The sequence below is a fragment of the Salvelinus sp. IW2-2015 genome, linkage group LG20 (genome assembly GCF_002910315.2).
Source record: "Salvelinus sp. IW2-2015 linkage group LG20, ASM291031v2, whole genome shotgun sequence".
Taxonomy (NCBI): Eukaryota; Metazoa; Chordata; class Actinopteri; order Salmoniformes; family Salmonidae; genus Salvelinus; species Salvelinus sp. IW2-2015.
The window spans coordinates 22,952,717-23,024,805 of NC_036860.1; the positions used below are offsets into that span (position 1 = coordinate 22,952,717).

The 72,089-nt window shown below is 42.1% G+C and overlaps 4 protein-coding genes across 4 annotated transcripts; all 4 read right to left on the reverse strand.

The window, feature by feature from the left end:
• Positions 1 to 11,314: 11,314 nt before the first annotated feature.
• On the reverse strand, positions 11,315 to 22,413 carry LOC111979952 (NEDD4 family-interacting protein 1-like). The gene is given in 10 exon segments (XM_024010647.2): positions 11,315 to 12,307; positions 12,957 to 13,023; positions 13,320 to 13,433; positions 13,435 to 13,445; positions 13,658 to 13,745; positions 14,589 to 14,719; positions 14,997 to 15,084; positions 15,294 to 15,349; positions 22,152 to 22,172; positions 22,407 to 22,413. Coding segments are annotated over 10 exon segments (687 nt in total). The 3' UTR covers positions 11,315 to 12,203.
• A 176-nt stretch (positions 22,414 to 22,589) lies between these two features.
• endou2 (endonuclease, polyU-specific 2) lies at positions 22,590 to 29,767 on the reverse strand. Its single transcript, XM_024011513.2, has 7 exons — positions 29,530 to 29,767; positions 28,890 to 29,050; positions 28,151 to 28,271; positions 24,659 to 24,780; positions 24,322 to 24,434; positions 23,168 to 23,321; positions 22,590 to 22,953 (listed from the first exon to the last, which is right to left on the reverse strand). The coding sequence occupies exons 1-7, from the start codon at positions 29,708 to 29,710 to the stop codon at positions 22,684 to 22,686; spliced, it is 1,122 nt and encodes a 373-aa protein (XP_023867281.1). The 5' UTR covers positions 29,711 to 29,767; the 3' UTR covers positions 22,590 to 22,683.
• A 1,681-nt stretch (positions 29,768 to 31,448) lies between these two features.
• rnf14 (ring finger protein 14) lies at positions 31,449 to 36,790 on the reverse strand. The gene is made up of 8 exons (XM_024011512.2): positions 36,704 to 36,790; positions 35,971 to 36,129; positions 35,729 to 35,859; positions 34,522 to 35,046; positions 34,214 to 34,442; positions 33,875 to 34,047; positions 33,634 to 33,764; positions 31,449 to 32,081 (listed from the first exon to the last, which is right to left on the reverse strand). The coding sequence occupies exons 2-8, from the start codon at positions 36,119 to 36,121 to the stop codon at positions 32,021 to 32,023; spliced, it is 1,401 nt and encodes a 466-aa protein (XP_023867280.1). The 5' UTR covers positions 36,122 to 36,129; positions 36,704 to 36,790; the 3' UTR covers positions 31,449 to 32,020.
• A 4,932-nt stretch (positions 36,791 to 41,722) lies between these two features.
• LOC111980740 (heat shock 70 kDa protein 4) lies at positions 41,723 to 57,391 on the reverse strand. The gene is made up of 19 exons (XM_024011678.2): positions 57,079 to 57,391; positions 47,394 to 47,451; positions 47,168 to 47,308; positions 46,920 to 47,042; positions 46,608 to 46,707; positions 46,386 to 46,519; positions 46,059 to 46,303; positions 45,795 to 45,871; positions 45,520 to 45,671; positions 45,182 to 45,288; positions 44,942 to 45,075; positions 44,618 to 44,799; positions 44,219 to 44,311; positions 43,668 to 43,811; positions 43,262 to 43,387; positions 43,072 to 43,179; positions 42,871 to 42,990; positions 42,585 to 42,746; positions 41,723 to 42,419 (listed from the first exon to the last, which is right to left on the reverse strand). The coding sequence occupies exons 1-19, from the start codon at positions 57,183 to 57,185 to the stop codon at positions 42,210 to 42,212; spliced, it is 2,523 nt and encodes an 840-aa protein (XP_023867446.1). The 5' UTR covers positions 57,186 to 57,391; the 3' UTR covers positions 41,723 to 42,209.
• Positions 57,392 to 72,089: the final 14,698 nt, after the last annotated feature.

Genomic DNA, 72,089 nt, shown 5'->3' on the forward strand with positions numbered 1-72,089 from the left:
CTCACTGGGGGCACAGAGCAGGCAGGCTGTGGTGGACAGCCTCCCATCTACCACTCTCCCACCCTGCTGGCCCAAACACAACAACAACCCACTGTGGTGACTGGCGTCTATCAATCGAATGATTTAATTACAGGCTCATTAGAATGATATTTCCTTGGGTTTGATTCCTTAGGCCTTTTTAGGCCAGTGGAGATATCAAAAGGACACAACACTCCTGATGTCATGAGAGTGGAATGTGAGTATGGAGAAATAAAACAACATACACTTATGGCTGGCTATTCAGTGTGTCCGATTGTAAATGTGGATCTCGCTTCATCTCGCTGTTCTGTGAAGGGAGTAGTACACAGCGTTGTACGAGATCTTCAGTTTCTTGAAAATTTCTCGCATGGAAAAGCCTTCATTTCTCAGAACAAAAATAGACTGACGAGTTTCAGAACAAAGTATTTTGTTTCTGGTCATTTTGAGCCTGTAATCGAACTCACAAATGCTGATGCTCCAGATACTCAACTAGTCAAAAGAAGGCCAGTTTTATTGCTTCTTTAATCAGAACAACAGTTTTCAGCTGTGCTAACATAATTGCAAAAGGGTTTTCTAATGATCAATTAGCCTTTTAAAATGATACTGGATTAGCTAACACAATGTGCCATGGATGCTGATAATGGGCCTCTGTACGCCTATTTATTTATTTCACCTTTATTTAACCAGGTACCAGGACTAGTTGAGAACGAGTTCTCATTTGCAACTGCAACCTGGCCAAGATAAAGCAAAGCAGTTCAACACATACAACACAGAGTTACACATGGAATAAACAAACATACAGTCAATAATACACTAGAAAAAAATATATATATACAGTGTGTGCAACTGAGGTAAGATAAGGGAGGTAATGCAATAAAATAGGCCATAGTGGCGAGGTAATTACAATAGCAATTAAACACCGGAGTGATAGATGTGCAGAAGCTGAATGTGCAAGTAGAGATACTGGGGTGCAAAGGAGCAAAATAAATAAATACAGTATGGAGATGAGGTAGTTGGATGGGCTATTTACAGATGAGCTATGTACAGGTACAATGATCTGTGAGCTGCTCTGACAGCTGGTGCTTGAAGTTAGTGAGGGTGATATGAGTCTCCAGCTTCAGTGATTTTTGCAGTTCGTTCCAGTCATTGGCAGCAGAGAACTGTCAGGAAAGGCATCCAAAGGAGGAATTGGCTTTGTGATTGACCAGTGACATACACCTGCTTTGGCGCGTGCTGCGGGTGGGTGCTGCTATGGTGACCAGTGAACTGAGATATGGCGGGACTTTACCTAGCAAAGACTTGTAGATGACCTGGAGCCAGTGGGTTTGGCGACGAGTATGAAGCGAGGGCCAGCCAACGAGAGCATACAGGTCGCAGTGGTGGGTAGTACTGTATATGGGGCTTTGGTGACAAAACGGATGGCACTGTGATAGACTGCATCCAATTTGTTGAGTAGAGTGTTGGAGGCTATTTTGTAAAGGATATCGCCGAAGTTGAGGATCGGTAGGATTGTCAGTTTTACGAGGGTATGTTTGGCAGCATGAATAAAGGATGCTTTGTTGCGAAATAGGAAGCCGATTCTAGATTTAATTTTGGATTGGAGATGCTTAATGTGGGTCTGGAAGGAGAGTTTACAGTCTAACCAGACAACTAGGTATTTGTAGTTGTCCACATATTCTAGGTCAGAACAGGTGCAGGTGCGGGCAGCGATCGGTTGAAGAGCATGCATATATTTTTACTTGCATTTAAGAGCAGTTCGAGGCCACGGAAGGAGAGTTGTATGGCATTGAAGCTCGTCTGGAGGTTAGTTAGCACAGTGTCCAAAGAAGGGCCAGAAGTGTACAGAATGGTGTCGTCTGCGTAGAGGTGGATCAGAGAATCACCAGCAGCAAGAGCGACATCATTGACGTATACAGAGAAGAGAGTCGGCCCGAGAATTGAACCCTGTGTCACCCCATAGAGACTTCCAGAGGCCTGGACAACAGGCCCTCCGATTTGACACACTGAACTCTATCAGAGAAGTAGTTAGTGAACCAGGCGAGGCAGTCATTTGAGAAACCAAGGCTGTTGAGTCTGCCGATAAGAATATGGTCATTGACAGAGTCGAAAGCCTTGGCCAGGGCGATGAATACGGCTGCACAGTATTGTCTCTTATCGATGGCAGCCTATGTAGATATTCCATTAAAAAATCTGCCATTTCCAGCTACAATAGTAATTTACAACATTAACAATGTCTACACTTGTTTTTCTGATAAATGTTATGTTATTTTAATTTACAAAACAAGGACATTTCTAAGTGACCCCAAACCTTTGAAAGGTAGTATACATACATACATACTAGTGGTTCTGTAGTGTACAAGTAAAGAGGTGTAGACTAACAGTGTCAGCGTCTATGAAATCCTCCTGAAGTAATTACAACATTATGGTTGCTATATATATCGTCAGAGTGAGGGACATATAAAGATCAGAGATCTTTGACACAGTACAATTGAGGCCCAAATAATAGGACAGTCATTGCTTGTGACATTCCAAACTGCAGCTGAGCTTGCTCTCAAGAGACTCCCACCTACAAGCTCTATATCCACCCTGCCCCTCACACAAATGCACTTCCTCTTCCCCATCCCCTTCATCTCTCTCTCTTTTCTCTTCTTTCTCCAGCTCTCTATTGCAGTGGTTTTCAAACCTCTCCTCTTGGACCCCCAGACGTTTCACAATTGTGTTGTAGCCCTGAACTAACTCACCCGATTCACCTAGTCAAGGGCTTGATGGTTAGTTGACTATTTGAATCAGGTGTGCTAGCTGCAGAATAGTTCAAATGCATGGATCGGCTGGGGGTCCCTGATGCGAGGATTGAGAACTTATGCATCCAAAATTATTTGGTTAGATCATCGCAAGACAATAAGCTATGCAGGCAGCTAATAATAGGCCACGCTGTGGAGCGGAGCGCCGGATGTGACAGCATGCAGCGTTAGTGTCAGTGCGTGTGCGTGCGTTTGGCCAGGCTTACAGCAGGAGATCCATTCCTAGCCCCTCCCACAGAGCACTGCAGCACTGACTCATACACGATCAAGGCAGAGACGGCCAGGGTCTGCTGACTGACAATGAGCACACGCAAATACATTCCTCTATCAGCATCACACAGGCACAAATGCGTGCGCACACGCACACAGACACACACACACGCACACACACAGCCTCACAGCCTACTGAGCACAGCTGGTTATCCAGGGAAAGCTCCAAAATACATTAACGTAATTGTATCAGCAATTCATTGACGAAAATGCTACACGCTAAACTGTTATGAATGAACGTTATGTGCATTCTAGAATTCTAGACTCTTTAACTAGAACGATTTTCCATTCGGTCAATGTCGCACGTGCATGCAGGTTGCAGCAGGTACTGGACAAAAGTCAGATCTTCACATACATGCAAGACAACCAATATCCACAGGCATTTCAGTATGAATGAATAAGGACAACTCTCATTCACAAATACTGTACACACACACACCTACGTAGGCGGCAATGGATGAGATCAGGATACAACTCATTTCAGAGCTATTCAGCCCGGCTACTTTGGGAGCTCTAGCTTGCCTTCTTTTTTATTTGTGAATGTGTGACGCTTTGCTGCTTGGCTCCTTGTCTTCCCCCCCCCCCTCCCCTCTCCTCCTCTCCCCCTCCCCCCAGTGAAAGGAGAGCGGTCCATTCATGCATTCAGTCAGCCAGCCAGTCAGTCAGCTGGGAGAGAGAGAGGAAGCGGGGGAGGGCTGTGACGAATAGGTCACCTGGATTACATCACTGCTAGAGCAACCAAGCGATGGAAGCAGTGGGGGAGGGAGAGGGATAGGAGGAAAGAGCAGACCCCCTTCCCCTCCTCCCCTCTCCCTGCTACTCCTCCCCCTCCTCCCCTCTCCCTGCTCCTCCTCCCCCTCCTCTCCTGACGGTATGAGTCAGAGGCAGCCCAGTTCCCTTGATGCACTGCGGAAGCCTAGTGTGACGTCTCCCCAGCCATGCAGCCCCCCCACTCTCCTCTCCCAGGCTCTGTCCGGTGCCTACATAGACCTGAGGACCGACTCAGCACTCTCTCTCACACATACTAACACCACAGAGCAAGTATCATTCACAAATACATTATCCTTACAAGTGAAATGACAAATGAGACGCAGAAGACAAGGGAGGCGACAATCCAAAGCACTTCATTCATGAGCTACATTCAGATATGTCCTGCCAAGTTTAGCCCAGAGATGAGAAAAAGGCATGATTCACCATAACAATGTAAGCCTTTTTTTTGAAGTGATGCCACTGGAGAGGAGGAGTGAGTCAGAGTGGTGAGGATGAGGAGCGGGTGGGGATGAAGATGAAAGCGAGGCTGAGAGGGTGTGCTGAGCGGAGCGAGCATGTGGGGGGTAGGGAAGCTCTGGGCTGAACTACCTGCTGTCTGCCCCATGGCAACGGCAGCCCGACGATGAGTCACCACTGCTCATCCGTCACCCCCGGCAACCAGCCTTCCCTCCTCCCTCCTGCCACCAGCCAGTGTGAGCTAACATCCTATCCTCTCTTCTCCGCCCACTGTCAGGCTGACCTTATCAGTACAGAGTCAGCCCCATACACAGCCCCTGCCTCCCATCCCCCAACAAACTCTCACACACACACCAAATTACTCATATGAAGGGCAGGGAGGGGAGGAGAGGAGCGATGGGGAGGGCCAGCATGATGTCAATAGCGACTGGCGACACCCCCTCCTCCACACACAAACCTGCTCGCTACACCCCTCCCCCTGAATACTCTGTTTAAGTTTTACAATCAGGTGATCGGCCTGCAATTTACTTGAGGCTGAATTTATTAAATGTTTTATATTACCTTAATGCTTATTTACAATGACGGCTTACCCTGGCCAATCCCGGACGACACTGGGCCAATTGTGCGCCACCCTATGGGACTCCAAATCACGGCCGGATGTGATACAGCCTGGATTCGACGCCTCTTGCACTGAGATGCAATGCCTTAGACCGCTGCGCCACTCGGGAGCCCAATGTGGGTTGACGATCAATAGCAGGGTCGTTCCACGAAATGGGTGCCTTTGCGTCCCTTTGATATTTTAAGTAGAAATTGTGCAACAACATATAATTTTAAAATACTTTTACGTTCTCTTTAATATAGACCACATGGAGAATTACATGAATCATAAAAATTCTGCATTTTGCAGAATAAAAATTCTGCATGTCCCTCCATTAACCATTAACCTGTGTCACTTCTAGGAAGATTTCAACCCACTTAATCAAACCATTTCTCCATGTTTCACCATTATAGTTATTTTGCTGCTTATTGCACAGGGTTGGGGAGTAACGGATTACATGTAGTCAATTACGTGTAAGGGATTACAAAAAAAACGGTAACTGTAATCCGTTACATTACCTGTAAAAAAAATTGTAATCGGATTACAGATACTTTTGAAAAACTACATGATTACTTTGAGGTTTACTTTTACATTCAGAAAGGATATATATAGAAATCTTTGACACTTCTCTGTTTTCTCAATGACATTCAAATCAGGCTTGAAAAAGGTGCTAATGTAAATTTGTTCCAACTGAGCGAGTTCGACCACAAGTCAGAGACTACTCTGATGACACACCAAATGTGTTTGATGGATCGCGGAAAAAGAGCAGGAATAGGCTTTTGTAGGCTACAGTCCAAGCTATGTCTTCCAATGGTGTGACTGCTGTCGGCATCCAAAGAAGATCCAACTGGAATAAACGCTTGGAGGTAAGGATGACAGCAGTGGTGCAGTCTATGGCGATACAGATATATCACTTATTATTGATATCTACATAGCGCATTGATGTAAATCACACTGCTGCTCTCTCATTTAGCTATTTGCGTCTTACGGATTGTGGTTGTTGTGGATGGCTGTTCACAAATCTAAATGTGTATTTGAACCCAATAATGGTTGAATTCGAGAAGTTTAAGCTTCCTATCAATCATTTTTTTTAAACCAGTGGACAGCCAGTGAAAAATGCATTCCTGCAACAGCTGCATAGTGCGGATCCCAGTCTATGGAATAAAAGTGAGGCTTTTATTGCTCAATCTAATTCATGGTGATATTCTTTTTATCCATAGTCCTAATGGACACATGCTCAAACTTGCACACAATCTGTTGTTGCTACACCCATTTTTTGACTTATAAATTATATATATATATATATATGTGTATTTATTTTATTATTTAACCTTTATTTAACTAGGCAAGTCAGTTAAGAACACATTCTTATTTACAATGACAGCCTACCGGAGAACAATGGGTTAACTGCCTTGTTCAGGGTCAGAAAGACAGATTTTTACCTTGTCAGCTCGGTTACTGGCCCAACGCTCTAACCACTAGGCTACATGCCCCCATTGCTTTCATTGATTCTTGAAGAATATAACTTAGGAATGGCTCATGAGCTTAGTTCAACTGTCACACTCCATGAGAACATTAAATATAAGCTTGTTTTTCTCCAATGTTTGTAAACATTGTAAATGTAAACAAACACCGTATAGCCTCATAACATGGTTAAAACAATAATTTTGATATAATGGATGGTCTGTCCTTGCATGCATAGCTCTGTCTATTAATCTGAGAGTGGTTACATTTCTTCAGGCAATCCCTCAGCTTTTTACCAAAACAGAGGCGGGGCAACCATTTTGTTATTGTTTCATCTGTGGACTTGCCTTTTAAACAGCTGCATATTATCAAGATATCAAAGTGCCAACAAAAAGGTCAACAATGGGCCTATAGCAAATGCAGCATATGGCATTAATTTTTCACATGTAAATAGCACTTTTCAGTAGAGCTCAAAGCATGCCATTCCATGAGAGCAGCATTTATTTTTCAACTCAAATCAATGAGCCCAATCAGTCCTCCATGACAACAAAATAAACAACAAAGTAGGGCTGGTTAATAAGTCCTTCGTTTTGGGGTTATACTCAAGTAAAACAATTAGGATAATCTATACTTCCATATTTCCAAGTCCTATTCTTGAAGATCAAGGGGTATAACATTTATTGGAATGACTGGAATTCTGATAGACTTTGGTTTTTAATGTAAAGATATAATTTAATCGTATTATTATATGTAGTAGAACGCGATGGGTTAGAAGAAGCCTAAATAAATAACCCATAAAGTAAAATTTAACATCCCCATATATGTCCAGCTATGTAAACTTTAACATTGATTTGTCCTGCAATAGATGTCGTTCAGTTGGAAACATACATTTTTGTCTTCTTCTAATGCCTCTTAAGGGGAAAGTAATCTAAAAGTAACCGAATGTAATCAGATTACATTACGGATTTTTTACATTTATTGGACAGGTAACTTGTAACGGATTACATTCAGAAAGTAACCTACCCAACCCTGTTAGTGCATGCTCTGCAAGCAATACAATGGATGAAGGCATGGTAAGAGCGTGGTGAACGGATAGACGTGGTTATGGGCAGCAAGGAAGAAATTAAGGAGCTGAGTGCAGATGTTAGATGTGTTTTGAGGAAGAATGGCGCCAAGTACAAACCACACTCTGCTGTCTCTGATAGCTTTGAAATTTAACCTGACAAGAGTGAGAATGAATTACCTGTGGTTGTAGGTGTGGTGAAGGTTAAATAAAAAAATGTAAAAAAAGATTCCAAGCCTCACCCTGATGGTCATGCAAAGGATGAATTTGGCTGCCTTTTGGCTGGCCCATATGTAGTATCAGGCTCGGTAGAAAATAAGTTGGGTACTGTTAAATCGGTGAAGGTAGTTCGAAGTGGTCTTGTGATGATTTTCGGTGTTTCTTCCGCACAGAGGGAGCGGGCACTTTGCGTCACGTGCCTTGGGACAAAACCTGTGACTTGCTTTGCTTTCAGGAGCAGGGCGCCTTTGAAGGAGTGATTACTGGGGTGGCGTTAAGTGTTGCGGAACAACTGAAATGGAAGATTTCCTGTGTCTGTGACGCCCGCCGTTTAGTGCAACGCAGACCCAGTGGCGAGCGTGGTGAAACTGAGAACCCACTGTCTGTCATTTTTTGAGTTTTGAAGCAGAGTATTTACCTGACAAAGTCATGTTAGGATATGTCAGTTATCCCATGAGAGCTTTTGTGCCAAACCCACTAAGGTGTTTTAGATGCCAAGCTTATGGTCATATTGCAGCAGTGTGTAGGCGGGAGATTCCGAGATGTGAGAAGTGTGCAGGAGGGCACGGGACAAAGGAATGTGTAGCATCGGTGGGGAAAATGGTGTCAATTGTGAAGGTGCCCATGTTGGTGGGGATCAGAAGTGCCCGGTGTGAGATAGACAGGTTGAGGTCGCCAGAGTCAGAGGGATACAGGCTGAGGTTGCCAGGGTCAGAGTAGAACAGAAGGTGTCGTGTGCTGAGGCAGTAAAGAGAGTAGAGGATGATGGGGTGAGTAATAGGCCTAGACTAACACAGAGTGATACGATTTTGTGCTTCAGTAAGGTTGGCTTCTTAGCATTCATTGCCATGGTTATCAACTGTACTGTAGAAATGGATGGTAAATCACAGAAAATAGATGTTGTGGTGGCAGCTGCAGAAAATTGCTTGGGTGAAGAAGGGTCACTTTTGATGAAATAGTGATATATAGGTGTAGGATTAGTTGGCGGTGCAATTTATTCCTTTCCCGCTTCCTTTTTATTTTTGTATCAGAATGTAACATGATCGACCACACACTACCGCACAGTAGGTGGCAGCATGCACAAACACAAACAAATGCCATGATACCAAATAATAATAATAAGAAGAAGAAGAGATCAATTGGGTTAGGATTTCTAAAACTAGATCCTGTCCAGAAATTTTCCATACGCACAAAAACTTATTTCTCTCAAATGTTTTGCAAAAATGTGATTACATCCCGGTTAGTGAGCATTTCTCCTTTGCCAAGACAATCCATCCACCTGACAGGTGAGTCATATCAAGGAGCTGATTAAACAGCATGATCGTTACACAGTTGCACCTTGTGCTGGGGACAATAAAAGGCCACTCTAAAATGTGCAGTTTTGTCACACAACACAATGCCACAAATGTCTCAAGTTGAGGGAGTGTGCAATTGGTATGCTGACTGCAGGAATGTCCACCAGAGCTGTTGCCAGAGAACATAATGTTGATGTTTCTACCAGAAGCCACCTCCAATGTCGTTTTAGAGAATTTGGCAGTACGTTCAACTGGCCTCACAACCGCAGACCACGTTTAATCACGCTAGCCCAGGATCTCCACATCCGGCTTCTTCACCTGCGTCCTCATCTGAGACCAGCCACCCGGACAGCTGATGGAACTGTGGGTTTGCACAACCGAATAAGTTCTGCACGAACTGTCAGAAACCATCTCAGGGAACCTCATCTGCGTGCTCGTCGTCCTCATCTGGATCTTGACCAGACTGCAGTTCTTCGTCATAACCGACTTCAGTGGGCAAATGCTCACCTTCGATAGCCACTGCCACCATGGATGGAGAAGTGTGCTCTTCACGGATGAATCCCGGTTTCAACTGTACCGGGCAGATGGCAGACAACGTGTACGGCATCGTGTGGGCAAGCGGTTTGCTGATGTCAACATTGTGAACGGAGTGCCCCATGGTGGGGTTAGGGTATGGGTGAGCATAAGCTACGGACAACGAACACAATTGCATTTTATCGATGGCAATTTGAATGCAGAGATACCATGATGAGATCCTGAGGCCCATTGTTGTGCCATTCATCCACCCTCATCACCTCATGTTTCAGTATGATAATACACGGCCCCATGTCACAAGGATCTGTAATCAATTCCTGGAAGCTGAAAATGTGTCAGTTCTTCCATGGCCTGCATACTCACCAGATGTCACCCATGGAGCATGTTTGGGATGCTCTGGATCGACGTGTACAACAGCGTGTTTCAGTTCCCGCCAATATTCAGCAACTTTTCACAGCCATTGAAGAGGAGTGGGACAACATTCCACAGGCCACAATCAACAGCCTGATCAACTCTATGAGAAGGAGATGTGTTGCGCTGCACGAGCCAGTTTCATCATAGCGCTTGATGGTTTTGCGACTGCACTTGAAGAAACTTTCAAAGTTCTTGACATTTTCCAGATTGAATGACCTTCATGTCATTAAAGTAATGATGGACTGTCGTTTCTCTTTGCTTATTTGAGCCGTTCTTGCCATAATATGGACTTGGTCATTTACCAAATAGGGCTATCTTCTGTATACTACCCCTACCTTGTCACAACACAACTGATTGGCTTCAACACATTAAGAAATTCCAGAAAGTAACATTTAACAAGGCACACCTGTTAATTGAAATGCATTCCTGGTGACTACCTCATGAAGCTGGTTGGGAGAATGCCAAGAGTGTGCAAAGCTGTCAAGGCAAAGGGTGGCTATTTGAAGAATCTCAAATATAAAATATATTTTGATTTGTTTAACACTTTTTGGTTACTACATGATTCCATGTGTTATTTCATAGTTTTGATGTCTTCACTATTATTCTACAATGTAGAATTCAACACCTCTTGCACTGAGATGCAATGCCTTAGACCACCGCGCCACTTGGGAGCCCAATGTGGGTTGACTATCAATAGCAGCGTCGTTCCACAAAATGGGTGCCTTTGCGTCCCTTTGATATTTTAAGTAGACATTGTGCAACAACATATCATTTTAAAAGCCTTTTAAGTTCTCTTTAATATAGACCACATGGAGAATTGCATGAATCATAAAAATTCAGCATTTTGACATGTCCCTCCATTAACCTGTGTCACTTCTAGGAAGATTTCAACCCACTTAATCAAACCATTTCTCCATGTTTCACCATTATAGTTATTTTGCTGCTTAGTGCACAGGGTTGGGGAGTAACGGATTACATGTAGTCAATTACATGTAAGGGATTACAAAAAAAAACGATAACTGTAATCAGTTACATTACTTGCAAAAATATTGTAATCAGATTAAATACTTTTGAAACACATGATTACTTTGAGGATTACATTTACATTCAGAAAGGATGTTTGCGAAAAAACATCTTTGACACTTCTGTTTCACATGATTCCATGTTTTATTTAATCGTTTTGATGTCTTCGTTTTGATTATTCTACAATGTAGAAAATAGTCAAAATAAAGAAAAACCCTTGAATGAGTAGGTGTCCAAACTTTTGACTGGTACTGTATCTGTGACCAACAGATGCATATCTGTATTCCGAGTCATGTGAATTCCATAGATTAGGGTCTAACGAATATATTTCAATTGACTGATTTACTTACACAAACTGTAACTCACAAAAATAATTGTTGTATGATGCTTTTAGATATTTTTGTTCAGTGTAAATGAACAGTTATCTTAGCCAATTTGCCTGGGATTCTCCTTGAAATGTCTGAAATGCACTGACAAACCCTAGCTACAAGGTTCTAGTGCATTCCTCTACCACTGTATTGACTAGGATTTCCAGAGTAAAAATTAAGCTTGAATACAAAATCATTCTGTTTTCTCCACATTGAAGGCTACATCTTGAAAAGACTAACTTTAATATCATTATCATACACATCAAGAACATCAATAGATTTCACTCAATGCTCCTATTCAGACATAACTCCATGGGTAGTTCCACAGGGTCAGCATAGAGCCGAGCTGTCTCCATATCAAACACTTTGAAAGAGGACAGAAAAAAGACAAAGACTGCCCCCTATTGTTTAACAGGAACAGTACATGCCATTGTTAAACAGATAATACAAATTATATAAATCAAATCAAATTTTATTTTGTCACATGCGCCAAATACAACAGGTGTAGACGTACCGTGAAATGCTTACTTACAAGCCCTTAACAATGCAGTTAAGAAAATATTTACTAAATAAACTAAAGTAAAAAATAATAATTAAAAAATAAAACAATAAAATAACTATACTGAGGCTATATACAGGGGGTACCGGTACCGAGTCAATGTGCGGGGGTACAGGTTAGTCTAAGCATTATTTATACGTCACAGACTTGATTGCAATCAGCACTTGAAATAAACCACTAATGATTGAATAGTTACAGAATTGTCAGCTTCCACTAGTTTACATCAAGAGACAGAAATGATTTTGTCCAATTTATCGCCAGCAAAACAAGAGGTGTTTCCTCTCTGTTTTTCGTGATGGAGTTGAGGCCAGATAGCGAACTTTTCTAAAGAAGAGCTCATATTTCCCCTTTTAGTAGATGAAAAGGACTCTGGTTCGCGAGAGACTAGAAAACGAGTCTGCCATTTTACGGATCTTGGCGTAGTTGATGAATCCTCTGAGGAAGAGCAAGAATCCTGGAGGACAGAGAATACAGTAGATTGGGGCAATAAGGGTCACTGTTATTTTAGCAGGATTTAACAGTAGTTCTTTTTCTTTTTTCAATAATGTTTTTTGGGTTAGCACTTCCCAACTCCCAGCACCACAAACAAGATAGTGTGTGTTAAAGGTGCACTATGCCGAAATCGCTCTGCCATTTCCTGGTTGATAAAATTCTAATAGTTCGCCTAATTTCAGTTTGTGACAAAACCCACCACAGCCAGTGTAGAGAACCATTGTACTAGCTAAACCACTGTGAAATATCTTCTCCAGAACCAAAAATATTGTATATTTAGCTGTTAGAAGCTGGTGTACAAAACTGAAAAGTAAAAGACGCAAAAACAAAACTTAAGAACGAGAAGCATAGAAATAGTGCACATAGAACACATATGCCGCTTCTTTGACTTGCTTTCAATGAGAATGACGTATCTATAACACACATTTCTATGTGAGTCTCCCAAAAAGTTACATATCGCAGCTTTAACTCTTCTATAAGGGTCACTGTCATAATGTATTGGATTTATGCACACTATCCATTGAATAGATACCTTTACACCAATGCTACAATGTTTCTGTATTTACATGTCTAGTACTACAAATGAGAAAGACAGAACTGGTTGTACTTACCCAGTACCAGGAACACCCACCACAGCCAGTACTGCCCATCAAAGTACCCAGGGAAATAGGTGGAGAACTGGGGAGAAAAATAAATAAATAATAATCACACAAACATAAAAGATAAGTGGACTGGTCATAGTAACCATGAATGTGATCTGGGCTCTGGAAAAGGGAAACCTACACCAAACTGAAGTGCTTTGCCATCAGATCCCTGCCACTAGATGCTTCTTATGTTAAGGAACCACAATCTACTCTGACCAAAATATCATTACATATCATTTTAATAAAGTATTTATTTGTTGTAAATAAATATCAGGGAAACCTTTGTATACCACCTTTACATCTCAGAGAGGGTTGGTAGGGAAATCTTACCCGGACAATGAGGATCCACTTGATGAGTGACAGGCCGAAGCCAGAGATGGCCCCGTAGCGGCCTGCTGCCGAGGTGGTCAGACAGAAGGACAGGAAGAAACCGATCCAGTTAAAAAAGGAATGCCACTAAAGTGGAGGAAGAGGGGGAAAGAGGCTGTGTATATGGTCTACTAGGATGGGCTTTCTCCTCACAATATAACATTCTACGATCACATCAAATATCCATCAAATACTTTTATTGTGAAATAAATACATTACATGACTGTTCTTCATTTCGCTGTTGTGTACCAACCCCAGTCCCAACCAAGGAGAAGATTTTACTTCAAGATGTGACTTACTAAAAAAGGTCAACATGAAAATGCCATCGTTCCCTATCCGCAGCTGTTGTGCATCCTCAAAGTCATCCCTGGCTACAAAGTCTTCATCCTGCAGAGATAGAGATAAACATACGGTAGAGATCATTATCAAGTCATTTTATGATGGAAATCCTATTAAAAAGGCTATATCAACCAAGAAAGGAAACATTCACGCTACAAAGTACAACTCCTTCTCTTCATTGACCCTTCGCTTTACATTTCTCTAATGTCGTGGACGGAGAAGGCATTTAGCTGGAAAACTGCTTCAATTTAGTTGAAAGAATAACATAACATTTGATGTGCCATCAGGAAATGCGCCACTAATACGCTACAGGTCTCGACAGACAGGTCTCTGCAAATGGCTGCCACATCTTTGCCTAACGGTACTATTCCATTCCACACACTTCCACCCCATTACTGTACCTCCAGTGCACAGAAAGTTCATCAAAAGTCCCCAGTTGTTCCCTGTGCTGTACGCAAGGCAAGCAGTATGTGGCAAAGAAACACAGACCAGTCATTTAAATGGGATGACAAGGTATGGCAAAACATTTCCCACTAGAGGGCATAGATGAGCAGTCTCAATATCTGACAGTGATTATTAGGGTGTCTGCCGACAATGTATGACTCACCATTTCAATACACTATACTGAGTACAGTATATCTACGCACACAACCATAGTTAAACAGGTTTGCTTTGATATTATATGCAATTAGATGCAATGGGGTTCATGGTGTTATATTCAGAAACTAGCCTACCTCCAGCTCTAAATGTAAACAGTACACAAAACAGAAGTGAGGTTGGTTGGGGAGATCGGACACACCTTTAAAAAAATATATATATATATATATATAATATAGTCTGGCAAAACCACAAGGGAGGATTACGTGGAGTTTGTAACGGTGGGACACTCACCCTTCCAGCCACCAAGGGAACATGAGCCTCCGCCTTGGTTCTCTCCGCCTCGTCATAGGAAGGGAGCGTTGTGGCCACGTTGTATGATGGTGGATTGGGGAAACCCCCGTTTTCTTTGTTGTCAAAATAAGCTAAGAGAGATAAATAAGTGAAATTGCGGCGCATAAGCTGCTGTGTTACACTTCAGTGATATCTATCCCCAAATGGTGGGCTAATTGCTGTAACAGCATAGGTAAACCTAACGCTAGTAGGGATATCTCCTCTGTGTCCTAACAAAGATACTTGATGGTCATAGTCTAGTTCTGGACTGTGTAATGTCCAATGTCTCTTGGAGTAAAGGTAAGGACATTGATTCCCAGGCCAAACCATAGTGCTGCACTGTGATGTGTGTGTGTATTGTGCTTTTACCTGCATTTTCTTCTGCAATGCTGCTGTAAGGGGGTGGGGCATCGGCTGCCACCTGGAGAGCCTCCTCTGGCTCCTCTTCATTGGGCAGCTGCATGGGGGAGGAGTCAGTACACTGGTTAGGCCTAGATGACCGTGAAAACGTCAACATGACGTAGAGAAGAAATCAGTCCAAGCACTATTGAGATGTAGCCTAAGGAAAACAAGCTAGCTAAGCTACAGGGTCAGGCGACTCCATATTATAGCAGACTTATGGACAAGACACACCATAACGAACACCGGCCGTGTGCAATATATCACCTGCTGGGTGTCAATGAACGATGGCAATTCAGCATGTAGAATCGTCAGGAAATGAACTGAAAATGAAGGCCAATGTTCGGTGGTCAGATGAGATAGGACGGTTGCCCGCTGCACAAGGTCGACGTTGAGATGGCATTTTCCCTCTTACAGGGTCACGCTAGGATTCAGCCAAAGATAGTGGATAAATAACAATGTCTTACTCAGGCTGTTTATCATTGAAGAAATGTTCAAGTTCTGGTCTGCTTAACGGGGTGGTTCTCCCATAGCACCAATGCAATAGCAGCTGGGTCTGGTCTGCTTAGTTAATTGACTTTCATTGAACCAGAAAACATGAGCAAGTGGGATGTTTTACTTCCTCTTCCGTCTCTGGTTCAGCATTACTCTTTGATCAGACCTCACATGACCTAGCTACTCATGTAACAAAATGGCAAGCAGACACCCACTGTTCTCCATTTTGGTTGTATAACAGAGATTGTTGTCCTCTTCAACCCCCCAATAAATGTTTATAGTATTTTGTATCAGTATGCAGGCCCATCAGTTGTCATGTGAACTCATTACTAACTTCCAAGAGGATTAGGCTCCAGAATATTGGTGAGTTCAGGCAGAGAAATACAGTCCATAGATGGGGCCAGCTGTCAGCTACACTGTATAAAATGGTAGAAATCGCACCAAAGAATGTCACTTGTGATAATGAGCTAATATTGTTGATAAGGGCAGTCATCAGTTTCCTACTTACACTAAACCTAGCTGTAATGGGAGATAAAGGGATCAAATTCATGGCTAATATTGCACTAGCCCTCAATAGACTTCACCTAGCTACCTAGTCCATTCACAGACACCAACTACCGTTACCGCTTATTGATGAAGGCATCTTTTTATTTTGCGCCCTGGTGCTCGCTCTAAAACATTAACACCCATCACTTGCGGTACGGTTTTGGAAACATAAGGAATGACCAAAAGTATGTGGACATCTGCTCGTCGAACATCTCATTCCAAAATCATGGAGTCGGTCCCCCCTTTGCTGCTATAATAGCCTCCACTCTTCTGGGAAGGCTTTCCACTAGATGTTGGAACATTGCATTCCATTCAGCCACAAGAGCATTAGTGAGGTTGGGCACTGATGTTGGGCGATTAGGCCTGGCTCGCAGTCGGCGTTCCAATTCATCCCAAAGGTGTTTGATGGGGTTGAGGTCAGGGCTCTGTGCAGGCCAGTCAAGTTCTTCCACACCAATCTAGACAAACCATTTCTGCATGGACCTCGCTTTGTGCACGGGGGCATTGTCATGCTGAAACAGGAAAGGGCCTGCCCCAAACTGTTGCCACAACGTATGCTGTAGCGTTAAGATTTCCCTACACTGGAACTAAGGGGCATAGCCCGAACTATGAAAAACAGCCCCAGACCAAACTTTACAGTTGGCACTATGAATTGGGGCAGGTAGCGTTCTCCTGGCATCCACCAAACCCAGATTTGTCTGTCAGACTGCCAGATGGTGAAGCGGGATTCATCACTCCACAGAGTGCGTTTCCAATGTTCCAGAGTCCAATGGCGGCGAGCTTTACACCACTCCAGCCAACCGACGCTTGGCATTGTGCATGGTGATCTTAGGCTTGTGTGCGGCGGCTCGGCCATGGAAAGCCATTTCATGAAGCTCCAGACGAACAGTTCTTATGCTGACATTGCTTCCGGAGGCAGTTTGGAACTCGGTAGTGCGTGTTGCAACCAAGGTCAGACAATTAATACGCTCTACGCGCTTCAGCAGTCGGCGGTCCCGTTCTGTGAGCTTCTGTAGCCTCCCAATTTGCGGCTGAGCTGTTGTTGCTCCTAGACGTTTCCAGTTCACAAAAACAGCATTTACAGTTGACCGGGCAGATCTAGCAGGGCAGAAATTTTACAAACTGACTTGTTGGAAAGGTGGCATCCTATGACGGTGACACATTGAAAGTCATAGCTCTTCAGTAAGGCCAATTATACTGCCAATGTTTGTCTATGGAGATTTCATGGCTGTGTGCTTTTTATACACCTGTCAGTAATGGGTGTGGCTGAAATACCCGAATCCACTAATTTGAAGGCATGTCCACATACTTTTTTGTGTGTATATATGTATGGGCAGGCATAGGCTATGGACAACCAACCCAATTGCATGTTATCAATCGCAATTTGAATGCACAGAAATACCATGATGAGATCCTGAGGCCCATAGTGAGGCCCATTTCTTTGAAGGTATCTGTGACCAACAGATGCATATCTGCATTCCCAGTCCATAGATTAGACTTAAATGTATTTCAATTGACAGATTATTTTTGTTCAGTATATATGGTGTGTGTACGGTACCTGTTAGATATTGGGGGCTTCCTGGGATGTGATTTTGTATGTTATTGCTGTAAGAGCGAGTTAGCTAGCATGCTTTAAATTGTAACAATCGCATTAGCCCCTGCTAATTCAGTTATTCCCATGCTAACAGACGAATCACGGATCTACAGTGTCATGACTTGCCTGTTCGGGTCAGGTTACCGTGGACCATAATCCTACAGAGATATCTCTCACACCCACCAGCGGGGGAGAGATCGAGAGGTATGGAGGCAGGGGGGGGGGGTTTATGACAACTCCCGCCCATTGTAAATCTTAAGGCAGCAGAAAAAAATCCCTTTTGTCCTCTCAGTATGGAATGGAATGGAATGTATGATGGGCCTATGGAGAATCTACCTCTGAACAGTAACATACAATAAATGGACTTTAGGACAATATGTTTGACAACTCCCGCCCATTGTAAATCTTAAGGCAGCAGAAAAAAATCCCTTTTGTCCTCTCAGTATGGAATGGAATGGAATGTATGATGGGCCTATGGAGAATCTACCTCTGAACAGTAACATACAATAAATGGACTTTAGGACAATATGTTTCGTCAATCAAAATGGTAGTAGTGACGATAGATGGAACATGAAAATGAATGTCGTTTTTGTTATGTTATTAAAAGTTAAATGACAACATTACAATGAAAACATTGTAACTTGAAGAGTTTTCACACTATGTACTTGATGTTTGCATACTGTACGTTGTGTGGAAAATTTCCAGATCAAAGAGAATGTTTTTGTAAAGACGAAATGTGATAGTTGTCTAAATTGGATCTGAGTAACTAGTTACGCCCAGAGAACTTGCCCTAAAGCCGGAAACGCCCATTTCTGACCCAAGGGTATAAAACATGCGAGTTAAGAATTAACATAGCAGACTAATACCCTGACTACACCGCTTGCGTCGCGTGCGTTGCAAAATAAATTTAAAAATCTATATAATTCAATTATTGCGCGCGCCAACTAGCGTCTGCGTTACCAAAGGCTAAAATAGAAGTCAGTTCTATTTGTGACACAGATCGTGCTGGAAGTCCTGCCTCTCTCATCTCCTCATTGGTTTATAGAAGCAGGTACCCATGTGCCATTTCCTCATTGGTTATACCCACGTGGGTGACAAAAGACGAACGAGGTCAGTGGCGGTAATGCACCTAATTTATGAAACTTGCCAATCGCAATATAAAGTCCAGAGAAGAAAAAGCCTGGAAGGAGGATGACTAGATTCGGTTGACCGTTTTATGTGTGGATTAATTGTCGGAGTAGACGACCTTGTGCATTTCAGGTAAAATAACAACTCAATGTTTATATCCCAGGACAAATTAGCTAGCAACAGCAAGCTAGCTAAATAGGACAAATTAGCTAGCAAGTGCAAGCTACATCTACACAGCTGATTAGCTGTCCTCCAAAGAACCCTTAAGGACACTGACATCGTGAGGACAAACAGAGCTACACCCGGTAACCGAACCGAAGACGTGCCGTCATCAGAGAAGTCGGAACCAGGTCCACGAAGAGACACCCCATCGGAGACCTTCAACATGTAATTAGATCATTATATTCTGACCCATAAGAGCGGCAGTTCGGGAGCAAGGTTAGGGTTCAAAATTGCATAGTTGACAAACGTACCCAAGTGTGCTTTTCTCTCGTTCTCTTACTCCCGCTTTTGAAATCCCCATTTTGTGTAACATGTGTCATATTCTGTTGGCCCGCTAGGGACCTGTTTCATTATACTAAGTTCTAATCAATAGCCTAGACTATGTGTTTGTGTATCTTATATTATCATTTTAGCTTGTTAGTAAATAAATAATCAACTCAATTGGTGTGGAACGAACTTATTTAGTGGGACTCGGGTTTGTGCAGATTCCCGGATTATGCGACATTCAGAATGAGACTGTAGAGAAACTTAATTAATTAGCGACTGTTGTAAAAAAAAAATAATAATCGATATTCTGATATTCTTTGAGTTCATTTGGGAAATAGAAACTCAATAAAGCCAAAACTTTTGCATGGTGCTCCAGGTTAATTTGTTAATAATTACCTGATTCATTTAATCACGTAATTGTAAACCATTAATCATTCGATGAGCAGCAGTCGTCACATTAAACAATACAACGTTACGACAACAGCCATCAACATAGACTGAGTGTACAAAACATTAGGTACACTTGGTCTTTCCATGACAGACTGACCAGGTAAATCCAGGTGAAAGCTATGATCCCTTATTGATTTACTTGTTAAATCCACTTCAATCAGTTTAGATGAAGGGTAGAAGACAGTTTAAAGAAGGATTTGTAAGCCTTGAGACAACTGAGACATGGATTGTCTATATGTGCCATTCAGAGGGTGAATCGGTAAGACAAAAGATTTAAGTGCCTTTGAATGGGTTATGGCAGTAGGTGCCAGGTGCACCGGTTTGAGTGTGTCAAGAACTGAAACGCTGCTGGGTTTTTCACGCTCAAGTTCCCTGTGTTTATTAAGAATGGTTCACCACCCAAAGGACATCCAGCCAACTGTGGGAAGCATTGGAGTCAACATAGGACAGCATCCCTGTGGAAAGCTTTTGACACCTTGTAGAGTCCATGCCCCGACGAACTGAAGCAGTTCTAAGGGAAAAAGGGGAGCAACTCAATATTAGGAAGGTGTTTCTAATGTTTTGTACACTTAATGTAATGTTGTCCTGCACATCTAATGTGCTTCCTTGTGTCAATCGTCAGATACTTACATGTATTGTATTTTATACTATTTTTGTCATTATTATGTTTGATTACAAAATACCCAGTCTGATATTTACATTCAAGCATGAATCACGAATCTACAGCCACTGTCAGAAGAAACACCAATTAACTGTGGTCGCTGGCTGAGTAGTTATTTCTTTAAAAACACAACACAAGAGACTTACAAAATACGATTACATAGTTAGACTGGTGCCGAGACCAGTCTTGTCTTCGTGGGACATCTGTTACACTAGCTGACTAAATCTCAACATCACGATTTAGGATGGAGTTGAGCGGCGACTAGTGTCGGCGGATTTGAGCTCCGAGGTCACATATAATTAAGTTTTTCTCATAAACGAACAACGGATTTCTGCACTTAAAGAGTAACCCCTAACCAGCAATTACACAGAACGTCATGTGTAATATTGGGTTCTTTTTACGTGCCGAAATGAGTCGTTTTTGATAAAAACGTATTGTTATGCGATGTCTGCGCTCCAGTTCTGTCAGCACACACTAGTCGCTGCTCAACTCCATCGTAAATCGTGGAGTTGAGGTTAATCGCCTATTGAGTAGCTAGCTAGTGCAGGGCTCTCCAACCATAATCTAGCACACCTGATTCTAATAAGGAACTGGTTGACAAAATAAACCAGGTTAGTTACAACTGGAGTTGGAGCGAAAACCTACAGGAGGGTAACGTAAACTCACGTAAACTCGTACATCGCCTTGGTCCGTACAATTGCCCTTATTTTAGTGCCCCAAAAACCTAATACTTCAGGATCAACTGTAATGTCAATACCATTGTAAAGCACAATTTCTCCCCTTTCCAACATGATCAATTATATGACCTAAACGCTGGCAGTTTCTGCATAATTCAAGCAGGCAATGAGCCCTGACGGGTCTTTTTAAAAATGGCGGGTGGAGAAGCGAAGCTAATGCGTGAGAAGGAGAGATGTTGTGTGGGAAAATAGCTTTTTTTCACTCGATCTGTCCAACTTATCACCTTATTGCATCTAAAATGTAAATAAAACACTATAAAGAGTTTATATAATGTGTCATTACATACCTATTTGAAGATTTGTGTCGAATTTGAATCGGGTTTTTAGGGCGGTGCTAAAGTGATCTTAGAAGTAAACAGCGGCTTTGAGAATGATGATCGCATGCAATGATGACGCAAAAAATGACTAGGTATCCCCCCCTTACCCCTGTCACTGTCCATTTCTTGTTTTTAAACGATGAGAGAAGTGCTACACCAAGTGGAGAGAGATTGTAAGACAGAAATAGTTGCTTTATGCGTGCTGTACTTTATGACATGACACGTCACGATGTAACGGAGGGTCCGTTTTTTCAACTTTTCTCCAATACTATAGATCCATTACCATGTCGATCAACGCTTGAATAGAAACCTAGTTCACACCCCGATGTTGAAGTCAACACAGTCCCATTAGTTTTCTTTGTAGCCTCGTTTGAATGTTGCGGTTGCGCACATTTGTACGGAATGGGGTGAGTTTACGTTAGCTTTCCAAGGACAGGGTTGGAGAAGCGAGTGTGTACAGTAGTTAGCAAGGCAAAACATCAACTACAAATATTGACCAAGTTAAATAAAATGTATTACTAACCAACAAAAATGACTAGCATTTTAATTTAGCTATAAAGCATCATGACGTGTTGATATTAACTTGTAAACTGACGTTGCAGTCATGGTGCCATCACAAAACAATGAGGCCTAGATCCAACCCATTACCAGTGTTTCTTAGTAAACAAACCACAGTTAGGTAATGCTTGCTAGCTGAAACAAACTCACCTGCTGATATCGAGCACACGGCTCAGCAATACTAATATGTACAGACTCAAATCTTTGAATTTAAACAAGCGATTGTCAATGTATTCAATACAGAAAGAATAACGGAAACAAAAAACTATTGGGACGCTATCTGCTCAAGTCCCTCCCCTCTTTCTCTGCGAGCTTGTTACGTCAATACTCCAAAACTAGGTCACGCATCCGCTCTTTACTCTACTGCCCCCACAAAAACACAGGCATTGACAGTAAAATAATAACCATCCATATTCCAGTTATTGTACATTTTGGCTTAGAGTGGCAATACTATGTGTAGCCTACTCACTGTATTCCACTATTCAAAAACTAGAAAGGTGAAATAATAGAGGTTACCTCTGAAGATTACATGCTGTGCTGCCAGGTCTTCTAGTTGAGCAATAATGAATACAGCAACATAACACGTAGTCTTGTAAGATGTATTGTATCTTTATTTAAAATAAAAAAAGACTAAAACAATACTCATGACACTTGGGTGAGAGTGTATTTGAGTCCTGTTTGATTAGTTTTTTTGTTTTTTTTGTTCATTTTGATACTTCACAAGAACAGGGTAAGTTGTGCCGATATGCTTCTGGTTGTAGTGGTGACAGACAATATCCACCTCATAGATACTGAAGAACACTTTGACACGCTCATTGGGTGAGACCAGGAAACACAGGGTATAAAGGGCAAACTCAAATTCAGGACTGACGCCAACGAAGATGCTGCCTTTGGGTTTTATTCCATTCTTCCAACTGAACTGTAGCGCCAGGATATGCTTGTTCTCGTCAGGCTGGTTTTTAAATAAAAGAGAGAAGAGAGAGACAACAATAAAGACATACAGGCCTACACCCATGGGACTGTCATTCAGTAGGTTTGAAATTTCTCACATAATTTCCAAAGAAATGCCCTGGAATTGTTAACTACCATGTCATCACAGTCACACAACTGATTCAACATGATAACCAAAACATACATTCATAATTTCAGTATTTTTTTTATCTAACCTGAGGGGAATTTGCGTTCACACTGTAGCCTTTGTAATCAATGTGTCCCAGCTTCTCTTGCAAATACAACTGAATCCAGTTATGAAAGCCGATGACTGTGCGGCCCCCTCTGGTCTCTCCGACAAAGACATGCTCAAACCCTGAGGAGTCTGGCCTGGAGGAACATGGGAGAACATCATGAGGCTGGAACATAGACTACTGATTTTACACCCTCTTTCTGAAGGGATGATATTGGGCAGGTCTAATGGAAGCTCATCCACCACTTGCGTGGTGGTGCACATGATGAAATTACAGCACAATCTGCGTGTTAACATACAGTATGAGTGTTACCTACTAAAAATAATAGACTACTCTCTTTCTCCTCCTAGGAATACACAAAGCTAAGTGCAAATCAAGTCCAAGTCGTGCATTGTAATCTCAAATCAAGTCCAAGTCATGCATTGTAATCTCAAATCAAGTCCAAATCATGCATTGTAATCTCAAATCAAGTCCAAATCATGCATTGTAATCTCAAATCAAGTCCAAATCATGCATTGTAATCTCAAATCAATTCCAAATCATGCATAGTAATCTCAAATCAAGTCAAGTCGAGTAACAAGTGTTTTTTTCCCAAGTCTCTAGCCTGAGTTTCATTTGGTAATTTTTCCCCCTAGATATAATGACTAATGTTCAAGTAGCTGTCTTTCGTCTACTCATTGAATGAAATAGCGGCCAGCCATTTTCATTTGTCTCATACAGTAAAATAAGATATCAAATTCTGACAAAGCGGTACAGAAACAGGCATTTTTAAACAATCCTTTGGAGTCATCAGTCTCAAGTCAAAATCGAGTCCCGAGTCTTAAGGCTCCAAGTCCAAGTCAAGTTTCAAGTTCTTTCCTGCCAAGTCAAGTCTCAAATAATCAAATGTGTGCCTTGAGTCAGACTCGAGTCCAATCTTGAGCTGCAACTCCACACTCTTTGCCATTTGAATAGACTGGCATAAAGACAAAGGAAAAGAGAGTCTGAGGTGATGATACAGCTTTCTCTAATTGTGAATGGATTTTATATTGACTGAGCCTAACCCTAACCAGGAAAGAGAAAACATTTAGCAGCCTAATGATGAATTATTTTGACATCTGAAAAGTAACAGTTACGTAGAGGAGAGTTCCACCCACTTGCTAGCTCCTCGTCTGGCGTACAGCTCAAACCAGATACGGTAGAGCTGCTTCTTGAATTCCGGTAATCCCTCTGGGGAGAGCTGTTTCTCTACTAGGTACTTATGTGCAATCTAAATATGAGAGAAACATATGAAGACAATTTCAATCATGGGATGTTGATTGACTCACTTTCGCTGTTGACGTTCCAACTTGGCCATGGTTCTCCCTGTGAATTGATGTCACACATTTTTTCTGATCACATTTATCTGTGATTTGACTTATGTTCCTTTTCATCTGATCAAATAAATACAGTTTTCTTTTTATCGACCTCTCCACAATATGTTTTAACTGGTACCTTCATGGTGGGCGTTCGAAGCATGCAGTCCAGAAACTTGTGGTTTTCTGCTTCCTCCTCTGGGGTTACAATCTCAGGCTCACCCGTATCACTTTCATAGTTATCCAGTAGAGAGATAAAGGCTGGAAGAAGACATCCAGTTTAGTTTAGAGTGTAGCGTGTGTTCTGATCTAGTAAGATCCCAGCAAACATGACCCCATTGGCCACATGTGGGTATTTGGTGGGCAAGGTGGGCAGGGGCTAGCCCACACCTAGCCCAAATCAGCCCAACATGGGCTAGCCCACAACAAGCCCAACACGGCCTAGCCCACACCAAGTCTAAACCAGCCCGACACGGGCTAGCCTACACCAACCCAGCAAACTAGTGGACACCAGCCCAACATGGGCCACCCCACACCATAACCAACATGGGCTAGCCCACACCAGACCAACATGGGCTAGCCTACACCAAGCCCAGCACAGGCTAGTCTACACCAAGCCCAGCACATGCAAGCCCACACCATAATGTAGAGGTGGGGGCTCATTAGAATATTTGCAGGCATGGTGTACAAATAACCCCATTTCATGTTGTTAAGTAAAAAATAATACAAGATAAAAATGGCTAACACCATTCAAACCAATGAGGGTTCAGAACTTTACAGCCAACTATCTTTTAATTCATTTTTTTTTCAGATATAAACGTATAGTTATAAGTTCACAAGTTATTTTTGTGCAACCTTTACTGAGTGTCACTCCAGTTTAAGTGTTCTGTTGTGTGAAATCAACAAAAAATGTATATTGTACACTGCCAGTGATGAAGTGGCTGTGTTTACACAGGCAGACCAATTCTGATCTTGCTTTCACTAATTGGTCATCTGACTAATCAGATCAGCTCAGAAAAAGATCTGATGTGAAAAGATCTGTTGTGATTAGTCAAAAGACTAATTGGTGGAAAAAAAGATAATGATTGGACTACCTGTGTAAACGCAGCCTTAGATAAGTGCATATGACATAAGATAAACTTCAATTTTTGTTTCTGGTAAAAATATGTATGACAGTAACAACTTTGTTATCTTTCTGATACAATGTAACTGGCAGCCGATCCAAAAGGGTGGACTTATTTCAAGTCACTTGAGGGCTGCCCTTGCGCCCACCTGCCCTGGGGCCAATGTGGAGTGTATGGGTAAAAGGCACATCGGTCCAATGTGGGCAGCCTACATGAGGCCAATATTTTAGCCCGCATTGGGCCTACATTGTGCCAATGTGGACATGTTTGCTGACAGGACTAGTTTGTTTTGTCTATCCACTCCCACTGACGTCAGTACACATCCTGTTTGTATCGTGTTCAATCAGTGGTGACCCATCATTCAGGTAGGGCTGAGCCCCACTTGTTTTATTGCCTGTTTTGCATGTTATTTTGGCATTAGTACGTGTCACATATCAGTTCGCAAACAATATAAAAAAATACATAATTTAGTTAATAAAGCTGCATACAAGCATGGTCTATTTTTTGCTTTCTTGAGTTAGGCAGCTCCAAAATGCAGGTGTTTGAGCCTAGCTCAGTGCTTTCTGTGGTTGTGGGGCAGCCAGCGGAAAATACAGAGCGTAGGGGTTGGTAATGTTCTCTAGTTACGCCATAATTGGCGTCACTGCAAAATCTACAGGGGAGAGCTCGAAAATTCAAGCCCCTTGGGTGCTGCATAGATTTACATTAGAAGTGCCCATCCAAGAAGGCTTAAGGTCATTGGCCACATATAAAATGATGCCAGCTCACGTTATATCTACCGGTAGCTTTGATTGGACTGATCATGTCAACATCATACCTTCAAAATCTTAGCTAGCAAGCTAGACAAGCAGTCATCAACATGAATCAAGTTGACAATCTACTGGCAAATTATTTTCAATCCTTGTCATATGAAGAGAAATTATAGATATATCGTATTGGTGCTCATCGGCCATTGGAAATAAACATTATACAACAAGTCGGAAATCGCAAATCCAACATTGAGTGTTTTGGAAGGAATCGGTGGCTAACTGCAAGCGTTGCAAAGCAATCACTAGCCTTCTATTCAGTGGAGAGGGTTTGTGGTCCAAGTCTGGGTTTAAGGGTCTCTTTTCCAAGCTTAAAAGGATAAACATTCACATGCAACACCATGGGCCAGAAAAAGTTGAATACAGTGGCCATGCTGTTAATCCAGGTGACTTCTGCCGCGTTCAAAACAACTGGAAACTCAGAAATCTCGGACTTCAGTTAGTTCAAGACAACTGGGAACTCTGAAAAAAACTAGCTCCGACTGATGAACAGTCATCCAACTCGGAATTCCAAGTCAGGAACTTGGCCTTCTTCTACAGTAGAGCTTTGACCTGAAGATCACTGACGTCATGTTTCGACCTTGTTTTTTTCAGAGTTCCCAGTTGTCTTGAAAGCACCATGAATCCAGAGAATGCCAGACTATGATGACAAAGTGTGATGACAAAATTTGCCCACAAGAAGGACTGCCACCCCACCTTCCTGTTCAAGTGAGCACCGCACAACAAGGTGAGTCCAAAAATGTATTATATGCTGCTGCATAAATGATGTAATATGCCAGGGAGATACATATACTATAGCTAAGAAAGTAATACTAGGTGTATATTGTGTAGTAAGCTGTTAGTGGCCCATGTGCCTCACCCTAATAATTTTGTCCCTTTCCCCCTCATAACTTAGCCTACTGTTCTGACTTGGTGGTGCACATGTAGCCTATAGCCTGTTTTAGAGAAATATCATAATTTAATATTGTAAGAGCTTTCATTGTTTGCTTACATGCCCCCTTTATTTATCCTATGGTTCTGACTTGGTGTACAGGGAGAATACTGTGAGAACAGCCCATGTTCTGAATTCTGTCGCTTACATTTCAAAAGTGCTGAACAAATATTTATATTGACTACGTCCGTCTTAGCTCGCTCATTAATGTCTTAATCGAAATTACGGATTGCCTCTTATACGCTCATCGTTCCCTTATGCAATAGTTTGTACATCTTAATTGTCAGTAGAACCCACATTTGTTTAAGCAAGTCAGCCATATCAGCTATGTTTTTAAAAAAGGCAGTAAACAAGGCTAAATTAACTGTTTTGCTGTCAGACAAGGCTCCGCTGACTGCCAGGTGTAGCAGTGGTAAGGATTCACTCCATGGTGTTGGAAAGAAAGCTCTGCTGTTGGGACAGCTTTATGTAGGCCCTAACAGTTTGTGGGCACTGTTTGTCACTGTTATAGTGCAATTAATGTATTGTTTAGTGTTGTGGCTTTGCTGGCATGCATAAAAAAAAATGGTTGAGTTTGCTTCACCAAGATTTTCATGCTAAAATCGCCACTTTGTTCAATTATACTTGAACTCCTGCTACTCTCTGCTTATGTAATACATTGCAGATATGACAGAATTTCCAAAGGAAAATAATGATAACACACAGGAAACTGCACGGTTGAAGGCAAAAGTTGATCCCAAAGCTCTAACCCTCACACGTCAGGCCCTTACCTAAGAAAGACTCCTTTTTGAAAATGCGTTCATCGACAAATGAGAACAGAGGATATCCGGCTCCATCATTGTCATCATTCATGTCATCATTCATGTCAGCATTCACAGGCCCAGCTTTCCCCTGCACAAAGCAAAGCAGAGGAGGAAGAGCAAACCAGTTACATACAATATTACAAATGTCTAAGCATTCCCACCAATGATCCAGGAATATATATATATTTTTTTACATTGTAACCCCTTGATGGGAAAAAAAACATGACCCAGTGCCCTATAAAGCTGCAACTCCAGTGTTTTGTTTATGAGAGCCAGGAAATTCTAACAACAGCAGCATGTTTTCACTTGACTTGCATTCTCTCTCTCTCTCTCTCTCTCTCTCTCTCTCTCTCTCTCTCTCTCTCTCTCTCTCTCTCTCTCTCTCTCTCTCTCTCTCTCTCTCTCTCTCTCTCTCTCTCTCTGTCTGTGGCAGCTCTCTGTCTGTGGCACAGTGTCTAACATGCTATTGTGTCCTTTAGAAAGACACCACAGAGCAACAATCTAGAGCATTTTAGGGGTCTAGATTTGTTCAATGTGCTCTGACCTTCCTCATCAAACAATGCTTGTGGCCTCATGATGTTGTGCAAAAACATCCATTAGTTAATTTGGGGTAAAATGCATCTGTACAATTTGTCACGGGAATGATGTGTATAAAAAAAACATCCACATACAGTAGTGCAATTTGGATCGTTTTCAGTTTTGCTACCTGCAGAGAGATCCGGTAGTCTGTCCCTGGTTTCAGTCTGTTGACGTCTTTATCCCATATATCCTGCACCATGGCTGATAGCTCTCGGTCAGCTTCAATCATGATGTGACTGGTTGGTCCCTCTGTACTCTGCAGGCTACAGCTGACTGTGTCAGGTTCCTCTGGTGTGAAGAAATATCACGTCATGTACAGTGACTCCTATGCTTACGTTGCTATACAACAACTCTAAATGGTGTTGTCAATCCTGCATTCCAACATCTGTACATTATACATCTTCTCAATGTATAAATTACACATAGGCCTACTAAGTGTGGTAAATATCAAAATATATTTTTTTATACCATCCATAAAATTGATATAACACATTTATTGGTCAATCAAGTTATCACGGAGGGAAATGATTCTGTGTTCATCAAGGTAAACAGTTTAAGTGTATGACAATTAACTACATAATACAATTTCCAGACATGTTATCACTGAATCATTCAGTGAACTGATAATCAACACACCAAAAAAAGAGCCATTTACAAGCAAGAATTATTACATTAACAATTTTAGTTCAACATTCAGGTTTTGATTGACACTGTCATCTAATCAGCATCCCACCATCGACGCAAGCTACTCATCATATATTACTGACCTTGTTCAGCTTTGGCCTGCTCACTGGCGTATAAAGAGAAGTGGTCTGTGGGTTTGGAGCAGCTAAGGGGATTCAGTCCTGTGGCCGGATTTGTGCGTGTGGAACTGGCCTGTTTGAAAGCACAAATCTTTACTAACATGCTGGGAGGCGCTCCTATACCACGAGGCATGACAGGGGCCATTTTAAAGGGTTATCCACTGTCAGCAACTTTAGCCAAAGGGATTAAACTGTGTTGTACTGACTGCTTTTGAATCACTTGCTACAACATGGACTCTCTTTGTTTCTTTAGTACTGTTTTGTTCTTCTCCTGTCTCTGTGTCCTGTCCCTCCATCACCCTGTCCCCTTCCCAAGTGAAAACACATGGTAATAGTGTGTATAAATAAGATACATTATTGTGTGTAATAAATAAGGTCCCTTGATAGGCATGGAGACCAGGGAAGCTGTGTTCCTGCTGAAGGACAGATTATAGGGGCCAGTTGAATCAAAGACAACAGTTACATTGTAGTCTGTGTCTGTAATATCATGACAGTTAAAACAATGCTCTCAATTCTCTAACATTTTGTAGATGAGTGGCATAAATCCAAAACATGTTTTAATACACATCTGTTAAATTCATGACAGGAAATTAAAATGTTTGCATTCTAAAATTGAAGGTTGACTTCAATAAAAGAAAGGCTGATTAAGTGATCAGGATTTAATCGAAGTCAGAACCTTCGATTTCAGAATGTAACCATAATCAGCAACGTGTCGAAAACCTCTTCATGTTAGTTCAGTAATTTTGGACCAACAATCATTCTTGGTTTCCTCTGCCACCTGTTTGACTCAGCAATGCCTTCTGTGTTAAAGACAATGACAGCACAGCCCTTGCACACTCTCGTGGAAGGAAAAGGCATTGTATGTTCTCGTTGGAAAGGTTGCGTCCTTTGGATGGGTCTCATCTCATCACTAATTCAGCAGTCAGCTTTTCAGCAAAGCCAACAGTTAACTTACATGGGAGGCAATATAACTAAAAAGAGTAAGTACTTTGATTAAAACAATGCCAAAAGGCAGAATTTCTACCAGCAGATGGGTGCGACTATGGGACAAGATATAAGGAACTATAGTTGCATGCAGCGGTATCAAGGTACAAGCACTTTTGCAAGTTATAGGAATGGACTGGAAGTGATTCTGTTATCACATGTTCACTCTTAATACAGTGTGACAAAATAAACAAGGGAGTACATTTGAGTAACTTCATAAAACATGTATTGAGAAAAGGAACACATGAAGAATGTCCTAAAGCCCCAAACATGGGAATGAACACTAAAACCAAAGGGTTATTTATGTATGTTTATGGTTATTACAACATTTTTTAAATTCAGGACTACTGCAAATATCAAAGACTGTCCCCCTATAACATTAACAGATAAAAGTGAAAGCACAATATAACTATTTTAAGAGCAGGACATGTATTTTGAATGTGATTTACATTGATGCCCATTTCCAAATCAGCCTCACTTTCTGAAAAGTTTCGATGAAGATCATAATGTGAGTAGGTAGTAACTAGCAAATGTCAGGGTGGTTATGGACATATCTTTTGTACTGAAACAATGCCATATTTAACCTAATCAACAATGTGCGTCAGAGGAGGCTGGTGGGAGGAGCAATAGGAGAACGGGCATATTGTAATAGCTGGAATAGAGTAAATGGAATTGTATCAAACATATGGAAACCATGCATCAACCCATGTTGTATTAATTCCATTCCAGCCATTACAATGAGCCCTTAATCCTATAACTCCTCCCACCAGCCTCCTCCTGAGTGTGTCCCATTCAAACAAATCATGTTACATGATAAATAAAGTGTACCTATTTGTGAAAAAGGAACAAAAACATACAGAAAAGGACAGTGTCTAAAAATCATTTTCCAGAAACATAAATCATATTTCTTGATGGCCATTGGATGAATGTCACATTTGGCAAAGCTTTATTCACCCTTTTTTTTTTTTTTACATCAAGCTGTGAGCTCATGGTTTGGATGGTATCCGGGTATACAGAGAGTTAACTCATCATGATTAAAGTGGTTCTAAAGGACAGACATTCAATTGTATAAACATTATCCCAAAATGTTGTCCTCTGTTCTTGATTGTAAGATTTCACCCCCGTATCCCTGAATTTCCTTTTTATATTGAGATTGATAAAACATACCAACGTTATCTGTTCAAATCATCTAAACAAACTAACCCATTAGTTTTTGGTACACTCGCTCACACTCTCTTCACAAGTATTCCTTCAGAAAAATACTGGCCCTGAGTATTTGACTGCTGTATGGAGTAAGGTAATGTGCCTACTTCTAACTGGAATTGCTCTCCGCTAGCCATTCAACCATCAGAAATGACTGATATATTTTGGGTAAGTAAATGCCTGATCAATGATGGTGAGAAATTGTATTGCTAAATCCATGGGCGGTTAAAGTGCATACAAATGAAGCACGCATGGGAGGTATTGCACATCAGTCCTCTTCATCACTCCAAAAGGCATCATCTTCATCAATATCCACACCCTGGAACAGCCTATAAAATAACAACAAAGAAACACAAGAAATTAGTAATTTTTACTCATTAATTAAGAAGCCAATAAAAAAAAAAGGTTAGATAGACATTCTATGGGGCCGATTCAGACTTTGGAAATGTACGCCTTTCAAACGCACTTCTCAGTAGTTGGTATTTAGAATTACCTTATGGAGGTGCATAATGAGGTTTGCGGGCGTGGTTCCCTTGCGCGCACTAAATACATTTAATTCAACCCCAGAAAACACAATTTGATCAGTGAGTTTTTGTTCAATTAGTTTCTGTTCATTTATCTAAAGCAATCCCTTTAAATACGGTGTTCATTTAATTTGATCGGCCCAAGACTTGAATGTATGGAGAACGCGTTCAGAATATACAAAGGTAGCCATGAAAACATATGCATATTTGTCTCCGTTTCAGAACCCATGGATAGATTTAAAAGCAAAAAAAATATTACTTAAGTGCTCCCGAGTGGCGCAGCGGTCTAAGGCGTCACCACAGTCCCTGGTTCGATTCCAGGCTGTATAACATTCTGCCGTGATAGGCAGTCCCATAGGGCCGGCGCACAATTGGAAAGGGGGATACTTAGTCAGTTGTACAACTGAATGCATTCAACTGAAATGTGTCTTCCGCACTTAACCCAACCCCTCTGAATCAGAGAGTTGCGGGGGGGCTGTCATAATCGACATCCATGTCTTCGGCGCCCGGGGAACAGTGGGTTAACTGCCTTGCTCAGGGGCAGAACGACAGATTTTTACCTTGTCAGCTCAGGGATTCGATCCAGCAAGCTTTCGGTTACTGGCCCAATGCTCTAACCACTAGGCTACCTGCCCCAGCGTCGTCCGGGTTTGGCCGGGGGAAGGCAGTCATTGTAAATAATAATTTGTTCTTAACTGACTTGCCTAGTTAAATAAAAATATACATATCGATTTTACTCCCTAGGAGTCACTAGAGTGCGATGAGCCAAGTAGTTTCCTGCCATACTGTATGATTATTTTCACATTAATCTCTAGCGATCATAAGGTAAAATTGTAAACATAGATAATATAGCCTATCGCCTTATCTATATTAATAATCCCATTATCCAAACGAATTATTAATTTACCTAGCTCTTTTAACAATTTATAAATTACAGTACATGGAGAATAGCGTTTTTTTATATTGGAAAAAATTAAGTAGATGCTTTTTCCACTTGGAACCGGCAGGTTCGCTCAACTGTATTCACCGTTTCCTCGTGCGTAAAAGTGGTGGAATTATTAGGGAATTAAGTCCAGGTTAGAATAGGATGCATCTGTAGACACACCTCTGCCACACCTGTTTCTTTGATCTCCACCCTAAACGCTTACCTTGCTGGCACTGGTAATTTCCCCATGCTTAAATTCAAGTTCAGAATACGCATAGAGAGAAAAGTGAAATTTAAATTGATGCACGTGTAACTCGCATCTGAATTTCCCCCTATGTGCATAATCCTTATGTATCCTACATCTCAAAAGGTCACAGAGCCAATTGTCACTGACAACTGCTGAAAAAGGAGGACAATAGCAAAGCCCCTCACTGGTTGTAGCAAGGCGAGGAGGGGTTGTTGAAGTGGCTGTAGGGGTTGACACGTGTGAGCTGGCCCAGACACAACCAGCAGAAGTACTGCTTACACGAGGTGCAAGTCATCTTGTTGCAGCCATCAACCTTCTACACATAAAGACAGAGCAGAGAAGATGATAGATCAAAATCATGTAGGAGCAGCAAAACATATGCATACTAACTAGTTATAAAGCTGTGTAGTGCGGAGAGCAACATACCTGTATATTAGTGCCACAGCGAGGGCAGCCTTTACAGTTCTCATTAAGCCAATCCCTGCTGAAGGATTCCTCCACAGCACGCTGGATGACCCGCTTCCCAAAGCGCTGCTCCATGAACTTCTTCCCCTCGGCACTGGCAGATATATACTCATCCCGCAGGCCTCGCAGCTCATCTATAAGGCAGGAGGTAGAGACCACTCTCAATACCATAACCATTACTCTAACCTACATTTAGATTGACCATCTTTAGTGTATAGATTGTGCACAGCATATAACTCATTAATTGTCAGGTAATATACTATATAAACTATGTAATACAATGTAAACTATTTCCTTTACCTGCTGTGACCTTGCAGTGGGACAGGCCGTGGTATCCCCGTTTGCAGAGGGTGCAGAAGGCGTACTGGCAGGCAGGGCAAATGCCCATGGTGGTGTCTGGCTCCACCATCACAGCCTGGCAGCAGGACTGGCGAGGGCAGTACACCACATCGGCCATCAGATCCAGGCTGGACTGAAGCAGAAGGCGGTCATAACGCGCAAACAACTCCTCCCCGACAAGGAGCTTGACCTGTAAAAGGGGCAGTGCATTAGTCAGTGCTCATAAGATTGTCACAAGAGCTCATTAATGTCACAAGAGCCAAAGTTACCTGTGAGGGTGTAGCCAAGGAGGTGCACTTGGGCTCGGGGCAGTTAAGGCACTGAACGTTGCCGTCGCGGATCTGAATCTGGAAGTATTCCGTCATGCAGGTCTTGCAGTACACGTGCTGGCATTCCTTAAAGCACAGGCAGCCCGAGCCCAGCTTCTCCATGAAGCAGATACCACAGCAGAACGCCTTGGCGTCAAACACCTTCTGCCGCTGAGCTTCATCAAAGTCCAGGAGCTGAGGTAGGATATCAGTACGGGGGTCAACCACCAGGACAGCACGGGGGTCCAGCTCCAGCAGGGGCTCCAGTTTGTCCTTCTCCCCGGTTAGACTCCCCGCCCGCTTCACACCAGCCTCACTCCTCTTCCACTCCACCGGAGCGTTGCCCCCCTTGACCACTTCCAGGGGAGACTTGACGTCGAGGAAGGCAAAGGCCTCCTCCTTAAGGAACTGGATCCATGTGAAGAGAACAACACAGCCCTGGTTCTCCTCCCACAGCCCATCCAGGCGCTTGCATAGAGAAGTCATCTGAGGGGGAGAAAGAGAAGGGCTGGTGAGGAGCCTGTAGACCCGACGTTGAATTCTACATCGGGCATAAGTGAGCGTTTGGATCAGGAAAGTTTCCTCTCACAGCATCTACAAACCAGAATGTTGAATAAAATGATATTTTAACTTACTTTACCTGTTGTCCGTGCGGTTGGTCCTTTTGCAGGTAGGAATGTGAGAATATATCCACAGGAAAGTATAATTATATAAACTTTTCAAAGCACTGGTAGTGCTTTCCGATTTTTATCACCAGAAGCATGCATAGAAGCATGTAAACACGTACACGAGCTTGGCAAGTATGCATGCATCTCGTGCATGTATTTTCATCTTGTGCGCATGCTTCACATGATAGAAACCTGAATGCACTACCAGCGCTTTGAAAAGTTTATGTAATTATACTTTCCTGTGGATATATTGTCTGACGTTCCTACCTTCAACAGGACCAACTGCTCGGACAACAGGTAAAGTAAGTTAAAATATAATTGTATTCAACATTCTGGCTTGTAGAGGTCATGTAAGGGACAACTTTCCATATCCAAACGCTCATTTATGCCCAACGTAGAATTCAATGAAATTCAAAGTTGGGTTTCCAAGCTAGAGGACAAGGGGAATATTGTTGAAACATGTTATGTGATTTCTTGTCATGTTGATGGGTCTACCTCACCTGGTCCCTTGACAGCCATTTGGAACTTAGTGTATAGACCGGAGATGAGGAAGAAGGGTAGTCAGCAGGAAGTTCAAAGTTAAGCACCAGAGGAGGTAGGAAAGATATGTCATATTCGGTCTGCTTGTTTCCTGTCAGAAACATACAACACATTTGATTGTTCAGGTTTTAATACTGATTGACAGTTGATTCATATTAAAGGGACACTCAGTATTAATGGAAAGGAAGGTAAACAGCCTTACCATTGACTATCAACTTGAAACTAGGAGGAAGTTCAAGGCATAGCTGTATCTCACCGCCCTGTGCAGATTTGGCTCTGTGAAACTCCTCTTCATCGTAAATACTCGCTAGAGCAAGCAACTCATCCTCCTGGGCTTCCTGGTCCTCCGACATTTACATTCCTGTGCGGCAACAATAGTAAAACCCGTGAGGCTCTGCGTGATAGCCAATCTCATATTGATTGGTAGTATATTGGCCCTGTCGTGTAATTAGTTTCCAAGCCAATTACAATCTGTAGCTAGCTAAGTATTGCTTTAATAATACAGAGAAGTATAACACCAGCAAATAAACACAGCATTAAAGCTAAAGTGAGAGGTAACAAGGTTAAAAAAACTAGCTCTTACAACGTTTCAGGATAGAGCAGCATCATCATCATAATAATAATGCATGGGTATTAGGTAAGTTAGCTAGCAGGCTGATTAGAAGAAACGTCTAATGTTAGCTAGCTAACAGTTACCTAGCTAACGTTATATAGTTTCAACTAGAGAACCATGTTCTAAAGTGACTATGTAACAAATCTAGCTAGGCCCTGATCTCAAGGGCTGACGACGTTAACGTAACGTTAGCTAACTTTAGCTGGCGAAGTGCCTCTTTAATACTAAGCTATCTATCATGACTAATCAGTCACTGGCGGAGATATATAAAATGACTATTACAACTAGCTATCATTTTCTTAGATCATGTTGTGTTATTTACCTTTTACTTCAGCCCCCACAAATTACGTTTTGGTTTTCACTAGTTAACACAGCCACAAAGTCATAAACTCCGCCTATTTCTACAATTTATCTTCTTAAAATCTGATTTTAAACCAAACCTTAACCACACTGCTAACATTTTTGTTTTCATAAATGTTTACGATATTTGTCTTTGTGGCTGTGTTATCTAGAGGAAACCCAGTTTTTGGATGACCACTGAGGTATAACTAAGAAAACGTATATTTTTTATTAACAACAAATCAATACAGGAAGTACATGTGGGAACACAAGTATATATAAATAATATACATTACACAAGGACCTTAAGGGACATACACTTATAATTCTAATAGCTTTTTTGTTAGTAGAGTATTTAATTGTCTTAAAGTGTCTTACAGTTCAATACATTTTTGTAAGGTAAGAAAATGTGGTGTTTTGTTTGTAAATGTACATTTGTGAATATGAAATTTAACGCCCATTGCGTACGTTGTCGACGTGTTGTCCCTGGGCCGCGGGGTGCATTCTGGGCGATACTGGGACAAGGACCGCTGTCAAGGAGTGAATGGGAGTCAATTGGTATGGGGTCAATTTCACGCCATATGTATTGAATTCAAAATAAAATAAATCGTGAACATGAAAAATAAAGCTGAGAATGTAAACATTATATTTTCGAGGACGGGTGAAATAATGGATGTTGAAATCAAAAGCCAAATAAATGAAAGCAAAATGTATAGAATTGTAAACAAAAATAAGACAGCAAAATCAAAAACAAAAAACTTGTAAGCAAATAATTTTAAAGCGAGAGCAAAACACTATGACAATTGATTTTAAACAATATTTGAAAACGAATGCAAAAATCGTTTTCGATTCAACTTTCCCAGCAACCAATCCTATTGAATACATTTTGCCTACCTCTTTATAAATTGTATATACACTGCTCAAAAAAATAAAGGGAACACTAAAATAACACATCCTAGATCTGAATGAATGAAATATTCTTATTAAATACGTTTTTCTTTACATAGTTGAATGTGCTGACAACAAAATCACACAAAAATTATCAATGGAAATCAAATTTATCAACCCATGGAGGTCTGGATTTGGAGTCACACTCAAAATTAAAGTGGAAAACCACACTACAGGCTGATCCAACTTTGATGTAATGTCCTTAAAACAAGTCAAAATGAGGCTCAGTGGTGTGTGTGGCCTCCACGTGCCTGTATGACCTCCCTACAACGCCTGGGCATGCTCCTGATGAGGTGGCGGATGGTCTCCTGAGGGATCTCCTCCCAGACCTTGACTAAAGCATCCACCAACTCCTGACAGTCTGGGGTGCAACGTGGCTTTGGTGATGGAGCGAGACATGATGTCCCAGATGTGCTCAATTGGATTCAGGTCTGGGGAACGGGCGGGCCAGGCCATAGCATCAATGCCTTCGTCCTGCAGGAACTGCTGACACACTCCAGCCACATGAGGTCTAGCATTGTCTTGCATTAGGAGGAACCCAGGGCCAACCGCACCAGCATATGGTCTCACAAGGGGACTGAGGATCTCATCTCGGTACCTAATGGCAGTCAGGCTACCTCTGGCGAGCACATGGAGGGCTGTGCGGCCCCCAAAGAAATGCCACCCCACACCATGACTGACCCACCGCCAAACCGGTCATGCTGGAGGGTGTTGCAGGCAGCAGAACGTTCTCCACGGCGTCTCCAGACTCTTCACGTCTGTCACGTGCTCAGTGTGAACCTGCTTTCATCTGTGAAGAGCACAGGGCGCCAGTTGCGAATTTGCCAATCTTGGTGTTCTCTGGCAAATGCCAAACGTCCTGCACGGTGTTGGGCTGTAAGCACAACCCCCACCTGTGGACGTCGGGCCCTCATACCACCCTCATGGGTCTGTTTCTACCGTTTGAGCAGACATGTACATTTATGGCCTGCTGGAGGTCATTTTGCAGGGCTCTGGCAGTGCTCCTCCTGATCCTCCTTGCACAAAGGCGGAGGTAGCGGTCCTGCTGCTGGGTTGTTGCCCTCATACGGCCTCCTCCACGTCTCCTGATGTACTGGCCTGTCTCCTGGTAGCGCCTCCATGCTCTGGACACTACGCTGACAGACACAGCAAAACCTTCTTGCCACAGCTCGCATTGATGTGCCATCCTGGATGAGCTGCACTGCCTGAGCCACTTGTGTGGGTTGTAGATCCCGTCTCATGCTACCACTAGAGTGAAAGCACCGCCAGCATTCAAAAGTGACCAAACATCAGCCAGGAAGCATAGGAACTGAGAAGTGGTCTGTGGTCACCACCTGCAGAATCACTCCTTTATTGGGGGTGTCTTGCTAATTGCCTATAATTTCCACCTTTTGTCTATTCCATTTGCACAACAGCATGGGAAATTTATTGTCAATCAGTGTTGCTTCCTAAGTGGACAGTTTGATTTCACAGAAGTGTGATTGACTTGGAGTTACATTGTGTTGTTTAAGTGTTCCCTTTATTTTTTTGAGCAGTGTATATTTAAAAATATATATTTTTATTAACAACAAATCAATACAGGAAGTACATGTGGGAACACAAGTATATATAAATATTATACAAAGGACAATTGGGCTAGGGGGTACAATATCACATTACACAAGGGCCTTAAGGGACATACATACACTTATAATTCTAACAGCATTTTCGTTAGTAGAATATTTAATTGTCTTAAAAAACAGTTCAATTTATTTTTGTAAGGTAAGAAAATGTGGTGTTTTGTTTGTAAATTTACATTTGTGAATATGAAATTTGGCCCAAAGAATTTTAGTTGATGTTTTCCTTAAACTTCTTCATATAGTGGTTGGCAGGATAATATTTATGAATAATTTTAAAGTAAACTTCCTTAATTTTGTTAACAAGTAGGTATGTGTGTGGCAACATCCAAACTTTTTTCCAACAGATATTATCAATAAAAACGTTCTAATAATGCCTACACTCTCGCCTGCATGTACTACCTTTTGGTTACGCTACTCGTATGCTTTCTGTAAACGAAGTAGCTGTCCGTAAAGGGCGAAATGTGATTTCAATCTCATGATTTAAGAGTGTCGTCATCGTGGATACATGTAACGTTACATCGCTAGCTAACTGGATACATTAGTGATGGGTCTAAAATCATAATGGCTTATTTCGACGTGACTTGGTTTAATAAAAACATATGGACAACCCTACGGCTGGCAGTGGCTAACTACAGGCTGGCAACGACTTTAAATCATTTAATAGAGTTTTGTCTTATGTTAGTTTACATTTCTATTTTGATTTCAACATCTATTATTTCACCCGTCCTCGAAAATATGTTTACATTCTCAACTTTATTTTTCATGTTCACGATTTATTTTATTTTGAATTCAATACATATGGCGTGAAATTGACTCCATACATTGGGCGCTAGCTCAAAAAAACAACTTCGTCAACAAGTACAATATTACAAATATATTCCGAGAACTTCTCTGTAATATCGTCTAGTTTTGGAATCGTGACATTAGGTACTTTCGAGGAAAATAGACAGGTTTCTTGACTCATACTTCTGACTTTTAAGAGATTGCGTAACGATTACTTTAGCAGCAGTGAACGCGATTGGTCGACAGTCTGTGTGAGGCGTAAACACGTTCGCCATTAATTTCCCAGGGGGATTCCTATCTCCTTTAATGAAATATATCTTGCCATATGCCGCATTCAAAACAACTGGGAACTAGGAAATCTCCGACTTCCGAATTCAGTACATTCTAGACAACTGGAAAAAGGGGAAAAATCTTTTTGAACGGTCATCCAACTTGGAAATTTGGGCATCTTGCTAGAGCTCCGACTTTCTGATCTGAAGATCACTGACATGATTTGACCTTGTTTTTTTCCAAGTTCTACAGTTGTCGTGAAAGCACCAATAATAGATGACAGCCTTCCTCCCACCCGCAGAGCCGGAGCAATTATAAGCAAGCTCACCAGAAAAGTGTGGACCTACGGAAAGAGGCAGTGCATTACAGCAACACTTTCAACAACATTCATTAATGGATAATCTTTCTGCAAGTCTCTGTTGGGGGAGATTTTCAGATCCTCCTGTGGGGAAAGAGTTTTGGGAAATGAGTGGAATTATCTTGACTTGATGTAGTGATAATGCTTTTTTTGACTGGCCATCTTAGGATGGTTATTCAATATATTAGGGAAACTTCAAGACAGTAAGCAGTCAGACTGAATTCGTGCTGTGTGAAATACTGCACTATTGGAGCTAAAACACAAGCATTTCACTGCACCTGTGATCAGAAAATCTGTACCCAACCAATAAACGTTGATTTGACTAGTCTCAGAAACCCAGAATATTGTGAGAGCTGTAGAGTGCAGCCTTAACCAAAGCAAAATCAGAATACCACTGGTGATGTTGCTGTGTAGGTCATGGTGGTTGGAACAGAAAGAGAGAAACCCAGCCAGCGGGGAGGAAGTGCCTTTGAGAAGCTTGGGGTTCAGGCCAAACCAGCCTCCAGTGAAGTCTCACTCTCTCTGCACACCTTGGGCAGTACGCCCCTGGTGGTTTTGTGTATGGAGGGGGTCGAAAAATAATGCATAGGCCCCATTGTTCTTCAAAACCTCCACAGACTTTAAAATTATTTGTTTCATATGAGATTATGAAAGTAGAACATCTAAACATGTTTTGTTGTTATGACAGTAGACCAGAAAATTGTAATGAGTTTTTTCCTCTTGTGGAATTCAAGGTCAAAATCACCACGTTCCGCATTGCATTTTCAAATAACCTTTCAGCGATCTTTCACATAATTCTCAGACACCAACATGTATTTATTTAGCTTTTGGTTAGTGGTAACTGCACCAAACTGGTCTTCCCCATTCATTCACACTGTTGTAGAATAGAAAAACAAGTCTATACCAGAGAACAACTCACAGACCATTGCTTTTAAGAGACAGCCTTACATTAAAATACTGCATGACAGTAACTCAAATCTAATTGAATATAGTGGACAGATAATTGGTGCCTCTATAATACCCATCTCTGAATACATTAACCTTTATTCCATCCAATTTCTCCCCAGCAGGGTGTCCTATACATTTATCCAACAGCTGCAAGATTTAAGTGAAACAAATGCACAGTAAGTCATATCCAATGGGGAATAATGATGATGCTAAGCTTGAACCTCTACCCCCAATCAATAATAGTTAACAATTTCACCAAAAGTCTTTACTACTTTCCTCTGCGTACCACCTCTTAATATGACATTCTCAGTGGAAGTGGGCTGAACATTCCTTACAAAATGGCCATTGAAGCGAAACACAGAAAACAAGTTTCCATCCTGCAGCCTTACAGTATTTTATGTCAAACAGCCTGATCAATACGCTATCATTGTATATCAACAGGTAAAGTGTTACATGCCAAGAAGGCAGCTTGAGAGTATTTAAAAGAATAGTCCAATTGTGTAATCAAAAGAGAGGCCATCATCAGCAAGATGTCAGAGGGGTTAGAGAGGCAGCTGCAGCAGTTAGTCAATGTCCATCTCAGGCAGTTTGTTGCCCTCTGCAGATTCAGGAGCCGCCGTGCCCCCTGCTGCACCCTTCTCTGGGCTGCCTGGTTGGGCCTCTGTGCCCTCCTGTCCATTTACTGGCCCATTCTGCTCTGCCTTCTCATCCTTGGGGACCTCCACTTTAGGTTTGGGTTTTGACACGATTGGGTTGCAAGCAGAGTCAAGCTCCTACAAAAGATGGAGAGAGGATATCATAGTTAGACATCTGTGACATTTTCACATTTGGATGAACATATGTCATATTAGGACCAGGAGTTTTCCTTGACCATGTGACCTGACCAGGKAAAAAAATAGTTATTGGAAAGACTATGCAAACCGATTATTAGCACTTACCTTTGTTTTTGCCTGAATCTCTCTGACTTTGACGGCAGGCTCCTGGGTAAGATTGTGTTTGCTCTGCGCGTTCATTTTGCTGTTCATCCAGATCATGGCGTCGTTCACCTGCTTATCCACCTTCAACATCTCCAACTCATCCAAATGCTCATACTGCTCCTCCTGGGTGTCAAGACAGGCATAAGGAACATTTCAGTGCTGGGAGACATTGAGATATTAGATGTCCAGTAGCTCAAGGTTGATAAAACTATGTGCACAACTATGCAATAATAATCTTATAAATTACCTTTGTTTTGTAAGCTTCTACAATCTTCATGAACTGTTGGATATGCTTTCCGAGTTCATCGAATGCTTTTGGCCTTTCCTCAGCCTCATTGTATCTTTCCCGGATGGGCTGCCCAAGTTTCTGAAGGGACATTCAGTTCAGTCACCTGACACAATCTATCCCGTGCTAGAACCAGAGACATGAATTGACCGACAATGTTACCTTTAATTCAGCCAGTTTGTCGATGTACACTTGTTTCTGTTGGTCCTCGCCGTCTTCATACAACCAGTTCTCGGTGTCCTCAAGTCTTAACGAAAAGGTGTCTCTGTCCTGCATTTGGAATAAATTTACTTGAATAACTCCAACATTTGTGTTCAATGCGTGTAAGGTTATATAGAGGCAATATACTCACAGATTCACTGACAAACTTCTCCAACAATCCATGCAGTTTGTCTCTCATATCATAGACGTACTCTTCTACGTTGTTCTTGGCATCGTTCCGCTCCTTCTCCAGCTTGTCCTGCATAATCATCTTACCCTGAGATGGACACATCAAATACATTTTTTTTTTTTTTTTTAACTTTCCATCACAGCCTTGCTGTAGATAAAGATTAACATGCTCAAGCAAGTCATTAACCTTCAGTTTGAGTCACACAAAAATATTGTACACTAACCTTACGATTTACAATAAAGTGTCAAGGTTATGCTTGTAAAACAATTGCTGAGACAACTACATACCTTTCATGTCAATACAGGTTTTCAGCTAATTAAAATTAATTCATGATGGGACAAGTTGCCATGATATCCTACAATATTACCTCATTCTCCACAAACAGATTGACCGTGTCATTGGTTAGTTGCCAGCGCAGGCTGTTTTCTATTGGGAGCTCAACAGTCTTCGTTTTCACTTTCGGTTTCTTTGCTGATGAAGCTTGATTCTTCTCTTTTCCATCCTCTGATGTCTAAGATTAAAATAAAAAAATACACCTTTTAGATAAATGTGCACTGGTCCCATAAATAAGGCTATATCATGGGCTCCCGAGTGACGCAGCGGTCTAAGGCACTGCAACGCAGTGCTAGAGGTGTCACTACAGACACCCTGGTTCGAATCCAGACTATCACAACCGGCCGTGATTAGGAGTCCCATAGGGCAGCGCACAATTGGCCCAGCGTCGTCCAGGTTTGGCTGTGTAGGCAGTCATTGTAAATAACAATTTGTTCTTAACTGGCTTTCCTAGTTAAATAAAGGTTACATTTAAAATTTAAATTATTAATACATCTAGACAAAAAGCATCCCCTCAGAATGTCAGTGGTAGAAAAACATGTTATCGCACTGTATAGCAAAGAAAATACGCAGTCCGTTAGCTACCTCCATTTCCTCAGTCTCAGACTTCTTGTCAGCATTGTCTTTCTGTCCATCACCTTGGGCTTTCTGGTCATCTTGGTCAGTCTGCATCTTACTCTGATGAGATGAGAAACATTCAAATAGCCATTAATGTGGAGTTAACACCACCAAGAGTTAGCTTGGCATCCCAGTGCACAGATGGCCAGATCACACATGGGAGAAAGTCATCATTGTGAAAGAAAAAAACCCCACAGGGAATAGAAAATGGACACATCTGTCCTGGAACAGATCTAACTTGTTCAGACATGACAGCGGAATTACCTGCCATTTTACGAAATATGTCTAGGCTGATAATTTTCCAATGAACTGGTTGTGGGTAGATTATAGGCTTGTGAAAGCGGCGCCAAAACAAAGCACACAAACCTCGTCTTCCTTCCCCGCAAGGTCTGTCTCCATGGGCTCCTCTCCCTCAGTAGGTTTCAGGACCTCCACTAGAGAAGCACTGGACACGCTGAAGACACCGTGGACATTCACCCTAACTTTCACCTTAACCTTTGAGCTTTCACCATTCGCCTGGGGAACCACTTTCTGGACCATGAACTGACCTAAGGAGTTCACAAGTGGATTATTAGACACTGATTAACATGGCCTTAGAGACAACCATTCAAAGTAAATAATTAACTGAATATGTGCAAGCCTATTGCTTATTAGACGGGTCTAGAGTCTCAGGCCTGTTTGTTTGGGTACCTATTGTGGGGTCCGGGTACGGCAGCTCTTTAGGGTTGTTGTAGTAGGCCTCCAAGGAGAAGGGCTCTCTCCGGTAGAACGTCAACACTTTGGAGAAGGGTGCTGCATGGTTCTTTGGGAATACCTCGCAATCACTGACATTGGAGGAGACAAGAAGATTATGTGAGTCACTGCTGATCTGAGTTCAGTGCAATCAGTGTCAAATAAGCCTATGTCAAATGTAAAGAAGAGAGTTCACACCTTAACCCCTCCTCTGCAGCAGAGTTCCACTTCAAGGAGATGGGATAGGGCACAACATCAGTGATGGAAAACTCTCTGACTTTGAAGGCAGGGGACAGGATAGCACACTGGGGAGATCAATCACATGCATTATAACACATTTCAGGGGGGTTACATTACTAACTGGTTAACTGTATACAGTAGTTCATGGCATGTCAACAGTAAGGTTATTTACTGCAAATAGTTTGTGCTAATCAGGTTGACAACTACAGTGATAGCAACCAGTTCCATGAGAGGCTAAAAACAGCATGCCCATTTGCTGAAAAGGTCATTGGGGACAGTGAGTCATGACATGATACCTGCAGTGCACATCCTCTTGCAACAGCCTCGTCTGCATTTAAAGTCATGCTCAGTTCTTTTCCAAAGAATTTGCAAACTCTTTCTTTGACGGCTGGGATCCTGGAGGCACCGCCCACGATTTCCACAGCGTAGAGGTCTTCCTTCTTCAGCTCTGAACAATGCATGGAACACACCACCAGTCAAATTAAACAGCCCACCCAGGTGTTAGCAAGAACATGAACAGGCTGTGCTGAGGAATACTCCTGCTACTATTAGTACTACTACTGTTACTCACTGGCTTGTTCCATGACGCTGCGCAGGGGAGCCTCCACTTTGGCCAGAAGCCCTGCACACATCTCCTCAAAGTGGCCTCTGGAACAACAGTGGTCATGGGATATTAATAGATACCGTACACACATGCAGCTGCTTGCATCATGATGATACACAGGCACCGAATGAAAACACTTCCTGACACATGGCTTTTCCACTGCGGATGGACCTAAATGTAATATAGGAGGTACTGTGATGGGTGAGAGGACTTGTTTTTTGCTTCACCAACCTGTTAAGTTTTCCAGTTACGTCAATGTCATTCATGAAGCACTCGATGTTGAGTGGCAGATCAGAGGAATTGGCGCTCATCAGCTTCTTGAGCTTCTCACACTCCTGGTAGAGACGAACCAGGGCTCTGGGCTTGGTTTTCACATCCAGCTTGTACTTCTTGCCAAACTCCTCACAGAAATGGTTCACCAACACCTCGTCAAAGTCTTTGCCACCCAATGCTGCGTCAGACGCAGAAGCTAGCATCTGAAAGAGAAAGAACATTAATTCCTTGCCTTATTCTACGAAAAAAAAGTTTTACACATCTTTGTACATATAAACAACATACTTTGAGCTTTCCTTTGTTGAAGGCACAGATAGAGACCTGATAACCAGAATGGCCCAAATCTACAAACACCACATTTCTTGGCTTTTCCTCAGGGGCAGGGAGATCTTGTTTATAGATCCCATATGCCAGTGTAACTGGAAGAATCAAAGAGACAGAAAAATGTGTTCAGACCAAGATTACATGAGTTAACATTGCTCAGTGTTGGCATGGTAATGGCATTACCTGCAGTGGTCTCATTCATAAGTCGTAGGCAGTTGAGTCCTGCAATCTGAGCAGCATCTATAACGGACCTCCTCTCTGCGTCAGTGTAGAAGCTGGGGACCTGGAGCACATTTAGGACGAATTATGACCCTTCTCAAAAACATCATCCTTGACTGTTTATACTGTGTAATAAAACATTTACTCTTTAGAAAAGATATGGAGTTACAATAGGGCATAGGCGTCGCTGTAGGAATTACATTTTGTTAACCAAAAAATACTGCTCTGTATCTTTACATCTCTGGGCCTTGTCTAAGTAGATGTAAAACTGCTTACAGAGATGACACAATCAGCCACAGGTTTCTTCATTGCGGTCTCAGCAGTCTCCTTCAGTTTGGTCAGCAGCATGGCAGTGACTTGTTCAATGCTGAAGACTTTCTCCTCCTCCATGTACATCACCTAGTAAAAAGTATAGTAATGAAGTACAAACGTCTTGAATATTGAATATCTCAACCGTTCAGCCTCTACCACCATGATGGATCAAGTGCTAAATCAGAAAGTATACTTCACTTTTGATCATTTACCTTGATCCCGGTCGACCCAGAAGGCAACTGGGCCAGGTCGTAAACCAGGCTAGATTTTGATGACTGTACGTAGGGGTCTGAGAATGCCCTACCATGGAATCGCTTGAACCCTTGAACAGTGTTCTTACAATTTGTTACAACCTTTCAAAAAAAAAAAAAAAAAAGATCAAATAACATTCTACTTTATTTTAACAAATTAATTGTATTAGCTAAGGTTTAAGCTTACCTGGCCTTTGGCTGCCGCGCCTACTGAACGATTACGTGGTCCGAAGGACACACATGCTCTGAAAAAAAGTGAAGATGTTATTGATAACAGATCCTTCCCTGTGTGCATGGGGCTCAAATTGTTTACCCTACATGCTTAACTGCCACAACAAACAGTAAAACGTGCAATGCCAAAATGAAGGCTACATTCCAAAGGGCCCTTTGGTCCAAACTCTTCTGTCATCACTGCTAAACACAGATGTCAATGGCAAAAGCTCACACTAAAATTACTGTCAACAAACGTGTGCAGTTGTTGGTGATGTCAGTGAGAGGTTAATGCACCAAAATGTAGACAACCCAAATGCATGCCAATGTCACTACACCCAGAAATGTCAACCAGAGCTGTTGCCAGAGAATTTAATGTTAATTTTTCTACCATAAACCACACCCAAAGTCATTTTAGAGAATTTGGCAGTACGTCCAACTGGCCTCACAACCGCAGACCACACATATGGTGTCGTGTGGGCGAGCAGTTTGCTGAACCGAGTGCCCCATAATGGTGGTGGGGCTATGGTATGGGCAGGCATAAGCTACAGACAATGAACACAATAGCATTTTATCAATGGCAACCTGAATGCACAGAGATACCATGATGAGATCCTGAGGCCCATTGTCGTGTCATTCATCCACCGCTATCACGTTTCAGCATGGTAATACACAGCTCCATGTCGCAAGGATCTGTACAATTCCTGGAAGCTGAAAATGTCCCCGTTTTTCCATGGCCTGCATACTCAGACATGTCACCCATTGATACTTTTTGGGATGCTCTGGATCAATGTGTACAACAGCGTGTTCCAGTTCCCATCAATATCTCAAAGTAAGCATTTCACTGTAAGGTCTACTACACCTGTTGTATTCAGCGCATGTGACAAATATTTTCTTTTATTTGAATATCCTGCAACTTTGGACAGCCATTGAAGACGAGTGGGACGACATTCCACAGGCCACAATCAACAGCCTGATCCACTCTATGTGAATGAGATGTGTCACGCTGTATGAGGTAAATAAATGGTGGTCACACCAGATACTGACTGGTTCTTATCCACGGTCCTACATTTAATTTTTAAAAAGGTATGTTAAAATAAATTATGGCCTAATGAATATATTTAAATTGACTGATTTCCTGTTATGAATTAACTCAGCAACAAAAAATTGTGTGTTTATATTTTGGTTCAGTATACTTTATGAAATTACAGCCTATTGCGCTTGCATCTGAATTCAACTTAAATTGTGCTGCTTTCGTGTGTCCTGTTTACAGCGCGCAGAGGGAAAGTGTACAGACATGCCACAGTCCTAGCTAGGCTACTAAAATATTGGAGTCTGGCGTCAGTTTTTAAAGCTTGACAATGAATAACCAAAAAACAAATCCTGCAATAAAACACCATGCAAAGAAGAAACATGTAGGCCTATTACAACAACATTTGAGCAGTAGCCTATGCTGCCTACTCAACTACAAGACATTGAGTGCACCATACAGAAATCCTGAATTCAACCACCCTGGTGTAAAAAAATAAAAAACATGTTAAGTTTAAATGTTACAACAACCTATAGCTACGTTTTTGTTTCTTGGAGTTAAATACTTTTTGATTAGGGTCGCAGTATATTATGCACATCAGAAAGCATAGCAGCAAAGGCTGGACAAATGTATATTTTGTTAAAATTAGGGATGCACATATCGGAATCGGACGATATTAGCCAAAAATGCCAACATCGGTATCGGCCCGGTCTAGTTTAACGCCGATGTTAAAAATCAATGTCAAAGATACCGTGCATACCTATATAACGTAGGTACATGATGCAATAACGCCCCGTAATATTTTGCGCACCACAGCATTCCTAACCTGGCCCACAATGTCTGCTGTGGGAATCGAGCAGTCAACAAGTCGGGCAGTCATTTGAAAGAGTAACAAAATTTCAGCGATCCAACGCAAAGGCGAAATCCATTAAAGCCAAGATAATGGAATTCATCGCCCTTGACAATCAACCGTTCTCTGTCGTCGGTGATGTTGGCTTTCGCCTACTGGTTGAGCACCGGTACACACTACCAAGTGCGCTATTTTTCAGATGTTGCCCTACCGGAGTTACACACTAATAGCGTCACTGCTATTAGCTTCACAACATACTTACTATGGAACGCCGTTTGGGTCTTCGCGAGTCAAAAAAGATACAGTAGCACTGTCAAAGCTGAACAAAAAAGTCCACAAACACAGGCCACGAACAATGTGTTTACAATACCGCGTTCGTAATAAAGCATCAGTTGTTCGACCACAACTTCTGGGGTAGCTAGCTTTAGCTTGGTACCTAGCTTGCACCAAAACAACCAGCCTGAAAACAATGAGCAGTAGAAACTGCAGTCATTTTCATAATTCTTAGCAATGATTTAGGAATCCTTGTAAGTATTAGCTAGCTTGCCACTTGTTGGTCACCTATTGAAGTTGAACTTCAGTTCATGAAAATAAATTGCTAGCCAGCTACTTAGCTTTGGGCAACAGGGTTAACGTTATAAGCAGCCAGGTAGCTTCTGGCTAGTAAGGCTCGACCAGACCGGGTTATGTGTTGTGAAGCTAGCCACAATAAAGACTAAGCACAATAGTGGAATTTGCGGGTTGCCTTTTAAATAAAAATATGTAATTGACAGTGATGCAAATTAATACAAATAGTACAATTATGCCATACTTTTATTTTGAAGGCTAACCGCAAAGTCCCCTATTGTGGCTAATTCTAATTGTGGCTAGCTTCACATAGATGGGTCTGACCACCATTCATCAAATAAGAACTGTCTTATAAATTAGGGTTATTTTAGATGATGACACCTAGCTATATAGTTAGCTAGCTAACTATAGCTACTGAAACAGATTATGTTGTGTTATTTGACGTGTATCTTTTTTCACATGTCTTATCCAAGATGGCGTAGCAATCAGATGTCTTTGTCCTTCGTCTTGCCCCATGTATATATCTTTTTATATATTTTTCTTCGCATTACTTTTTTATATTTTTCTAAACCTCAACTTCAAAATACTACCCAATGTAGTGTGGATCTGTTTTTTCTAAAGTATTTTTATTTACCTCGGAACCGGAATCGCCCAACAGAAGCTAGCCAGCTCACTAGCTACTAGCTAGTAGTCAACTAACCCCTGCTAGCGGTCATCAGCTAACCTTTAGCTCGGAAAGCTCTCGCCAGTTTGTACAACGCGACTCAAACCAGAGCATACCGGACCTATTTCTCTCTACATCCCCGGGTTCCTACCGCAAGCTTTGAACCTTTTCACCTGGATCATCGCAGCTAGCTAGCTGCTATCCGAGTGACTACTCCTGGCTAACGTCTGTCCTGAAGCAAGCACCAATTAGCCTGGAGCTAGCCCATGCTAGGCCCATTCTCCCAGCTAGCTGAAGACGCCCATCAGCCACTCCTGGGCTACAATACCCGGACCCCTTCTACTGCCGGTACGGGAAACCGAACCACGCCGATCCTACATGACTGGACCACGACGTAATCTGCTCGAGGGGGTACTCAACCGGCCCCTACATCGCGACGTCCCCTGAATGCCCATCTGCTAGCCGCTAGCTGTGGCCCGCTAGCTGAATAGATCCAGCGGCCAATTTCTTGGGCCACTATACCTATTTTGCCAATTGTACTTGGACCCCTCTGCTACTCGGAACCCTACTAATTCCATCATGACTGGTCTATCAACATCACCGCACGCGGAGGCTAAAACAGACTTTCCTCCGTCGAGACGTCCCTCTAAGACCCTTCTGCTAGCTGTCTGAATTGCTGTGTCTCCAGCCAGCCCAACCACTCACTGGACACATATGATCACACGGCTACGCATGCCTCTCCATAATATCAATATGCCTTGTCCTGGTTAGTGATTGTTCTATTTCACTGTAAAGCCTCTAGCCCTGCTCAATATTTCTTAACCAACCATTTAGTTCCACCTCCCACATATACGGTGACACCACCTGGTTTAAACATCTCTAGAGACAATCTCTCTCATCATTACTCAATGCCTTGGTTCACCTCCAATGTACTCACAAACTACCATTACCTTTGTCTGTACATTATGCCTTGAATCTATTCTTTGGCACCCAGAAACCTGCTCCTTTTACTCTCTGTCCCGAACGTACTAGACGACCAGTTCTGGTAGCCTTTAGCCGTACCCTTATTCTACTCCTCCTCTGGTGATGTAGAGGTGAATCCAGGCCCTGCAGTGCCTAGCGCCACTCCTACTCCCCAGGTGCTCTCATTTGTTGACATCTCTAACCGTAAAAGCCTTTGTTTCATGCATTTTAACATTAGAAGCCTCCTCCCTGAAGCCTCCTAATTGATTGCCCCCCCATCTATCTTCAGAGCTCGTGCTGCTAGGTGACCTAAACCGGGACATGCTGAACACCCCGGCCATCCTACAATCTTAGCTTGATGCTCTCAATCTCACACAAATTATCAATGAACCTACCAGGTACAACCCCAAATACGTAAACATGGGCACCTTCATAGATATCATCCCAAACAACCTGCCCTCCAAATACACCTTTGCTGTTGTCAACAAAGATCTCAGCAAGCACTGTCTCATTGCCTGCACCCGTAATGGGTCTGCGGGCAAACGACCACCCCTCATCACTATCAAACGCTCCCTAAAACACTTCAGCGAGCAGGCCTTTCTAATTGACATGGCCCGGGTATCCTGTAAGGATATTGACCTCATCCTTTCAGTAGAGGATGCCTGGTTATTCTTTAAAAAGTGCTTTCCTCACCATCTTAAATTAGCATGCCCCATTCAAAAAAAATTGAACCAGGAACAGATATAGCCCTTGGTTCTCTCCAGACCTAACTGACCTTGACCAACAAAAAAACTTCCTGTGGCATTCTGCATAAGCATCGAACAGCCCCCGTGATATGCAACTTTACAGGGAAATTAAGAACCAATATACACAGGCAGTTAGGAAAGCTAAGGCTAGCTTTTTCAAGCAGAAATTTGCATCCTGTAGCACAAACTCAAAACATTTCTGGGAAAAATTAAAGTCCATGGAGAATAAGAACACCTCCTCCCAGCTGCCCACTGCACTGAGGCTAGGAAACACTGTCACCACCGATAAATCCAGAATTTCAATAAGCATTTTTCTACGGCTGGCCATGCTTTCCACCTGGCTACCCCTACCTTGAGCAACAGCCCTCCATCCTCCAAAACAACTCGCCCAAGCCTCCCCCACTTCTCACTCACCCAAATCCAGATAGCTGATGTTCTGTAAGAGCTACAAAATCTGGACCCATACAAATCAGCCGGGCTAGACAATCTGGACAATCGATTTCTAAAATGATCTGCCGAAATTGTTGCAACTCCTATTACTAGCCTGTTCAACCTCTCGTATCGTCTGAGATTCCCATAGATTGGAAAGCTGCCGCGGTCATCCCCCTCTTCAAAGGGGGAGACACTCTAGACCCAAACTGCTACAGACCTAAATCTATCCTACCCTGCCTTTCTAAGGTCTTCGAAAGCCAAGTTAACAAACAGATTACCGACCACTTCGAATCCCACCGTACCTTCTCCGCTATGCAATCTGGTTTCAGAGCTGGTCATGGGTGCACCTCAGCCACGCTCAAGGTCTTAAACGATACCATAACCGCCATCGATAAGAGACAATACTGTGCAGCCGTATTCATCGACCTGGCCAAGGCTTTCGACTCTGTCAATCACCACATTCTTATCGGCAGACTCAACAACCTTGGTTTCTCAAATGACTGCCTCGCCTAGATCACCAACTACTTCTCTGATAAAGTTCAGTGTGTCAAATTGGAGGGCATGTTGTCCGGACCTCTGGCAGTCTCTCTTCTCTGTATACATCAATGATGTCGCTCTTGCTGCTGGTGATTCTCTGATCCACCTCTACGCAGACGACACCATTCTGTATACTTCTGGCCCTTCTTTGGACACTGCGCTAACTAACCTCCAGACGAGCTTCAATGCCATACAACTCTTTCCGTGGCCTCCAACTGCTCTTAAATGCAAGTAAAAATATATGCATGCTCTTCAACCGATCGCTGCCCGCACCTGCCCGCCCGTCCAGCATCAGTACTCTGGACGGTTCTGACCTAGAATATGTGGACAACTACAAATACCTAGGTGTCTGGTTAGACTGTAAACTCTCCTTCCAGACTCACATTAAGCATCTCCAATCCAAAATGAAATCTAGAATCGGCTTCCTATTTCGCAACAAAGCATCCTTCCCTCATGCTGCCAAACATACCCTCGTAAAACTGACCATCCTACCAATCCTCAACTTCAGCGATGTCACTTACAAAATAGCCTCCAACATTCTACTCAACAAATTGGATGCAGTCTATCACAGTGCCGTCCGTTTAGTCACCAAAGCCCCATATACTACCCACCACTGCGACCTGTACGTTCTCGTTGGCTGGCCCTCGCTTCATACTCGTTGCCAAACCCACTGGCTCCAGGTCATCTACAAGTCTCTGCTAGGTAAAGCCCCGCCTTATCTCAGCTCACTGGTCACCATAGCAGCACCCACCCGTAGCACGCGCTCCAGCAGGTATATCTCACTAGTCACCCTAAAAGCCAATTCTTCCTTTGGCCGCCTCTCCTTCCAGTTCTCTGCTGCCAATGACTGAAACGAACTGCAAAAATCTCTAAAGCTGGAGACTCATATCTCCCTCACTAGCTGACAGCCTGTGCTTAAAGAGCAGCTTACAGATCACTGCACCTGTACATAGCCCATCTGTAAATAGCCCATCCAACTCCCTCATCCCCATACTGTATTTATTTATTTATCTTGCTCCTTTGCACCCCAGTATCTCTACCTGCACATTCATCTTCTGCACATCTACCATTCCAGTGTTTAATTGCTATATTGTAATTACTTCACCACCATGGCCTATTTATTGCCTTTCCTCCCTTATCCTACCTCAGTTGAACATACTGTATATAGACTTTTTCTACTGTATTATTGACTGTATGTTTGTTTATTCCATGTGTAACTCTGTGTTGTATGTGCTGCTTTGCTTTATCTTGGCCAGGTCGCAGTTGCAAATGAGAACTCATTCTCAACTAGCCTACCTGGTTGAATTATGGTGAAATAAATAAAAAATAAACATGTAAAGACCCAAACCGCATTCCATAGAAATCCTGGTTGAGAATGAAACGACTGAACAACAAAACAGCACAGCAAGTAAGTGAAAGAAATAGGTTTTGATTATGTTTTGCTGGTAATGGGGACATACTTAACTGCCAACAAAATAACTTTTTGGTCAGTGTGGTGTGTGAGTAACCTTTAAATAGGCAAGTCAGTTAAGAACAAATTCTTATTTACAATGACGGCCCGGACAACGCTGAGCCAATTATGCGCCGCTCTACGGAACTCCCATTCACGGTCGGATAAGATACAGCCTGGATTCGAACCAGGGACTGCAGTAACGTCTCTTGCACTGAGATGCAGTGCCTAAGACCGCTGCGTTCGTGTGTGTGTTAAATATTTAACTGTGCTAGCATGCTTAAAAGAATGCAACATTTTTAAATAAATAGGTTATCGGTGACGTTTTTTGGGGGGCAAAGAAAATATTGGATATCGGTATCGGCCAAACATGTAATATTGGTGCATCACTAGTTAAAATGTTAAAATGCAATATACAGCATCCTATGTACATAAATTAACATTATGATGAGCCATATTTTTTCTAATAAAACAATGGCCAGTTTGGGTCGCAGTTGCAATTTTTTTTGTATAAACAAATATAGGATGTGTCTGGTTTGCAAATTTGCTGTTTCCCCCCCCCAATAAAGCCTGTGCACTGATTGAGTTTGACACCCCTGGGTTAACGTATCTATTTATGTAGCTAGCTATTTATTTAACAACCTAAAAACACAGAGTCTAATGTTAGGTAGCTAGCTGATGGGAGGATGTCATGTCATTGGAGTAGTGGGTGAGGGAGGGACTTTTCCCCCTCATTTCGTTTTTTTGGTTGCAACAGCTAGGGATACAGGTGTCATTTGGTTAGCTAGCAAGATATGTAAATTCCTTTGCCTAGCTATGCTGAACAACTTATCTACAGTTAGCATCTCTTAGTTGACAATCAAATGTATTTGGCATCGATTAAATGGGTGGGCAGACAGGCAAGTTCCCATTCAGTAGTCAAAATGTGGGTTGGGACAAGCATGCATGGCCAGGTAAGCTGCAGAAGGACGAGCAGGCTACTATTCCCCATTATTTATCAGGACAATGTTGAGGTCCAACTAGCGGAAAAAGTTTGAGAGTGTTTATCGAATGTTCCCTCATTATATTTGAGATAATCTCGCTTTGATTAGGATTAGTTGTTGATCTTGTTTACGTGCATAGGCAACTGACCCTACCTTTTCATGTTTGTTTAATCAATAGGACTGAAGTACTCAAATGTAGGACCCCCCCCATGGTATTTACATATTTGCAGGAATCCATTCAGGTGTATTTTGTGGCAAATGCGTTCTAATGATCTATAGTCGCACTGTTACTAAACACACAGTCCAGTCCAAAGTGAATGATGGCAGGCTGGTGTGGCAAATGGATTATTTGCATATAGGCCTACTGCAGCTCTAATAGGCTATGGTACACTGGTCTGCATAGATTCTGGTCCTGGACAAAACATGTTTTTTTGTGGTTTTATTTGGTGCAGTGTTTATTAGTTGTCCAAAACGCATGGCCACTTTCTCGCTACATTGCCATAGAATTTTCACAAATGCCTTACTATATATCATTCCCAAACATTATATGAATTTATGAAAATTAACACATCTAAGTGCTCACTTGTCATAAAAAAATAAATAAAAAAGGTTATTCTTTCTGGGGGGTATATATGAACAGATTTTAATATGATTTAATGTAGCTAAAACACTGTAAATCTGACACTAGCTGTAAATTAAAACTGTTGCCAGTGGTGCCATAAACGAATAGGGAAAGGATAAGAATATATTTTTTACTACATTTGGGATCATTACATCTCATTATACTTTACGACATAGCTTTGCGCTCTGCAAAATTGCTAGAATATTCCTACCGGCGATTGACGGATGTCATCATACATAGCAAGCAAGCTACTACATACAGTAAGCAGTTTAAATCTAGTTACCCCAGCTACAAAGTAAAAATGGCTATATCGTAAACAATCTTGAAAACAAACATTTGTTTTTGGTCTTAATTTAATGTTAGGCATAAGGTTAGCAGTGTGGTTACGGTTAGTATTAAGGTTACATTTAAAAATCAGATTTTCGTTAGAGAATTTGTAGAAATGGGCTGTGTTAACTAAACGCAGTAAGCGGTGAGCTAGCTAACTGGCTAGTTAGCTATGGTAGTAGGCACCCTCCTTATGATAAGTTACTACTAGTAAGCAACCATTATCTAGTTAAATACACATGTGAAATAAGTCCATCTGATAATAACGATAATTACAATTGTCGACAAAACGGGACGAATAACGCTATCCAGCGGAATTCACGTGCAGTAGCTAGTAACGTTACCCTGCACACACACAACTGTTAGCCAACTGGCTAGCTAACGTTAGTTGTCAAGGCCGCAGAAACTGGCCACTCACAAACCAAATGTATTTGTTTCAAGTGGATGGCAAATCTAGACTAGTGAAACGAGTTTTAAAATGTTCTACTTACGGTGTACTTCGGTCGCTATATTCGTTAGCCACGGTTTCAATTCCTCCGGCTCGAGCTACAGCAACATAGCAGCTTTGAAAGCCCACATCAATTCCCACCACTGACATCTTCCACGCTACCTTGCCTGTATTCTACTACTGTATGAAATGGAGACGTAGATAACTCTTTTTTTTTAAACAGAAACGTGTTTGAATTATTTTGAAAGACGTATAAAAGTCAGTGGATAATGTTAAATCAAAAGTGTAAATTCAAATTGAATTCATAATCCACAGCACAATACGGAGTACTCTGGTGGTAGTGGTGCACACCGGTAGATGCAAGGTGGTTTTGCGAGTTCACGCGGAATCTTAATGCAATATCGCGAGAGTTGAATAGTTCTCGATGGCTCTAGACCTTTCTGTCAAGAGATATTTGGCTCTGGACCTTTCTATTTGAAAGATTTCATTCTGAACCAGGACCTTCTTATTCTATCAACTTTATATGGCGGTTGGCAATCAACTTTAAGGTGCATTACCGCCTCCAACTGGACTGGAGTGTGGACCAGAGACATAGAAAGTTTAAATCATACCTGGCTCTTCAAACCCATTACTCCTCAAATCTAATAGCAATCGCTCCCTTTCCCTCACATATTTCTGGCACTGAAACAAATCAAATTGTATTTCTCACATGCGCCGAATACAGCAGGTGTAGATCTTACAGTGAAATGCTTACAAGCTTACAATGCAGTTTTAAGAAAAAATAATCGTTAAGTAAAAAATAGATAAGTAAAAAATAGAAAATTAAATTAAAAAATAATTAAACAGCAGCAGTAAAATAACAATAGCGATATAATAGTGATATAATAGCTATATATAGGGGGTACTGGTGCAGAGTCAATGTGCGGGGGCACCGGTTAGTCGAGGTAATTGAGGTAATATGTACACGTAGGTAGAGTTAAAGTGACTATGCATAGATAATAAACAGAGAGTAGCAGCAGTGTAGAAGAGGGGTCTGGGTAGCCCTTTGATTAGCTGTTCATGAGTCTTATGGCTTGAGGGAAGAAGCTGTTAAGAAGCCTTTTGGACCTAGACTTGGTGCTCCGGTAGAACATGTTCCACTGTCTCCATCTCCTCCTGAAAATGATCACACCTCCCAGTCGGATGTTTCCCCACCAATTTCAATGTACTATTGAGCCTTGTGTGTCCCAGTCTCAGCCTTGCGACTACACTTTCCTCCCTTCTCTTGGCCTGAGGACCTCCCTGCCCCCACCTTTTCCAGGATCTTATACAGGTGTCTTCCCTTTCTCTCCCTGTTCCACAACTCTTGCCATTTGTTTTTAACCACTTTTCGTATTAACCCCTTCGCTTCTGCTTTACTGATTGACAATTCCATCTCAACATTAGGATGTCTAAGAGCCTGCTTGGCGATGACATCCACATCCTCATTCCCCTCTACTCCCATATGAGCTGGTACCCAGAGGAACATCAGAAATATCCCCTTCTGTTTCACCCTACAGTCGTGGCCAAAAGTTTTGAGAATGACACAAATATTAATTTTCACAAAGTCTGCTGCCTCAGTTTGTATGATGGCAATTTGCATATACTCCAGAAAGTTATGAAGAGTGATCAGATGAATTGCAAAGTCCCTCTTTCCCATGCAAATGAACTGAATCCCCAAAAAACATTTCCACTGCATTTCAGCCCTGCAACAAAAGGACCAGCTGATATCATGTCAGTGATTATCTTGTAAACACAGGTGTGAATGTTGACGAGGACAAGGCTGGAGATCACTCTGTCATGCTGATTGAGTTCGAATAACAGACTGGAAGCTTCAAAAGGAGGGTGGTGCTTGGAATCATTGTTCTTCCTCTGTCAAACATGGTTACCTGCAAGGAAACATGTGCCGTCATCATTGCTTTGCACAAAAAGGGCTTCACAGGCAAGGATATTGCTGCCAGTAAGATTGCACCTAAATCAACCATTTATCGGATCATCAAGAACTTCAAGGAGAGCGGTACAATTGTTGTGAGGAAGGCTTCAGGTCATCCGAGAAAGTCCAGCAAGCGCTAGGACTGTCTCCTAAATTTGATTCAGCTGCGGGATCGGGGCACCACCAGTACAGAGCTTGCTCAGGAATGGCAGCAGGCAGGTGTGAATCCATCTGCACGCACAGTTAGGCAAAGACTTTTGGAGGATGGCCTGGTGTCAAGAAGGGCAGCAAAGAAGCCACTTCTCTCCAGGAAAAACAACAGGGACAGACTGATATTCTAAGGTACAGGGATTGGACTGCTGAGGACTGGGGTAAAGTCATTTTCTCTGATGAATCCCCTTTCCGATTGTTTGTGGCATCCGGAAAAAAGCTTGTCCGGAGAAGACAAGGTGAGCGCTACCATCAGTCCTGTGTCATGCCAACAGTAAAGCATCCTGAGACCATTCATGTGTGGGGTTGCTTCTTAGGCAAGGGAGTGGGCTCACTCACAATTTTGCCTAAGAACACAGCCATGAATAAAGAATGGTACCAACACATCCTCCGAGAGCAACTTCTCCCAACCATCCAGGAACAGTTTGGTGATGAACAATGCCTTTTCCAGCATGATGGAGCACCTTGCCATAAGGCAAAAGTGCTAACTAAGTGGCTAGGGGAACAAAACATCGATATTTTGGGTCCATGGCCAGGAAACTCCCCAGACCTTAATCCCATTGAGAACTTGTGGTCAATCCTCAAGAGGCGGGTGGACAAACAAAAACCTACAAATCTGACAAAACCCAAGCATTGATTATGCAAGAATGGGCTGCCATCAGTCAGGATGTGGCCCAGAAGTTAATTGACAGCATGTCAGGGCGGATTGCAGAGGTCTTGAAAAAGAAGTGTCAACACTGCAAATATTGACTCTTTGCATCAACTTCATGCAATTGTCAATAAAAGCCCTTGACACTTATGAAATGCTTGTAATTATACTTCAGTATTCCATAGTAACATCTGACAAAAATATTTAAAGACACTGAAGCAGCAAACTTTGTGGAAATTCATATTTGTGTCATTCTCAAAACTTTTGGTCACGGCTACAAGCACTGCAAAAACTCATACAATACATCCTGTCTGCTCTGAGACACAAATGCATTTAAGCTCATCAGTGCTGCACAGGAGTCAGAGTAGATGACTACTCTGTCTGGCCTCACCTCCTCCACCCATTGTGTAGCCAATAGTATTGCCAACAACTCCATTCAGTAAACAGATACATGATCTGTTTCTCTTTTGGTCACTGCCACCTTAAACTCAGGAACACTAAAAGCTGCACCTGTCCTCCCTGTTTTAGGGTCCTTAGATCCATATGTGAATATATTCAAGAAAGCATAGTATTGTGTTTGTAAATATTCACTTACAACTGAATCTACTCCTTCCTCAACATATCTTACCCTCTCAAGCAACCCTAGATCTGTCAGTGGCTGAGAAAGAAACCAAGGTGGGATAGCAGGAAGAACCCCAGAGGGGCTAAACTCCCTCCCAAACAACCCCATCTCTCTGGCCATGCCACTGCCTATCCACCCAAAGCTTGTATTCAGATTTCGTTCATCTTCCCTGTACTCTAGGAGTACCTTTTCTGTAGGATGTGTAACCTTATGTCCTTGTAGAATTACTCAATATGTCACGGCCATCTGTTCGTAACTTTAACGGCATCTCTCCCAAAACGACCTGCATCACTACCACCGGGAAGGTCCTGAGTGCTCCACAACATATTCTTAGGGATTGGGCCTGGATTACATATTTTTTAAAGATGTCTGAGCTGCTGATTACTTCCATAATCTAGTGATGACCTTAACAGCGCTATATACCGTGCATTCGGAAAGTATTCAGACCCTTTGACTTTTTCCATATTTTGTTACGTTACAGCCGTATTGTAAAATGGGTGAAAAAAAATCCTCAGTCTATCCACATAATGACAAAGCGAAAACAGGTTCTTAGGTATTTTAGCAAATTTATAAAACATAAAAAACAGAAATATCTTATTTATGTAAGTATTCAGACCCTTTGCTATGAGCTCAGGTGCATCCTGTTTCCATTGATCATCCTTGAGATGTTTCCACAACTTCATTGGAGTCCACGTGTGGTAAATTCGAAATATTAGACGTGATTTGGAATGGCACACACCTGTCTATATAAGTTCCCACAGTTGACAGTGTATGTCAGAGCAAAAACCAAGTCATGAGGTCGAAGGAATTGTTTGTAGAGCTTCAAGACAGGATTGGGTCGAGGCACAGATCTGGGGAAGGGTACCAAAACATTTCTGCAGTATTGAAGGTCCCCAAGAACACAGTGGTCTCAATCATTCTTAAATGGAAGAAGTTTGGAACCACCTAGACTGAGCAATTGGGGGAAAAGGGCCTTGGTCAAGGAGGTGACCAAGAACCCGATGGTCACTCTGACAGAGCTCCAGAATTCCTCTGTGGAGATGGGAAAACCTTCCAGAAGGACAACCATCTCTGCAGCATTCCACCAATCTGGCCTTTATGGTAGAGTGGCCAGACGGAAGCCACTCCTCAGTAAAAGGCACACGGCAGCCTGCTTGCAGGTTGCCAAAATGCACCTAAAGAACTCTCAGACCATGAGAAACAAGATTCTCTGTGTCTGATGAAACCAAGATTGTGTCACGTCTGGAGGAAACCTGGCACCATCCCTATGGTGAAGCATGGTGGTGGTAGCATCATGCTGTGGGGGTGTTATTCCGTGTCAGGGACTGGGAGACTAGTCAGGATCGAGGAAAAGATGAACGGAGCAAAGTACAGAGAGATCCTTGATGAAAACCTGCTCCAGAGAGCTCCGGACCTCAGACTGGGGCGAAGGTTCACCTTTCAAGAGGACAATGACCCTAAGCACACAGCCAAGACAACGCAGGAGTAGCTTGGGGACAATTGGAGAGACCTGAAAATAGCTGTGCAGCGACGCTCCCCATCCAATCTGACAGAGCTTGAAAGGATCTGTAGAAAAGAATGGGAGAAAATCCCCAAATACAGGTGTGCCAAGCTTATAGCGTCATACCCAAGAAGACTCGAGGCTGTAATCACTGCCAAAGATGGTTCAACAAAGTATTTAGTAAAGGGTCTGAATACAATTTAACACATTTTTAGAAATAACGCCGTAACGTAACAAAATGTGGAAAAAGTAATGAATATTTTCTGAATGCACCGCATATCATTTTCAACACCATTCTATCGGCAAGCAACACATCACATTCAATATTTTCTTTCCTTTGACAACTACTCTGTTAATATGCTCCGCCCATGTCATTCGAGTGTCAAACCAGACCCCCAGGAACCTAAACCCTCCCACTCTCTCCAGATTCCTTCCATACAACTTCAAAAAGATTTCCTCCCCAACCTTCCTTCTAGAAAAAAACACAGTCTATGTTTTCTCAATTGACAACTTGAAGCCCCACCTGACGGACCACTGCTCAACTTCACTAATCGCTTCATGAACTCTGGCTTTATGGGTAATATTTCTCTGTCTCTTCCACAGTGCCCCATCATCCACAAACAATGACCTCCCAATATCAGGTCTCACCTGGAAGAATAAATCATCAATTATAATGGAGAACAACAAAGGACTAATGACACTTCCCTGCAGGGGGCACCATTATCTACATCATAGCTCCCCACCCTCACTTGTATTGATTGCCCAAAATTGTAATCCTTTATCCAGTTAAAACCCCTTCCTCCAACCCCCATGTTATCCAACTTGATAAGTAGGCCTTCTTTTCACATCATATCATAAGCCTCTTCCACATCAAAGAACACGGCTACCAACTCCTGTGTCTTCTGTATGACTGACTCAAGGCACAGTATAGGATCCATCGTTCCCTTGCCTTTCCTGAACCCACTTTGATCTGGTGACATTATTCCTCTACTCTCCAGAAAGTGGATGGGACGTTAAACGGGTGTCCTGACTCTCTGAGGTCATTAAAGATCCCATGGCACTTATCGTAAGAGTAGGGGTGTTAACCCCGGTGTCCTGGCTAAAATTCCCAATCTGGCCCTCAACCATCACGGTCACCTAATAATCCCCAGTTTACAGTTTACAATTGGCTCATTCATCCCCCTCCTCTCCCCTGTAACTATTCCCCAGGTCGTTGCTGCAAATGAGAACGTGTTCTCAGTCAACTTACCTGGTAAAATAACGGTAAAATAAAATAAATAAATAAAAAAGTACTTCAGTCTTCTGTTATCATCCTTTCCATAAATTTACATACATGAGATTATTGTAACGGCCCAATACTTTCCCTATTGCAGTGTCACTGAGATGAGCCATCATGATGTAACACATCTCATCCTTCCCAGGAGATGTTACCTCAGCTTTAGCTAATGCGCTCTTCATCTCAGCCAACGTAAAAGGGGCATTCAATGCATCCCCCACCATCGCTCTCTCATCCAGGACTCCCGGTTGTTCTACTCTGACCCGCTCTCTCCCACACTGCCCCTTTTCTATCAAAATATTTGAGCTGTGGACCTTCACAAATACCTGGGCTAACATCTCTGCCTTCTCCATATCTCTCACTGCAACAATCTCCCCACTTTTCAGCACAGGGAGATCCCAATTTCAGCAGACACCACTCATCCTCTTAATCCTCCCCCATACCTCTCCCACAGAAGCGGTCCTGCCTATGTTTGCACAGCACCGGCGCCAATACTCCCTCTTAGCTGTTCTAATGATCGTTCTTACTACTGCTTGTGCTTGTTTATACTGAATCAGGTACTGGTAATTATGGGACCTTTTCAACATTCTGGAAGCCCTGTTCCTACTGGTTCTCTACACTCTTCAGTCCACCAGGGAACTGCGTTACGCTGTACCCATAGGAATCCCCTGCCTTGCGGCCAGTGGTGGAAAAAGTACTCAATTGTCATACTTGAGTAAAAGTAAAGATACCTTAATAGAAAATGACTCAAGTAAAAGTGAACGTCACCCAGTAAAATAGTACTTGAGTAAAAGTAAAAAATTATTTGTTTTAAATATAGTTAGAGAAGATTCACCAATTTTGAATATTATATTGTTTTTGTGCATCTCTGAGTGATGTTCTATCGTTTCCCTTGGTCATTCATGTTTTCAAGTGTATCTGAGTTATTGACGTTCAAGCGGGCAGAAATCCGGCTGGTATGAGGTGGTCCTGCGATAAAGTCGCTGTCACTACACTGGAAGTTAATTGGTATACGACTTTTAGATCGCGAAAACGTCTATCATACATGTCATATTTCAATACTGGCCGATGTCATAACTCACTAGGATTTCTTCTCTTGAATGAGACATTGATCATATTTTTGCGGTATTCCTACATCGAGAGTATATATTTTTTATGTAGGGTCTAGCACATTTTTCCTATATGTCTGCCTGTTTGGTCCAGGGCAGTGTTGCCAACAAATTGTCAGGGTAAGCTGCTAGTGGCAGGTTGATTTGTTGCTAAATGACGTTGTGATGTTTTTGCGTGATAACGTAAAACTGCGTCATTACGTAGAATACACAATAACGTTGCTCAAATTGACTGGCCATCTCCGCAACAAATGTGATTTGACATTTGTTCAGGTACAGACTCGCACTCTTTTCTGTACTTCTGGCTGTACAATTTTGAATGAGACGTGTTGATTGATGTTGTAAGTTCTGTTCAAGATCAAACATTCGTGACCAACTATATTCATTGGGGTTGGCTCTTCGAACCCGCACTACTGCTTCTGCAGTCAGCCAACAATGATTTGCAATTTACTGAATATGCTGCTGGCCTGCTGCTGCCTGTGCACGAGCTGAGCGCCTGCTGCTGACGTCACGCACAATGCACTTTTGCAGCCAGGCACGTGTGTTGTAACTGAGTGTGTGACAGAGAAAATCGTTTTTGTGTCATTTAGAGGGAAAATGCGTGCATTTTTAAGTCACCTTTCAAAAGTTGCTAAAAGTTCTAAATACATTTCTAAAAGTAGATACATTTGTTGCTAGGTGCTGTCTGAAAAAAAAATATGCCAGGGCAGTCTGAAAAGTTTCTAAATCTAGCAACAAAATTGATAAATTGGCATCACTGGTATCACTGGTCCAGGGTGCATTGCACGGTTTCGTTGCCAGATATATTATAGAAAGGTATAGAAAGGAGATAGGAATTAAATTAATGAAAGAACATAACACACCCCACACAGCAGACTGTCGACCAATTGCGATCACGTAGTTATGATGCGGTTGCTAAGCAAATCGTCACTCAATCCCTTCTCAAAGCCAGTGTATATGTCGAGAAACGTGCCCTAGGGCGACAGCCGCGTGAAGCGAGACAGTGGATTGTGGTTGGAAGAGCGCGCTTGTTTGAAATGGAAAAGCGTCGCAGAAGCTTATGATGAAGACGAAGCAGCTGCTTTATAAGTGTGATGCACTGCTGAGCGCTACATCCCGAAGGGTTCGTGCTGATTGTACGATATTGTGACAGCCGGTTAAATGGCGTCCTTTGAGAAGGCAAGAACAATAACAAGATGTATGTCAGGAGAAGTGCAGTATTATCATAAGGAGTCGTATATGGAGGAGGAATGGAGGGGAAAAGAGAGGCAGAGGAGGTCTAACAGAGAGAGGGGGGAAGAGGGTGAGCTTGAGTCAGTTTAAAATGGCGGGAAAAAGGGAGATGGTTTGTTAAAAAAATAATGGTAGAAAGTATAAGCAGAGTGAGCTGAAGAGAAATGGATGTGAATGAGGTCAAAGTATTTGAGGTGGTAGGTGTGGTGAAGTTCTCGGAGCCCGAGGCTTGCACCGAGGGTCAGGATAAAGATGAGTCTGTGACAGCAAATCAAATTTTATTGGTCACATACACATGGTTAGCAGATGTTAATTCGAGTGTAGCAAAATGCTTGTGCTTCTAGTTCCGACAGTGCAGTAAAATCTAACAAGTAATCTAACAATTCCCCAACTACCTGATACACACATTTCATAAAGGGTTGGAATAAGAATATGTACATATGAATATATGGATGAGTGATGGCTGAGCGGCATAGGCAAGATGCAATAGATAGTATAGAATATAATATAGAATACAGTATATACATATGAGATGAGTAATGCAAGATATGTAAACATTATTAAAATGGTATTATTAAAGTGACTAGTGTTCCATTTATTAAAGTGGCCAATGATTTCAAGTCTGTATATAGGCAGAAGCCTCTCTGTGCTAGTGATGGTTGTTTAACAGTCTGATGGCCTTGACATAAAAGTGTTTTTTCAGTCTCTAGGTCCCAGCTTTGATGCACCTGTTCTGACCTCACCTTCTGGATGGTAGCGGGGTGAACAGGCAGTGGCTCGGGTGGTTGTTGTCCTTGATGACCTTTTTGGCCTTCCTGTGACATCAGGTGCTGGAGGTGTCCTGGAGGGCAAACCCCGATGCAATGCAAGAAGTGTAAAAAGTTTGGCCATGTGTCAAGTGTTTGCAGATAGAAGGAATATGTTATTGAAGAGTCTGTGAATGTAAAATGTTGCAACTGTGGTGGAGATCATATTTCCACCTGTTAGGGTGAAAGAGGTTGAAGTGTCAAGGATCAGGGCTGTACAGCAAATCTCCTATGTGGAGGAGGTGAAGAGCATTGAAGGGGCAAGAGGCCACAGTTCTGAAGAAGATATGGTGGTGGATGCACCACAACCAGTTGCCAGTGCAGTGGCAGGTAGCCTAGTGGTTAGAGCATTGGGCCAGTAACCGAAAGGTTGCTGGATCAAATCCCTGAGATGACAAGGTAAAAATCTGTTGTTCTGAGCAAGGCAGTTTAACCCACTGTTCTCTGGGCAGTGAAGATGTGGATGTTGATTATGGCAGCCCCCCTGCACCTCTCTTGATTCAGAGGGGTTGGGTTAAATGCAGAAGATGCATTCAGGTGTACAACTGACTAGGTTGTACAACTTTCCCAATGTTATACGTCAATCAAGTGATCTGGATACACTTATTGTGAAGGTGGATATTGTACTATTTATAGCCACAGTTATTAATTGTACTGCACAAGTGTCCAAGAAGTCGGGCATCATTATATCTGCAGCCGAGAAGTTTTTGGGCCTCCAAGACTTAACGGCAGAGGACTGCAAGGACTACTGTCGCCAGGAAATGTCCCACCATCACAGGATCCTTCTGAGCTGATTAAAACAGAAAAGTAGGCGGATTTAGTTTAATTAACATTTAGTTTGTATGGAATTTGTATTTTATTTATTGTTTACCTCGAAAATGTTCCTTTTTAGATCCTTATTATCCACCTGTACAGTAGGTGGCGGAATGTACTTATAATAGTTGCGAATGCCATTATACCAAAGAAGAAGACTCCACTCTGTGGCACATCGATCTGCAGGTTGAACATGGTAACATGGAACAAGACTCCTAAATTGATAGTGCAGTTTGTTTAGGTGATTTTACAGCTAACTATCTACTTTACATGTTGATAGTGTATTTGATATTATTGTGTGTAGCTTGTTTGCTAGCCAGCTAGCCACCCCATAGAGAGAGCATTGCATTGTGGATTTTGTAGTCGACTCGATCTGCAACAGAAATCTACAATGATTTTCCATATTGCTACCAACTTTATTATAACACCAAAATAAAACATTTGTTCACAAAAAATATTGTTCTCACATATTAGTGTTATTTAACAAGGTCAATTAAAGAAATTAGGGATTTGGGTGGATTTTTCCTTTTAAGTATCAAAAGTAAATGTAATTGCTAAAATATACTTAACTATTAAAACAAACTAAAAGTAAATCATTTCAAATTCCTTATATTAAGCAAACCAGACGGTACGATTTTCTTGTTTTTTAATTTATTGATAGCCAGGAGCACAACCCATTTGTGTTTAGTGAGTCCAAAAATGAAGAGGCCTTCAGCGCTCTTTTAAGGTTGTTACTACTGAATAGTGTCTTTTCCAGGTGCGTAGGAGTCTACATAAGAACACTGGAAGAGATGGAGACCCACACACTGTCGAAAAAAATGAATAAATCCCAGAATAAGGCTTGAATGCAAAATATAAATGTTTATTAAAACATCATGGTGCTCCAAACATAAATTAAATGTGAAAACAAAACACAAACGTTTTGGCCTCAGGCCATTATCAGTATGAATGTCGGCACACACACTCCTTGCTTCTATTTCAAGGATAATTGCATGTCCCATGATCAAGCAATAAAACACATCAGAAAATCTAGGAATCAGTGCCTAGTAGAATAGAATGCATGGTCTAGATAATATACAAAATATACAAAAGTGGATAGAGAAATATCAATTATTACTTTTACATACACCATGTGAACATTTCCTCAGAATAAATAACACAGGATTGAGATACCACTAGATGGAATGCCTGATGGGTGAAGAGTTTTGAAATAGAACATCCACCTGGATTCTGTCTGGAGAAGACTAAGTTCAAGATTACCACCCCTATGTGAACGTTTTATCTGCTGTATAGCCCAGAAGAACATGGATAAGACTGGGTGACCGGCCTCTCAGAAATGATGTGCAATATGGATTTTAAGGGTCATTTCTCCTTATAGCACTCTTATGTTCTATAATATGTGTTCTCATCTGTCTACTGGTTTTGCCCACATATTGCATGGACAGGAGATAAGGTACAGTTGAAGTCGGAAGTTTACATACACTTAGGTTGGAGTCATTAAAACTCGTTTTTCAACCACTCCACAAATGTCTTGTTAACAAACTATAGTTTTGGCAAGTCGGTTAGGACATCTACTTTGTGCATGACATAAGTAATTTTTCCAATAATTGTTTACAGACAGATTATTTCATTTATAATTCACTGTATCACAATTCCAGTGGGCCAGAAGTTTACATACACTAAGTTGACTGTGACTTTAAACAGCTTGGAAAATTCCAGAAAATGATGTCATGACTTTAGAAGATTCTGATTGGCTAATTGACATAATTTAAGTCAATTGGAGGTGTACCTGTGGATGTATTTCAAGGCCTACCTTCAAACTCAGTGCATCTTTGCTTGACATCATGGGAAAATCTAAAGAAATCAGCCAAGACCACAGAAAATAAATGTGTAGACCTCCACAAGTCTAGTTCATCCTTGGGAGACATTTCCAAACGCCTGAAGGTACAGCGTTCATCTGTACAAACAATAGTACAAAAGTATAAACACCATGGGACCACGCAGCTGTCATACCGGTCAGGAAGGAGACGCGTTCTGTCTCCTAGAGATGAACATACTTTGGTAAGAAAAGTGCAAATCAATCCCAGAACAACAGCAAAGGATCTTGTGAAGATGCTGGAGGAAACAGGTACACAAGTATCTATATCCACAGTAAAACGAGTCCTATATCGACATAACCTGAAAGGCTGCTCAACAAGGAAGAAGCCACTGCTCCAAAACCGCCATTTAAAAAATCCAGACTACGGTTTGCAACTGCACATGGGGACAAAGATCGTACTTTTTGGAGAAATGTCCTCTGGTCTGATGAAACAAAAATAGAACTGTTTGGCCATAATGACCATCGTTTTGTTTGGAGGAAAAAGGGGGAGGCTTGCAAGCCGAAGAACAACATCCCAACCGTGAAGCACAGGGGTGGTAGCATCATGTTGTGGGGGTGCTTTGCTGCAGGAGGGGCTGGTGCACTTCACAAAATAGATGGCCTCATGAGGAAGGAAAATTATGTGGATATATTGAAGCAACATCTGAAGACATCAGTCAGGAAGTTAAAGCTTGGTTCCAAATGGGTCTTCCAAATGGACAATGACCCCAAGCATACTTCCAAAGTTGTGGCAAAATGGCTTAAGTACAACAAAGTCAAGGTATTGGAGTGGTTATCACAAAGCCCTGACCTCAATCCTATAGAAAACTTGTTGGCAGAACTGAAAAAGTGTGTACTCCATGTCCTTTCAGAACACCAACAATCTCCAATCTCTTAACACTTTAGCATTGACAACTTCCCCAACCAACTCTTTTATCACAGCCGTCAACCTTATCGGACTCATAGCCCCAACTCCCCCTCCCCCTTCCTCCCTAAACTTCAGAATCACTTTATCCTCCTCCTCACCTCCATGCTCCCCTTGCGACTTATCTTGCCCTCTCTACCTCCAAACAGCCTCTAGCGTTGGAAACTATTTGCTCTCCTCAAACTTCTTTTTCGGCCTCCATAGACATCTCGCTCGCCTTCAAACCCCTACTCCTTTTCTTTTCTCTTTCTTACTCGCCCCTTTATTTCTACCACTATGCTCCATACCTGCTTCACTTTCTTCTCCATAACTATCTCTCACCCAGTCACAGCACAGCCGAACCGCCGACACACCGAGTGAAGTTTGATTGTTTGTTTATCAACGACTGATCGCTAGCCACAGCTTTCAGCCTCTCCCTCACTTCTGTCCTTTTTCGCAGATTGTGGTTTATTTTTGTGTATATATTTATTTATACATCAGCTCCACTCAGACACACAAGCACTAAAAAACACTTTATATTGGATTTGTCTTGAGATGGCTATGCATATTCATGATTTGAGGCAAGTTGCATAGCATCACTCTCCAGCGAATACTGGCAGTTGACGTCAACAACCACCATTGAATATTCAAAAAGAATTACAACAATAAGATGTATCCACCAATCTAAAGAAAGGATAGGAGGGAGCTAGACAGCCTGCGGTGCCGCTTTGTGGATGACTCCCATTGTTAGGGTGGAGAGACACGTACGTCTTGTTAGTATATCCATAATCTTTGTTATAGATGACGTCCCACACGCCATCTTGTCAGTTTTCAAAGTGTGTTGCATTATTATATAAAAATTGTCTGACTTGCGTCTACATAAAGTTTGATCAAAGGTCATGGAGTTTTGACTGCAAGTTTCTGCAGTTGCTCTTCACCAACTTCATCCTGCAGCCATCACCTGCATTGTGGGAGGCTCTATTGTCAACCAATCATGGTGTTTTTGTTTGACCCACAAGAACGTGACCAAAGAAGTTCCTGAAACAGGAACCAACTTTGACGCAGTTCTACAATGGATATGTACAACGTAAAGTGATATGAGTCTCTCTCTCACCAATTGATTGTACAATATTGTACATATTTCAGTTTGTGATATGGGGGTTGGAGACATGTTTATTTCTACATAATAAAGACAAACTTATAAACAATGGCAACACTGCTATTTTGCACTGAGCCTTGTTGGAAAACCCCACCAGTGTCCGGCTGTCGTAGAAGCACCTCCCCTAATTTCACTCCTCGACTTTTGTCTTGTCTGTTGTTTTCGACTTACCACGCAAACGATCCCAATACCAAACCAATCAGGTGGTTGTTCGATGAAACGAATCTTCGGACGCCAATGATCACGTGCTTCTGATAAAGCGATACAGGCATCTGCGCACTGCTTTGAAGTAAACTGCTGAGCGATTTCGACGAAAGCATCGGAGGTCAGTTATCAAACGTAACGTCACTAGAAAATAGGTGTTGTGGTAGGAGCCATTGACGTCACCAGACCGTGGCTTTCGCGAATGATTTTGTCTCAGCCACGAATGATTTTGTCTCTCAGCCCCGAGTCTTTTGCCCTGCTGAGATGATGCAAAACAAACTAGGCTAAACTGCATTGCACTGACTACTCCAATCATGAGCCCTGTTCTTCCTGGCCTTTTTAGTGCTGCCTAAAACCAGCATGTATGTGCACAGTGGCACTTTAGGAGACGGAGTCAAAGTGGTTTTCCAAAGTCATTTTTGATTCGTCCAAAGAAATTATATTTCGGCGCACACTGGCGACTATTCAATCTCTGAGGGAGAGAGCGCTTTACCGTTTGATGAGTTCATGTGTACATTTCAGGTTAATATTACTCAGAGAGAATATATGAAGGTTTGCAAAGCAATTCCACTTCATTTACTTGGATTTATTAAGAACACTGTGTTATATTATGAGGTTATTCCCTCTTTTCCAAATGTACAAATTAATGACTTGAATCTTGAATAAAAAATTCAACAATAAGTGGATACGATTGGTGATTATAATTCTATATATTGCTATGGAAGTGACCAACCCATGCTATGGTAAAACACGACTACC

Excerpts from the sequence above, each read along its gene's own strand:
- LOC111980740 (XM_024011678.2), bottom strand. The coding sequence starts at position 57,185 with ATGTCAGTGGTGGGAATTGATGTGGGCTTTCAAAGCTGCTATGTTGCT. Across the intron at positions 46,520-46,607 it reads TATGAATGAGACCACTGCAG|TTACACTGGCATATGGGATC; the intron begins GTAATGCCATTA and ends TGATTCTTCCAG. Across the intron at positions 42,747-42,870 it reads TAGAAGCTTACAAAACAAAG|GAGGAGCAGTATGAGCATTT; the intron begins GTAATTTATAAG and ends CTTGACACCCAG.
- endou2 (XM_024011513.2), bottom strand. The coding sequence starts at position 29,710 with ATGGCCCCTGTCATGCCTCGTGGTATAGGAGCGCCTCCCAGCATGTTA. Across the intron at positions 28,272-28,889 it reads ACTACCGGATCTCTCTGCAG|GGGAAAGCTGGGCCTGTGAA; the intron begins GTAGCAAAACTG and ends TGCTTTGTGCAG. Across the intron at positions 24,781-28,150 it reads CAAAAAGGAGTCTTTCTTAG|CCTTTATCTCTCTACTGGAT; the intron begins GTAAGGGCCTGA and ends GTCTTCTTCCAG.
- rnf14 (XM_024011512.2), bottom strand. The coding sequence starts at position 36,121 with ATGTCGGAGGACCAGGAAGCCCAGGAGGATGAGTTGCTTGCTCTAGCG. Across the intron at positions 34,443-34,521 it reads CCTTGGCTACACCCTCACAG|GTCAAGCTCCTTGTCGGGGA; the intron begins GTAACTTTGGCT and ends CCCCTTTTACAG. Across the intron at positions 33,765-33,874 it reads GCTGTGGCACTAATATACAG|AAGGTTGATGGCTGCAACAA; the intron begins GTATGTTGCTCT and ends CTTTATGTGTAG.